Genomic DNA, 69,368 nt, shown 5'->3' on the forward strand with positions numbered 1-69,368 from the left:
TACCACCAACAACTGGATCCATTTGAATATAGTGAAAACATCAGACAAAGCCGTGTAGCCTCAGTGAACTAAATGTCACGTCTTGTCCCGGTCCTGTAATTGAACTTACAATCCCTGCCATAAAGCAAGACCAGGATACTGTGTGATGTCCAGAAAGGAAGTACAGATAGTCACATGATCAGAGGCGAAGCTATAAAACGTAATATAACTGATTAAATATGTTTAAATGCTTCAACCAGCATTTAAGAAAAGAAGAAAAGATGGAATGTACTCAGGGTACTTTGTTTTCTATTTGCCCATCCCTGGGGGAATTCGATTATTTGAAGATTTTTAGGATTTAAAAGGGGTTGTTCACCTGTGAATTAACTATTAGTAAGTTAGAGAGAGGGATATTCTGATATAATTTGCAAATGCTTTTCATTTTTTATTATCTGTGGTTTTTCATTTATTTAGCTTATTATTCAGCAGCTCTCCAGTTTGTAATTTCAGTAGCTAGGGTGCAAATTCCCCTAGCAACCATGCACTGATTTAGATACGAGACTGGAATGTGAATAGGAGAGGCCTGAATAGAAAGATGAGGAATAAAAAGCAACAATAAATGTGTAGCCTTACAGAGCATTTGTGTTTAGATGGGGTCACTGACCCCCATTTTTAAAGCTGGAAAGAGTCAGACGAAAAAGGCAAATAATTAAAAAAAAACTATAAAAAATAAATAATGAAGACCAATTGAAAAGTTGCTTAGAATTGGTCATTCTGTAACATATGAAAAGTAAAACACCCCTTTAAGATGATTTTATTTTACTCTAATTATACCCAGAGCCAGTCAAGGAATGTTAATATAATCAGAGAAAACTGTAGAGCCAATGGGGCGACCGCCCACTTCATCACCTTAAATCTTGCCCCACTATCACCATCTTGCCCTACTATGTCTGCAGTCCCCAGGGTGGCAGGGCCCTCCCATGTGTAGGGCCCAGGACAGTGCCACCTAAATGCACAGTTCTGATTGGACGGTCCCTATCTGTGATACACAAGGGGCTGTGGGGCCCCTCTGGGCAATGGCAGGTTACTGTGGGCACTGACAGATGAAGAAGAAGGAGAGTGATGGGCCTGATTAGCATATGAGTAAAGGCAGCTTGGCTTTCTCAGGGCTGCAGCACAATGGGGCCCACAGCAGAGAGCGAGGGGAATGGGGGCTGGGGGTGCTTGGAAGGGGGGGCTATTTCTTTGGAAGAAAAGGGGAAGCTCGGGGCCCAATGTTTCCTACTGAGCCTGCGGCCGGGGCCCAGACCTGAGCTGTCACATATAAATCTCAGTGACATCCCGTAACTAATTGCAAGCAATGGGCCCCTTAGTGTGCAGAGCATTACCCACAGTCCTCTGTGCCGGGGGGCGGGGGGGGGCTAGAAAATACCCTCTTTGTTTTCAGCGCATTGTGTGGGACTTTAATTGACTTTTCAGACACTTCCAGTTAATAAAGGGCAAATAATCCCTGTGCATATCCCTTTCTCTCCTTCCAAAGAAAAACACATTTTCTCATTTCTTTCCTTTTGTATCAAACCTGCTTTGTGTGTTTGCCTGAAGCGTTTGTCAAACAGGGACCCCAAGGGTCCCAGCCTCATAAAAAGCCATCCAACTCTACAGGTGCTGTTGAACTACAACCCCCATCACTTACATAGTAACATAGCTGTCCTACCCAATACTGCATATAGTATATTGTGTGCACCCCAAGAGTTTCATTGGCTGCCCCTGTTTCATGGTAATGGATTACTTGTGCACAATGAGCCTATGGCCACTAGGGGCAGCTTTTTTCTGCCTATAGGGATATATGGTCACGGAACTCCTCAGGGACTTATAATATCCTTATATTTTACAATAGGGGGTACTTTGTTCACCATATATAGTGAAGCTGTGATTTTGGGGGTTTGGGGAGCAGGTGGATTTTGCAGAAAGGGAAATGTACGTGGGAAGCAGAATTAGGATAATTGGGGTCTCGGTTGGAAGTGGTGCTGTTGGGGGGGGGTGCAGAGAACTGCGCCTCGCTCTAAAGCCTTTCCCTGTTCCACAGAGAGGCCCAGATAATGGAGCTCATTTATACACCCCAGCAGGAGGGGTCCCCCTTTCTCATTTCTCCACTTTCTCCAACACCCCCTTCTTTAATTTTATTTCATTTCTTGTCACAGGGCCACATATAATCAATTAAGGGCTGAATGAGCGGGGAGGGAAGGACAGAGGCTGAGCGGGGGGGGGTTTCCCATTCAGAAAGAGATTTTATACGGTTATCAGTCAGCTGGTAAATGCCTGAGCTCCGGCCTGATAAAGGACCTGTACAAATGGGCTGCCCAAGCCCAGCATGGAGCCTCGGGCCCCTTCTCACCATTATCTTGAGCCGTCTGTCACATCAATGGCCTTAGAATACTGGAGGCCGGAGAGCGGGGACTGTCCTCTTCTTTCTCACACCTCTCTGCAGGTTATTAGCTATTAGTCCCCAGGATACAGAGTTTTCCTAAAACTTACTGAGGGCCACATAGACCCACAAACATTCTCTTGCTCCCCCAGAAGCTGAATATCTGAGCAGCCATGTTGACTCTAGCCAGAGAATCTGATTGGCTCCTCAAATACTGGTCTCAACAACTAATACCCCTTAAATCATTATTAACATTTCTTCTACAATAAGAAGGTGACGGTAGAACTGAACTTGAAAGGGGGTAATTGTTGGATAGTAGAGAGTGTTTCTAGAGGAGGGTATAAAAATTTTTTTTGAAGCTTAACAGAAAACGAAGAAGGTTACATCAGGGGATCATTACTGGAGCCCTGAGTGGGACTGGAGAGAAGCCATTGAGAGATTCTTGTTGTGAAGTTAATTTGAGTAGAAAACTCATTGTTGAACTAAACAGGGAGTAGATCATTTTTGGAGTGTAGAGGCAATTGAATAAGAAGGCATCATATTCTGATTGTTGTAGTTTTGAGACTGACGCATGAAGAGGCTGGAGAGAAGGAGTTGAGGGAGGACTTCGGAAGGACATTGTTGTAGGAGGGTAAAGGCAGAGGATGACATCATAAGTACATTGTTGGAGCTTAGAACCAGATCCTTCAAGAGGAGCAAGGACACATTAGAGATGTTGGACTGTAAAGAGATGGACCCAAGGGAATGACATCAAAAAAAGATTTCTGGAGCTCAGAGTCTGGTAATCAGAAAGGAGGACATCAAGAGATCTTTGTTGGAAGGAAGCAGTGTCAGACTGGGACACCAGGAGCCCACCCAAAAACCTTAGACCAGGGCCGACCATAAAACCTTAGACCAGGGGCCACTCTCAGTACTATTATTCTTCATCTCCTCAATCAACTTCTCTTCTCCTAGTCTGTTTTCTTTACATACTATAATCAATTATTCTATCTATTTAGCCTCTTTGTTCTTATAGAAATAGGGAATGGCCATGAAATAGGGAAAAAGTTTAGCAGCATGAGGGTTCCCTGACACCTTGGCCCACCGGGAGTTTTCCTGGTATCCCGGTGGGCCAGTCTGACACTGGACGAAGAGAAATACCTGTAGCCTAGAGGGTGAGAAGGTATAGATCATTATTGGCCATTCAACAGGAAGTGATCAGAGGGCAGTGCACACTTGTTGCACTGTATAAGGGTAATTTTAGGAAATAATGTGAGGAAAGAAGAACATTTTTGGAGAAAGAAAGGTCAAAGGCAAAGTAGGCAAGTGGCAGAAGTCAATACAGACCTTGTGGAACTTATAGCAGAGGAGCAGTAGTAAAATATTAAGGATTTCTCTGGCTGCAGTGTTTGGGGAGCACTGGCATAGGGAAAGGAAGTTTAGTTGGGGGTCCCATGTAGGCATGCATTAAGATTATGGCCACACAAGGTAAATTCTTGGCCTGCAGATAAATGTGTGCCTGTACCCGGGCTGACACAGAGGCTCCTTTTACAAACACAGAGAAAGTGGGGGCTGATTCTTGGCCTGACTTTATCCACAGGCTAGGAATCAGTCCACTCTGGCTGTAGCCTACAGGTTTTATGTTTTTTTTGGCAAGGAAAATGGTCAAAGATATCCCAGAACTGCCACCTGCTGAGGTGGTGGAGACTCTGGCTTTGCTTACAGTGTGTTACAGAGTGGATTTGGATATGTTTCCTACGCAAGACTTTGGGGTGTACTGGGAGAGTGCTACAGAAAAGTGGGTGCCAGACTAACCCTATTGAATCATGTGACAGCCCCAGCTGATATCTGCTCTGGGGGGCACAATAGGCTTATGGTCGATGTGCAGTTGTACCAGCTGGGGTATGAGTGATACTCACAACCTGAGCGAGAGCAGAAACTTGACGCCGTCTTAGGAGTCTGCTGATTTACTAGATTTATTTTGGTGTGGGGAGATGAATGGGGCCCATTCCTGGGCCCCATTCCTGTGTCTGTGATCTCCCACAGGTTGGCGCTGATACCATTAGGCTATTAGGTTTTAGATCTGGAGGCAGGAACTCCTACTCAGCCTAAATTCCTACACTCAATCTCATTCCTGGTTACTAGCATTGCTAAATATAGCAACACGCTTTAAGGCTGCCTCTGGGACTTGTAGTTCAGCAATACTCTGCCTTTTGAAGGATCTCACTTTGCCTTGGCCTAAATAACATGGAGAGTGCAGTAGCAGCAGGAGGAGGAGGAGGAGGAGGAAGGGGAATATAAAAAGCAGTGATTCTCTAACAGGGAAAAGCTGTTTAGCTCATTCTTGGGAAAGTGAGATTTATGGAGCCTGGGGGGCTCAGAGCGAAGGAAGGGACTGTTTTATTATGGAGAGAGTGGGCCAACTCTTATATTTTATGGCTGGAGAGGGATGGGCTAAACATTTCAGTGTGTGTCAGTGGGAGCTGCGCAATAAATATCCCTTCACTTATTGCCAGTTACAGTGCCAGGAAAGGGGGGGAGGGGGGTTTGGCCGGGGGTCCTGGTCTGATCAATGATCCTCTTACATGTGCGGAATGGCTGGCCGGCTCACTGAGCAAATCAGCCTTGGCATGGCTGGCGCTCTGCATGGGAGGGCAGCTTGACTTTCTGGGCACAATGCTCCGTTTGTGGGGGGAGATAGGGTCTGCGTTAGGAGGGAGTTTGGCACCTGAAGTGCATTGCTCCAGATGGATTGAATTAACGCCGGGAGCTGAGCAATGAATTCCATTGTATCCCAGTATTGTTTGTGCCAAGTGGAAAATTACCTGCTAACACTGGCGCTTGTGTATACACCATGCCACACAGAGTCTCAAGGGTTAAACTTGGCTCAGGCCCAGCACCAAATGGCAAGGGGGCTTCATGGCCTGGCACCAAAAAAATCATCAGACATATCACAATTCTTTGAAACAAATGCAAGTGGAATGCAACATGTTGCTGGTAGAACTAGTAGAATCACCTCTTTATTCTAGGACACTTGTTCTGACCCTTCTCTACATTGCTAGTAAGTAAATTATATAGAGAGGTGTATGCTGGGAATTCAGGAGCAAATAGTGATTCAGGGAGAGTTTTCCAGGATCCATGTGAGTACATTGGTTTATATCCCATTCCAGGTCCAGGAGAACCCCAGAGAGAAATGTCTCTGTTTTGCACCAGCCAATCAGCTGGGATGAGTGAGACCCCTGCAGGCGGACGCTGAGAATGGTACCAAGATCCGTTTGTCTACAAAGTCATATACTTATCAGGACCAAATACTGGTACAATAGAGGCACACATAATCACTATTGGCTGCAATGGTACCTCCACTGGCTTTTAGGCTTTGACAAAGTTCGACCCCTGCCGAACCATGAGAAGGAGAACAGCCCAAGAGTACAGAGAATCAATGCTTGGTCCCTGAGAAAATAGATAGGAGATTGGATTTACAATGGGAAAGAGAGCAGCACAAGAGTACAAATTACTAAAAGCTTTGTATAGGGGCAAATGCCACTTTGCCATCCACTATGTCATGCCATGGAAGCTGCCCCACCTCACAGGGCTTGGCTGAGCGGCTGAAACCTCTTCAGTATTTAATGGGGTGTGGTGTCATTACCACCCCGTCGCTGTAATGGACTATTCCAATTAAGTAAAGGACACTGGGAAGGGGTAAATTGCAGGAACTGGTGGGGGGAGACAGATGTTGCAGGGTATCTTGACTTAAATGAGAACTCAAATAATTATCATCCGCTATATAATTATATTATTTATCAGTTTTATGAATTATTTTAATACTTATTGTGTTTTGTTGCCCAGAATTAAATAGCACTGTGTTGTTTTGTACAGCCAGTCTAGATTCCCTGCCATAAAGTGAGACAAAGCTGCTGTGTTTCTGCGAAAGTGGAGTCAAATACAGGGAGAAAGCTGCCATATTAAAGTAACTGAACTATTATGCTTCTGATGGACTCCCTACGTTAAACACAAGACACACAGAGGGACACATCACACAAAGTGTTTGCAGACTGGGCTTGGGGCAGAATTGAAACTATGACTCCATGGAAGCAAAGGCAGCAACTTAGCATCAAAGGGCAATTGTGGGAGAAATTATGCATTTTGGGGGTAAATATATTTTTAAGGTCTATGTAGTGCAGCTGTCAGTGTCCTATAAGATATTATATTAGTATCAGTACCCTGTGAGTCCTTATGATTGGTTCCTATAAGTGCCATATAACAGCACCCCCCTAGGTCAGAAGAGACTGTAACCCCAAGGGCACACTGGGTTAAGCTGGAGGCTCTATGTAACTGGGTGCTTGGCTGATCACAGGGCCCCGGTGGACAGGCCCCTCACACCCCGGATTTGGTTAATAACAATGAGCTTTTCAGCATCTGCTGATCAAAGTGCAATACGGGCGGCTCTCTATTATCATTCTGTCCAGGGGCTGCAAAGATTGGGGGGGCAATAGCCCGGCACAAATTGCTCAGGGTTTCTCATGTGTGGGTTCAATGTGGAGATTCAGGGGTGATTCTCTCACAATCAAAGGCTTTTCTCTTGAAATGTTATCGATTTCCAGGAAGCTGCCCTCCCTGACTTCAGCTGAACACAAAGGTGTACTCAGGCGGTTACACCCCACCACCAAAATACCAAAAAAACTAATTGTTTCCGCTGTCACTTTGCTAATTTTATGGCCACAGGCTGATCACACCCTGAGCTCAATGGGCATCACCTGTGTAAGATAGAAATGGGGGGCATCACCTGTGAAGATAAAATGGGGGGCATCACCTGTTTAGATAAAAATGGGGGGAATCACCTGTGCAGATAGAAATGAGTCTTGGCATGTATATAATTGCTTTTTTCAAACATTCCTCTGCTTCATTTTTATGTCCCAAGTGGAACCATTATGAGAATAATTGTATCCCATGTAGAACAGGACGAATACCCCAACCCCATGCCTCTCCTATACGAATGTATATATATATATATATATATATATATATATATATATATATATATATATATATATATATATATATATATATATATATATATATATATATCTCAGACTGTTCCTGAACTGATATTGACCCAGCTGAATACAGTTAAAGGGGATGTTCACCTTCCAAACACTTTTTTTCAGTTCAGTTTGTTCACCAGAAATAAAGACTTTTTTCAATTACTTTCCAATATTTATTTATTTTTTTACTGTTTTTCCAAAATCTAAGTTTAAAGTTGAATGTCCCTGTCTCTGGTGTTTGGGTCTGGCAGTTTAATAATTCAGGTGCAGATTCTGAACTGTTACAATTACTACATTTAGTTGATACAATTAGTTGATACAATTTGTTGATACATTTAGTTGGTACAATTAGTTGATACATTTCTCAGCAGCATCTCTGGTGTATTAGCAACTACTGTATCAATTCTAACAGCTGTCTGTAATGACACTCGGGATTCTGCTCAGCAGGGACAAAGATAAGAAATGTATCAACTAACTGTATAGATTTAGAAGAGTTTACAGGGTCGGCGACCCCCCTCCCAGAGCTGCTTTAGAAGGTGAAAAATGACACTTTATACTTCAATATTAGAAAAACAGTAACACATAGAAAATAGAGAGTAATTGCAAAAAGTTGTTATTTCCGGTGATCTATCTGAAAACAACTAGTTGTTTGAAGGTGAACTACCCCTTTAATGAACAGACAGGACAGACTTCTCTCTGCTACTCCCCCCCAACCACCACTGGGGGTTCATAAAGCACAAACACACTTGTGGGGCCATTAATACTAAAAATACTAATAGTGTTTCTTCCGGGCTCTGGCCCTGCTGTGACCCTCATGGACGAGGTTTGGATTATTTATGCTGAACTGTAGGATGTTTACACTACAGCCACAAACATGAATGTTATATTTTCCCTAAACACATTTCTTTATTTAGTCAAAAATATCCCCCGAATCTTTATTGACTTCCCTGAACAGAGAGACGGACCTAATGCAGCCAACTCTGCAGCCACTTCTATTCTACCTCTTAAATTATTAATTCACCAACCTTTATTTAACCTTTGTTTTTATTTGTCATAAAGTCATTCCCTGCAATACACAGTGATACAATAGTATCTTCCTACTAAACACACACTCATCCATGTGATAGAAATGTCCCACTGTTACTACAGAATAGCAGTACTGCTACTATAGGCACCATCCCTTCCTACTATACCTGCTATCCCACAGTCACACTCCCTTCCCAGAGACTATTATCCACTGTTACTATAGGCACCATCTCTCCCTACTATACCTGCTATCCCACAGTCACATTCCCTTCCCAGAGACTATTATCCCACTGCTACTATAGGCACCATCTCTCCCTACTATACCTGCTATCCCACAGCCACACTTCCTTCCCCAGAGACTATTATCCCACTGTTACTATAGGCACTATCTCTCCCTACTATACCTGCTATCCCACAGTCACACTCCCTTCCCAGAGATCCAGGGACTATTATCCCACTGTTACTATAGGCACCATCTCTCCCTACTATACCTGCTATCCCACAGTCACACTCCCTTCCCAGAGACTATTATCCCACTGTTACTATAGACACCATCTCTCCCTACTATACCTGCTATCCCACAGTCACAATCCCTTCCCAGAGACTATTTTCCCACTGTTACTATGGGCACCACCATGAGGAGGGCAGTAGTTTTCCTCCACTGATGATCTTGGCATTGAAGGGGTTACACATGTTAGCTTGTGTATTTTACACCTCAGTGTTTACACCCCTTTTCTCCCACCATTGTGTATTGCTGGGCCACAGCCCAGTTAGGCGCATCTAAAAATAATGGGAGGTGTTATTGGAAACACATGGCGGTGGCGTATCTGGTGGTGGAAGAGCGGCGTGTGTTTATTTGGGACAAGCTTAGTCTGTGATGTTGGAACAACAGAGGAAGCAGCTCTTGTGTGTATATAGAGGGGGGGGCAAGTGCTGTTTGGGTTTCTGTTCTCCCACAGCTGTCTGTCTGTCTGTCTTGTGGAGACAAGTGAAGGCAGCACCAAACACCTATAGACGCTATCTCTCCCTACTTTACCTGCTATCCCACAGCCACAGTCCCTTCCCAGCATAGACTATTATCCCACTGCTACTATAGACACCATCTCTCCCTACTATACCTGCTATCCCACAGCTACACTCCCTTCCCAGCATAGACTATTATCCCACTGTTACTATAGACACCATCTCTCCCCTACTATACCTGCTATCCCACAGTCACACTCCCTTCCCAGAGACTATTATCCCACTGTTACTATAGACACCATCTCTCCCTACTATACCTGCTATCCCACAGTCACACTCCCTTCCCAAAGACTATTCTCCCACTGCTACTTTAGGCGTTATCTCTCCCTACTATACCTGCTATCCTACAGTCACACTCCCTTCCAAGAGACTATTATCCCCACTGCTACTATAGGCACCATCTCTCCCTACTATACCTGCTATCCGACAGCCACACTCCCTTCCCAGAGACTATTATCCCACTGTTACTATAGGCACCATCTCTCCCTACTATACCTGCTATCCCACAGTCACACTCCCTTCCCAGAAACTATTATCCCACTGTTAGTATAGGCACCATCTCTCCCTACTATACCTGCTATCCCACAGCCATACTCCCTTCCCAGAGACTATTATTCCAATGCTACTATAGGCACCATCTCTCCCTACTATACCTGCTATCCCACAGTCCCACTCCCTACCCAGAGACTATTATCCCACTGTTACTATAGGCACCAGGGCAGCCATCAGGGGGGGACAGTGGGGAGAGTTGTAGGGGGCCCGAGGGTAAGGGGGGCCCCGGCAATGCCCCACTTACATGATTAGCCGGGCCCCCCATCTTTTTGAGAGCTGCTGACTTTGGGAAGGCATGAATGTTTAAGGGGCCCTGGCCACCAATTTTCTTATAATGTGGGAGGGGGGGGGCCTGGCCAACAATTTTGGCCACCAATTTTTTTTTCTCATGTGGGATCCTAGCCACCAATATTTTTTATGGTGGGGCCCTGGCCACAAATGTTTTTTTATGGAGGGCCCTGACCAATATCTTTTTATTTTTTATAAACATGTGGGAACCATAGCCACTAATATTTATTCTGTTTTTTTACTGTATGGTGGGAAAGGCGGACCTGTAGGTGGGGCTTGCGTTGGGTGCAGCCCAGGGGGCCCAGGAAATTTTGTCGTATGGGGCCCTGCGATTTCTGATGGCGGTCCTGATAGGCACCATCTCTCCCTACTATACCTGCTAACCAACAGTCACACTCCCTTCCCAGAGACTATTATCCCACTCTTACTATAGACACCATCTTTCCCTACTATACCTGCTATCCCACAGTCACACTCCCTTCCCAGAGACTATTATCCCACTGTTACTATAGGCACCATCTCTCCCTACTATACCTGCTATCCCACAGCCACACTCCCTTCCCAGAGACTATTATCCACTGTTACTATAGGCAACATCCCTCCCTACTATACCTGCTATCCCACAGTCACACTCCCTTCCCAGAGACTATTATCCCACTGCTACTATAGACACCATCTCTCCCTACTATACCTGCTATCCCACAGTCACACTCCCTTCCCAGAGACTATTATCCCACTGTTACTATAAGCACCATCTCTCCCTAATATACCTGCTATCCCACAGTCATACTCCCTTTCTAGAGACTATTCTCCTACTGCTACTATAGCAGTGGAATAGAATGACCGCATAACTGTCCCCCCAGGATAGAATGGCTACATTACTGTCCCCCCACTCAACTCCAGATTATGCATTGGATACAGTCTGTTCCTGTGACTCATTCAGCACATGGTGGGAACACCCAGGCCGTTGTGCCAGTGAACACAGAGCAGATCCCAGCTGGCACATACCCACAGAATCCATGAGGTTGGCACCAGCTTGGCGACAGGACAGGTTTTTAACCCCCTGTGTTCCCCCTGATAAACACTGCCCCCCCCAATCCTGAGGAATAGAAATACAGAAAGATTAGGAAATGTAACAGAGTAACATGGTACTTCCTAGACAAAAGGCTCCAGATGTAGTTGTCTCCAATATGTGCCACTTTCTTACATGGCACCATAACTGTCCTGTGCCCTGGGTTCAGCTAGTACAGGGCAATGATGTGCCAGGGGTACCCAAGGCAACACATATAATTGTGGGACATATTGAGTCACTCACCCCTTCCCGTCCTGCCCTGCCAATTGAATACTCGACTATTGGGCTCATTGGCAGACCTTCTTGTCAGTTATAATGATCCTTCATCATCATCATCCTTTTTATGTATGTAGTGCTGCCCAGCAGACCGGTACTTATACACAGTATGTATGTTAGAAACAAATCATTACCCAAGAAGTTTGGCGGAGAGGGGATAGAGCATGTGTGGGGGCCCACTCTAGTTATAGAAGGGGTCAGATACAGTAAGTGAGTCTCCCATACTCCTGTCTAACAGGTATTTCTGCTGTAAAAAGCAGGACCTGATATCCAGCACCTGCGAAGGTATAACATATATATATATATAGATATATATATATATATCCCCGCTTATACATAGGTGCTGTGTTTTCATTAGCTCCCCCTTTCCTGGCCCCCTGCACCTCTGCCTCCTCGTGTTTTATTTGACACCTGTCCCAAGCTCCCAGGCCAAGTTTATGATGCATTAGAGAGGTGCCAGGCAGACAGGGGGGGGGGGCAGACGGCTCTCTCACTGCTAGGGAAGCAAGAGACACCCCATCTGGAACCCATTAGCCTGAATAAGTGTGTGTGTGTGTGTGAGTCTGTGTGTGTGTGTGACGCACACTTATACACACACACATTTCCACAGGCACACATACTCACTCACACAGTATGCGTGTGTATGTGTGTCTGTGCAAGTGTGTAAGTGTGTAATGGAGAGGTGCACAGCTGAAACCCATCTCCGTGCCAGTGGTGCCCCAGACACCTCCTTCCCAAAGTGCCATTAAAAAGAAATTTGTGTATTTATAACCCCCATATTAACCCTTTCGATGAGAGATTAGAGTTTCTACTTTGTTTTCTGTGTCCTCGGTTTTAGCATTAATCTAAGGGCCCCTCCGACTCTGATGCTCAGCGTTCCCTGTATAACTCAGTCTGCAGCCTTGTGTCTTAATATGGTCACTGGACCCCTCAGTGACTTCTAATATCCGTATCATTTACAGTAGGGGGTACATTATCCCTTATAATACATGAGTGATACTCAGAGTTCCCTGTATAACTCAGCCTGCAGCCTTACGCCTTTATATGGTCACATAACCCCTCAGTGACTTCAAATATCCTTATTATTTACAGTAGGGGTACATTATCCCTTATAATACATGAGTGATACTCAGAGTTCCCTGTATAACTCAGCCTGCAGCCTTGTGCCTTTATATGGTCACAGAACCCCTCAGTGACTTCTAATATCCTTATCATTTACAGTAGGGGGTACATTATCCCTTATAATACATGAGTGATACTCAGAGTTCCCTGTATAACTCAGCCTGCAGCCTTGTGCCTTTATATAGTCACAGAACCCCTCAGTGACTTCTAATATTCTTATCAATTACAGTAGGGGGTACATTATCCCTTATAATACATGAGTGATACTCAGAGTTCCCTGTATAACTCAAACTGCCGCCTTGTGCCTTTATATGGTCACAGAACAACCCCTCAGTGACTTCTAATATCCTTAATATTTACAGTAGGGGGTACATTAACCCTTATAATACAGTAGGGGTATGTTGTCCCACGAGTGATACTCAGTGTTTAACATACAATGCCTCTCTATGCGATTGAGAGACTAAGGACACAATGTACCCAAGTAGTGTAACATGGCAATGAAAGGCTTAATGCTGGGAGCCCAGCTGAAGTTGGAGCTGTGTCTGCTCAGTATCAGCAGGGCCGGGTTGAGCCAGTGATTGGATCTGATGGAACAGAATGTGAAGGGACCACACAGCCTCCTAGGCTCCAGCAGCACATTTCTTCTTCTTGTTTAAATAACTCTATGATGGATGTTACAGACTCAGCACTGCCCCTCCAAGAATCCATTATTCTGCAATGGAGAAAGTAGAAAGTTCATGCTCTTTGGAAACTCAGTCTAGAACATGGAATGTGTGGTTGTTGGTGCTGTTAAAGGGGTGGTTCGCCTTCAAACAACTAGCTGTTTTTAGATAGATCACCAGAAATAACGACTTTTTCCAATGACTTTCTATTTTCTATTTGTGACCATTTTTCTGATATTGAAGTGTCATTTTTCACCTTCTGAAGCAGCTCTGGGAGGGGGTCGCCGACCCTGTAAACTGTTCTAAATGGATACATTGAGTGGATACTTTTCTTTTCTTTGTTCCTGCTGAGCGGGTTTCATTACAGGCAGCTGTTTGAATTCATACAATAGTTGCTAATATTCCAGAGATGCTGCTGAGAAATGTATCAACTAAATGTTGCAAAATTGTAACCGAATCTGAATCTGAATTACTGAGCTGACAGACTCAAACACCAGAGATAGGGACATTCAACTTTAAACTTAGATTTTGGAAAAACAGTAAAAAATAAATAATGGAAAGTAATTTTAAAAAAGTCTTTATTTCTGGGGAACAATCTAAAAACAATTGAAAATGAATTGAAAAAAGTGCTTGGAAGGTGAACAACTCCTTTAAACTACAACGCCCAGCATTCTCTGTTGCTAGCAATGAGTGCAGGTGCTTTTTTAGCACCCTGTGACTGGTGAACTCCCATCCAACTACTGATATAGAAATGTGCATTTAATATATTGCAGCCCCCCGGGCTCCCATGTTACTCACCCTGCACTGCCCTTGTGCCTGCTCCCCAGGGACACGGAAGAGAGTAGCGTGTAACCATATGTAATCTGTTTCTAAATAAACATGTTCCTCTGAGTTACAGTCTGTGTTGATGACATGGGGCCCGGCCAGAGGCTTCTGCTGCACGAAGTGAGTCACACCAGCTCTGAGCCCATTAACCACTCGCAAGCTGCAACAAAACAACATATGGAACACAGAGCAATCCAAAAATGTTTGACGTGAGGCCTAAATTAACTACTGAGTTTACTCACATGTTCCCATGGCAGGAATATTAGGCACCTATCTAGTGCTACCAATCCCTATTTCTATAGGAAAATGAGAGCAGAGCAGGCAGTAACCCTTCCAACACTTTCCTCTTGTCTTTGAACTCTCTGAAGGAATGATTGAATGAATATTGGGGAGTTGCACAGAACTATAACACAATGACAGTTACACAGAACTATAAACCCAGTGAGAATGAGGAATGAATGGATATTGGGAACTTGTATCAGGAGTCATAGGCAGCAGTGCAGAGAAAGGGACAGACACAATGACAGTTACACAGAACTATAAACCCAGTGAGAATGAGGAATTAATTGATATTGGGAAGTTGTATCAGGAGTCAAAGGCAGCAGTGCAGAGAATGAGGAATGAATGGATATTGGAAATCTTCTTAGAATTATATTTTCCTATCATCATTTTTTGGGGTGAAGTTCCTTTTTAAAGGGGCGTAACAGCAGTGTGATTGGCTGGACATGGGGGCAGCTTGTGTTGGCACTTATGCCATGCAGTCGCGCCATTGCAGTACTGAGCCAAGTGACTGCCACCTCACAAGACTCACTGCCATACTTGTTAATGGAAATAATTTGCTGCTTCAATAATGCATTCTTTGTTAGGAGCCAATGGGACGTTAGAATTCAGCGACTCGTCCGTATCATAATGTACACACGTCTGTCCATCCCTTATTGACTGCACTGAGGCCAAGAACAGCACCCACGCTCTGTACGAGGAGAGATGAATAAATAGTGCTATTCTATTTCCCTGGGTTAATACCGGGGGGTGTGTGATGTCACAAGCGGAAATGTTTCCCCAGCTGCTATGATGTCATAGAACAAATAGCAATTTCCCCTCTCTACTGCTGTTATTTGATGACGGGGTCCCACAGTGCCAGGGCCCCACTCATAAGCCTGTGTTGGCTCATAACGTTTAACTTACAATTAACGACATGTTACAAGGAGAAATTCTAATGAGAACAGGGGTCTCCGGTGGCCAATGAAATGTGGCGCAGCTGAACCTCGTTATGGCGCTTATTGTACAAGCCAGTCACTGGCAACTCATTAATACTGACTCCTCCCCAACATTCCAGTTCCTACAGGCCCCTCCCAAATCCACATAAAAACTCTGTTAGTATTGGGGCCGTTGTACATAATCTATATACCAGGTTCTTCTCTTTCTTCTGTTAGATCCTGAACTCATTTCTCATAGTCTGTACAGAGAGATCCCATGGTAGCATAGTTATTCCCATGTACTAAGCACAATTCAGCAGGAACAGTCCCCTAAATTTGCTCATACAGTGTCGGACTGGCCCACCTGGATACTTGGAAAACTCCCTGTGGGCCCAGGTGTCAGTGGGCCTCTTGCTTCTAACCATTTGGCCTATTTCATGGTAATTTCCTATTTGTTTATGGGAACAAATAGGTTTAATAATGAAAGAATATGTGTATGGTATGTAGAGATAAAATAATATGAGAATAAAGAGGTTCAGTGAGGAGAAGAAGTATAATAGTTTGGAAAGTGGGCCCTCAGTCTAAGGTTTTCGGTTGGGGCCCTGGCATCCCAGTCCGACACTGTGCTCATAGCCTGTACAGAGAGAGCCCATAAAACTATGGCAGCATAGATATTCCCCTGTACTAAGCACAATTCAACAGGAACAGTCCCCTAAGTTTGCTCATAGTCTGTACAAAGACATCCCATAAAACTATGGCAGCATAGGTATTCCCCCGTTTTCAATTCTAGCCAGGGTAATATCTGAAGGGGCTTTTTTATGTTTTCCTAAACACAAAATTGTTCCCCAATATACCGAGAGGTGGGCGATATTATATCACAATGACGGGAATACAGGCAGCCCTCTAAAACATCATGGGCCACTTAGAATGAGATTTGGGGTGAGTGCTTATTTGTGCCCTGGGTACCCCTGGAACTATAGAAGGGTGACTGTTACCCCAATATTTCTATATATCTGTAAACTTGCGATGAGCTAAGGTGGCCTAGTCTGAAGGCCAGTTAGGGAGATATTTGGGGTGAGCGCCTATTTGTACCCTGGGTACCCCTGGAACTATAGCAGGGTGACTGTTACCCCAATGTTTCTATATATCTGTCAGAGCCAGGCCAACCCGGCCAGGCACCCTAGGCAACCTGGGAAGCCACGGCGCCGACTGAGTGCGTGCTGGAGTGCGCATGCTCAAAATTACTCTCAGGTGCGCATGTGCGAAATTACACTTGAGCGCGCATGCGCAGAAGCACAGATGAGGAGAAAATATCAGCGTCAGTCAGGGAGAGACGGGACCAGACAATGGGGTAGGCGACAGAGCAGGTACGTGCCTGGCGCCCCCCCAGCTTTGCGCCCTAGGCACGTACCTACTCAGCCTACCCGTAACCTTGTTATGAGCTAAGGGGGCCCAGCCTGAAGGCCAGTTAGGGGGAGATTTGGGGTGAGTGCTTATTTGTGCCCTGGGTACCCCTGGAACTATAGCAGGGTGACTGTTACCCCAATATTTCTATCAGCGCCGGAACTAGGGGTAGGCAGAGTAGGCACGTGCCTAGGGTGCAAAGCTGGGAGGGCGCCAGGCACGTACCTGTTTCCTACCCCAAGTCCGGTTCCCTTCGCGCTTATCAGCGCTTCTGCGCATTCGCGTGGGCAGGAATTCACGCATGTGCGCGCAAGCAGGAGTTTGCGCACGTGCACAGGCGCCGCGACTGCCGGGCCTGCCTAGGGCGCAGAAGCGTAACTAGAGGGGGGCGGGCCCTGGTGCAGGACGCGCAGCGGGCCCCCGCCCCCCTCCGTACACCCGGAAACTGGCGGGGAATATGCATCGCACATCGGCGCCCGGACTGCCGGGGGGCCCTGAGGGGGTGCGGGCCATGGCCCGCTCGCACCCCCTGCTCCCCCGGTAGTTCCGCCACTGCTAGGGCGCCTGCCAAGCGTGGCCCGGCACTGGTTTCTAAATATCTGTAACCTTGTTATGAGCTAAGGGGGACCAGCCTGAAGGCCAGTTAGGGGGAGATTTGGGTTGAGTGGTTTTTCTACCCTATAATGATAATAAGGGGGGGGTTAATTCAGATATATATAATATAATTGCCCCCCGGCTGTCCCAGGACCCCACTACAAGATACAGTGCTGTGGAAGTGGATGGGAGTTGATGGTTTATATGGAGGATCCGTGAGAGGCTATTAAATAAACAGAAAGCACATGGTTTTGCTATGGAGAGGTGGGAAGGGAAGAGGGGGACCTCTGGTTGAGTGTGGGGGTGTCTGTGGCTGGAGCCAGTGCAGTACAGTAGGGGAAAGTGGAAGGGTGGGTGTGAGGGGCTGGTTGAGTGAGTGGGAATATAATGCAGATAGAATGCTCTCACCGCAGCCCCTGCTGAGACAACTTGACTCATTAATCTCTTCCTTTCACTACTTATTCTTTGAAGTCGGAGCTCACAGGACATTGTGTGTCCCAGGCTGGAGAGTCGCTCCCTAAAATAAGTCTTTGTGCTCCAGGCCAAGTGGCTAGCGGCAAGGGGCCAACACAATGGCCACAGAATCATCTCACCCACAGGGCACTTGGAGTTTGTTTATATTGTAGGTGTGGATAATAGGACAGCCTTGGCACCATGTGGCATATGTAGCTAAAAAGTACCCCCTGCAGCAGAATTTAGAACAGAGGGTGTTCATATAAAGGGTTAAAGGGATGCTGAATTGTAATAATGCAATTGTGCAAAAAGTGTGAGGTTCTAGTGACTTATTATGGCTGCACAGAGAATCCATTCCTGCCTCTTATGTGAATGATTCTACTACCTTTCTAGCAAACACGCAGCAGTCCAGTCTCACTTTGTGGCAGAGAGTTTGTACGTATCCTCATGGGCAGTGTCCAACAGGACCAAGCAGGGTGATCACTATTTATCTGAATGAAACATTAGCTGCACTGCTGCCTGGAGGGGCCTCAAATGAAAAATCACTGCTCACTTATTTAATGAGAGTCAAGGGGGGTTCCTGGCACATGTGACTTGCTCTTGAACCCCCCCCCCCCTAAATATTAAGAAGCAGCATTTGGGTAAAATAAACAGAATAGGGAATGATTCTTTTTTTTGTGGAGTAATCTTCGGTACGCGGGTTTCTCTACTACCAGATACTCTGGGTGCATGCTGGGAATTGTAGTTTAGCAGCCAGTGGAAGCAGCAGGAGGGATATTTAGCAGTTGTGCATTGGAGAGAGGGGGGGGGGGAATTTCCCGCCTGGGGCTGTTTGCTTATTGCCACTTTATTCACCATTAGACTTTGCTGCAGGTTGTTGCACTGACAAATGGGGGATTAGAGCAGCAAATTGGCCACTTACTGATAAGCTGATATTACTGGGGGTGTGAATGGGGGACACACTCTACTCATGGATATACTGGGAGCTGAATGATTTAAAGGCAACACTGTCTTAAAGTAGGAATATTTTCTATTTAATGTTGCTGGGCACAGAATGGGCAGGTTTGAAGTAGGGTCAGGGTTCCCAGAAATCTGCTACAAACACCTTCATTCTGCCCAGCCCAGTGAGTGGCATGGTTTGGGCACAACATGATTTATTTAGGCAACCATTCTTTAAAATCAGGGGGACATTTTACATAGTTTGCAGGGTCCATCATCCCAGGGGCCCAATTGGGCATTGGACTAATCATCTAGGCCTTCTAAGGGGGTCTGGGATCCTTAAAGGGATACTGTCATGGGAAAACATGTTTTTTTTCAAAACGCAACAGTTGATAGTGCTACTCCAGCAGACTTCTGCACTGAAATCCAATTCTCAAAAGAGCAAACAGATTTTTATTATATTCAATTTCGAAATTTGATATGGGGCTAGACATATTGACAGTTTCCCAGCTGTCCCCAGTCATGTGACTTGTGCTCTGATAAACTTTAGTCACTCTTTACTGCCGTACTGCAAGTTGGATTGATATCACCGAACAACAGAACAATGGGAAGGTAACCAGATAGCAGTTCCCTAACAAAAGATAACAGCTCCCTGGTAGATCTAAAAACAACACTCAATAGTAAAAGCCAAGTCCTACAGAGACTGATTGTTACATTAAGTAGGAGAAATAACAGCCTGCCAGAAAGCAGTTCCATCCTAAAGTGCAGGCACAAGTCAGGTGACTGGGGCAGCTGGAAAACTGACAATATGTCTAGCCCCATGTCAGATTTCAAAATTGAATAAAAAAAAGATGTTTGCTCTTTTGAAAAATGGATTTCAGGGCAGAAGTGTTTTGAAAAAAACATGTTTTCCCATGACAGTATCCCTTTAAATATACTCTTTTTTTTTGTAAACCAATAGTGCAGGAAAGACAGAATCCACTGCCTTTAGCTCCCCAGGGATGATAGTTTCACAACTTTGATTGTAAGCTCTATGGGGCAGTGACTCATTTCCTACTGAATCTTTTACTATATGTATGTCACCTAATCTCTGTTTATTTATTCTTATATATTAAAAGTATTCTCCTGCTTCTGCAGAATGTTCTGTTTAGTAACACTGTACAGCACTGGGTATATTTGTACTTATACATACAATATGCTGTCTGGCAGTGTGAGTATATGTACACATATATATGGTTGGCAGGGTCCATGTGCCAGGGCAGGGGGGGGCAGAAGTAACCCTGTGGGTGCCTGAGAGTAAAACATCTCCTGCCCAGAGCAGCTGCATGGAGAAGGGGGAGGGAGAGAGGGGCTTTTCAGCGACCCCACAAAACATTGGGGGAGGGGGGAGGGAATTCTATTCTTCAGTGAGAAGCAGCAAGTTCCCCCCCCCCTGCACCCATAAACTTTCCCTCTCCTGCCTCCCCCATAAACGCGGAGCTGCTGAACCCCGTATCCCGAGCCCCCAGTTCCCAGGCGGTGCAGGAGAGGCAGTTGAGTCGCTGCGGGGAGAAGTTCTGTACAAATTGCGACTCCTCTCCAGTTTCCCTTCCCCCTCTCCCCACTCCGAGGGGAGGCTCCGAGCTGCCAAAGAAGGGGATTGTTTTAGAAACCAGTCAGCCAAAAAGGAAAGGCAGATCCGAGCGCTGAGCAACTGAGCCCAGAACCTGCCCAACTCCGGAACCTGCCCAACTGGACCCGAGCTCCTCATTTAGTTCTACTGGAACCACAGAGCCGACCCCGGGATTGGACCGCCGACCCCATCAGCTCCTTCCCCCGGGTAAGTCTCCACTTCTCGGCCTCCCTGTCCCGAGTGTTCCGGTGCCATGTGTCTTTGTTGTGGGCACTGAGTGGCTCCCGCTGCCGTTAGGACCCCGCTCTGGGACTTTCTCCTTGTTTTTTGCAGTTTTTGGGCTCCGCAGTTCGCTGGATCCCAGTGCCCCTTGTTAGGCCCTCGCCTGCCTCCTCCATGGGAAGCTTTCAACATTCCTGCGATTTGAGTAAAACACAGAAAAATTCAAGTTTAAACCTTCCCTGGGGCCCAGGACTCGCAGTGTCCCGTCTTGTTCTGTTTCTCCCCGGGGTGATGCCTGTGATGCCTGTGATACATTGTAACAAATTAGTAACAGCGAAATCTCTCTCTGTATTCCTCTATTTCTCTCACTGTTTCAACTTCCCCTTCAAGTGCCTCTGGGGCCCTGGCACTCACATTCCCTGGCACTCTCAGCCCCTGGCACCCACAAACCCTGGGTGCTCTCAGCCCCTGGCACCCACAAACCCTGGGTACTCTCAGCCCCTGGCACCCACAAACCCCGGGTACTCTCAGCCCCTGGCACCCACAAACCCTGGGTACTCTCAGCCCCTGGCACCCACAAACCCTGGGTACTCTCAGCCCCTGGCACCCACAAACCCCGGGTACTCTCAGCCCCTGGCACCCACAAACCCCGGGTACTCTCAGCCCCTGGCACCCACAAACCCTGGGTACTCTCAGCCCCTGGCACCCACAAACCCCGGGTACTCACAGCTCCTGGGCACTCTCAGCCCCTGGCACCCACAAACCCTGGGCACTCTCAGCCCCTGGCACCCACAAACCCTGGGCACTCTCAGCCCCTGGCACCCACAAACCTTGGGCACTCTCAGCCCCTGGTACCCACAAACCCTGAGTACTCTCAGCCCCTGGCACTCACAGCTCCTGGGCACTCTCAGCCCCTGGCACCCACAAACCCTGGGCACTCTCAGCCCCTAGCACCCACAGCCCCTGGGTACTCTCGACCTCTGTGTACACTCGGCCTCTGGGTACTCTCAGCCCCTGGCATTTACAACCCCTGGGTACTTATTATTATTATCAGTTTCCGGTGCATTTATTTCTTGGCCCTGGTTTCTCACTGCCCGGTGAATGGCACTGCCAGGAATAACACAGAGACCTGTTGCTTCTGGATATATTGGCAAACTGATTTTATTCTGTGAATTTGCCTCTGTTTTGGTTTATTTATTGGTTTTGTAGAGAAATTGCTTGCAAATATGAACAAAATATTCCACTTTATAGAGATTTGTGGCAGAGACAAGTTGTGAGTCTCACTTTGCTTGTGCCCAGGGTGTTTCTCTGTCTAAGAAACCTTTGATTTTGGTGTTTATTACTATTATCATTATTAATAATAACAAAAATAGTACTGAGGCTCCTCAGGTTCAACCTTATGTTTTGGTGCAGAGGAAATATGTGTTTCTATCAGGCTGATGGGGAAATGGGCATGTTAAACTAGCAGTAATAGCAATAATAACAACATTATTATTATCTGCATTTCTGGGTTGTTTGGCCCAATATGTAGAATGGACTGTATGTTGGGACTGATGTATGGATTGGACTGTATGTTGGGACTGATATGTGGTTGGACGGTATGTTGGGACTGATATGTGGTTGGACGGTATGTTGGGACTGATATGTAGATTGGACTGTATGTTGGGACTGATGTATGGATTGGACTGTATGTTGGGACTGATATGTGGTTGGACTGTATATTGGGACTGATATGTAGATTGGACTGTATGTTGGGACTGATGTATGGATTGGACTGTATGTTGGGACTGATATGTGGTTGGACTGTATGTTGCGACTCATATGTAGATTGGACTGTATGTTGGGACTGATATGTGGATAGGACTGTATGTTGGGAAAAGGTGGCAACCCTAGTTGGGACTGATATACAGATTGGACTTTATGTTGGGACTGATGTATGGATTGACTGTATGTTGGGGCTGATATATGGATTGCACTGTATGTTACGGCTGATATATGGATTGCACTGTATGTTGGGGCTGATATATGGATTGCACTGTATGTTAGGGCTGATATATGGATTGCACTGTATGTTATGGCTGATATATGGATTGCACTGTATGTTAGGGCTCATATATGGATTGCACTGTATGTTGGGACTGATATATGGTTTGGACTGTATGTTGGGACTGATGTATATTTTTGCTGATCAGGTTTGGTACCAAGATATAAGAATACTGGGAGTTGTAGCACTACAGTTGTTTACATTAAATACAAATAAACAAGCCATTAGGGGCATTTACATTTCTTACAAAGGGCAGAACAGTTGAATGAGCAACACACGACTGAGCAGTTTTCTGACATAACAGCAGTGAAAGAGCCCAAGGTTCCTGTGTATGGGGGCCCATTTCTGTGCAGAAGCTCCAGTTTGAGTTACAAAGTTAAAAGAAAGATGAAAATAAGTTTCTGTTTCTTTGTCCGTCTGGCCCCAGCATGAGCTGCAACTCCCTCAACCTTATTGCAACTGCTCTATCACTAAAGCCCCAGTAACCAGGAGAAGGGTCTGTAGAGAATCCTCCCCTTGCAGAGCTGCTGTGTGCCTTTATAAAGGCTCCTCTACTGACTTGTGCACAGGCTGCCGCAGCTCCATAAATCGAAATCCACCACCATTAAAAGCACGACCGCTGCTAAGCACCTCCTTTCCTCAAATACCACAAACCCCCCCAGGTGTGAGACCCGGGGCAGATGTCCCTAGTGAGAGAGATAAGGGGGGGCCCTCTGTGCAGCTGCTTGGGGCTCTGCCACTGAGTGACCCTGCACATTGCTCAGCTGATTCACCCCATGTGCCCTGATTGGTGCCCCGGGGAAGATTTGTGCCCTGATTGGTGGTCAAGGATTTGTGCGGCCACATGGCAGCGCCACATTTGTTTCTTCGGAAACTTGGTCCTTATTAAGGAATTTGCCTCCCATACAAGCATGATGGGACAATTAGTGACTAATTATGGTTGTTATGGTTGTGATGGAAACATGTTGTGTATGTGACACTGTCTCTGCTAAAAAAACTGTGTGTGTCATTATTTCTGTTGCTCTGTGTGTATATGCCAAGCTGTCTATTTGTACAGTAAATGAATAGCACACAGGCTACAGCAATAAATGGATTTATAAATACATATAGGTTACAGATACAGCAATAAATGGATTTATAAATACATGGTTAAGTGCCGCATGTAAATAGAGGCTGAAAGAGATCTGGCCTATAGAGCTTGCCATCTAAGTTATCAGGAAATACACTCCCCCATGCAAAGGAAGTAGAGACAGTCACATGTGTACCAGGAAATACACTCCCCTCGTGCAAAGTAAGTAGAGACAGTCACACAAATACCAGAAAAAACTAGGGATGCACCGAATCCAGGATTCGGTTTGGGATTCGGCCAGGATTCGGCCTTTTTCAGCAGGATTCGGATTCGGATTCGGCCGAATCCTTCTGCCTGGCCGAACCGAATCCGAACCCTAATTTGCATATGCAAATTAGGGGCGGGAGGGAAATCACGTGACTTTTTGTCAGAAAATGAGGAAGTAAAAAATGTTTTCCCCTTCCCACCCCTAATTTGCATATGCAAATTAGGGTTCGGTATTCGGCCGAATCTTTCACAAAGGATTCGGGGGTTTGGCCGAATCCAAAATAGTGGATTCGGTGCATCCCTAGAAAAAACACTCCCCATGCAAGGGAAGTAGAGACAGTCACGGAAGTACCAGGAAATACACTTCCCCTGTGCAAAGGAAGTAGAGACAGTTACACGGGTACCAGGAAATACACTCCCTTCATGCAAAGGAAGTAGAGACAGTCACACTAGTACCAGAAAAACACTCCCCATGAAAAGGAAGTAGAAACAGTCACACGAGTACCAGGAAATACACTTCCCCTGTGCAAAGAAGCAGAGACAGTTACACGAGTACCAGGAAAAGGAAGTAGAGACAGTCATGAGTACCAGGAAATACACTCTCCCCCCATGCAAAGGAAGTAGAGACAGTTACAGAAGTACCAGGCTATATACTCCCCCGTGCAAAGGAGGTAGAGACAGTCACACGAGTACCAGGAAATACACTCCCCCATGCAAAGGAAGTAGAGACAGTCATGAGTACCAGGAAATACACCCCCCCCCCGTGCAAAGGAGGTAGAAACAGTCACATGAGTACCAGGAAATACACTCCCCCATGCAAAGGAAGTCAAGACAGTTACACTAGTTCCAGGAAAAGTAAATCAAAAAGGGGCAACTCTAATCATAGGGCACCTGTCGGGTGAGTACAGGGCCCAGTTGTGACCTGCGCCCTCTGCCACTCTTAACTTGTGTGTGTGAATAAGGTGCAGGTTACGGGTGAGTGGGTGATGACTGTGTGCCTCCCCCTTGCCAATACAGGGGTGACTAATGGAGTCGGTGCTGTATTCCTGGGGCAAGTGGCAGTAGGGTTGTTACCTGTCCAGTGTTGACCAGGACAGGAAGTTTTTGGAAGCAAATGATGAAATCTGGGCAGTACTCTCTAAGACTGATGTGGCAATCAACCAATAGTCATGTCATAGCACTGGCCCATGACATAACATACGGCCTATGTGAAGTCACATCTGTCCAGTGACCTCACCGACTGGTGCCGCCTTTATTTGCACCCTGCTCCACTTTATCTCCCACAATGCTGCTGTTTCACTAAATATCTAGAGCTTGATGATTTCCCATAATCCCGCGGGGGTTACAGAGATTCCTGCTGAATTCCTAACGAGCTCGTTAATGACACGTTGAAAGCACATGGCCGCCTGCCGCTCCCTCTGCCACTTCCAGGGGATCTGTTATGTGTCAGGGACACCTCCGCCCTGGCTGTTTTATGGGGGAGCCAGAGGTGTGAGGGGCGCACTTCAAAGCCGGCGAGGTGTATGGGGGTGGCTGCGGGGCACCTGTAGTGGGGGCTGCAGGGGGGGTTATATTGGCACTAATGAGCTGAGAGAGACTGTAAAACAGAGCAGTTCTAAATTCAGCTCCGGCTCTGTAGGGCCCCTGTTACTGAGCTACTAACTCCCAACAACTCTGACAGCCTGCAGTAAGTCCGTATAGCATCACCCCACTGGATACCCCCAGCTGCTTCTTAACTACAGCACCCAGCATCCTCTGTGAGCCAAGTACTGGAAGGAATCAGATTATAAACTCCTCTGCCTAATGGGTATCGCTCAATAAAATCCCACCAACCCAGTTTCAGCCCAACAGAACCTTTCTGCGACACAAGTTGCTCCATTTCCCAGCAGCAAAAAGATGGTCCCAGTGCAGAAGAGCTCACAATCTGACCTCCCCATTGGGAGCCAATTCACACATCCGAAAACGTTTTTGTGAGAAGAAACCAACACAACAGGGGGCATAGATTGCACTTCCGTTGGAATCAAACTCGGGGCCCCAGAACCACGGCAGTAATTCCTGTGCATCACCTATAAAGGCAGTGAATACATCTAGGGGTACACTAGGGTTTCTTTACTTCCCTCTCCACTGTTCAGGTGCAGGGACAGGGCAGAGGCTCTGTGCCAATTCTGTGCCCGCAGTGAGCTGGAGATGTAACAGATAATGAGTGTGGCACAGGGCATCTGAGGATAACGGCTGCTTAATGGCCCTGGAGCCGGAGATTTGGTTCAGAGCAATTATAGATTTTATTGAGCCAAATGATCTGACAGTTTGTAACCTCTGCTCTGGGGGGGGGGGCATATTACTGGAAGTGCTACACCCAGAGCCATTCAACACAGCGAGTGACTATCCCCAAGAGCTTACAATCTATACATGGGTGGATAACGCTGTCTATGTATATATATATATATATGTCCCACAGTGTCTGCACTCACATTAGAATGAAGCCAGAGGTGCACAGTCAATAATCAATCATGTATGTAAAAGCAGGACCCACACTCTCTGTTAGTTGTGATGTTTCTCAAGGATACAGTGCATTGCAAGTGTAACAGTTTATATATATATATATATATATATATATATATATATATATATATATATATATATATATACTGTATACTACTTTGCAATAGATCTGTAGATCTGGGAGGAGCAAGCATGTTTTTTCTGTCTATAACCAGATTTGTAGTAGTTGAACTACTCCCCCTACAGGGATCTCCAGGGAATCACAAGGAGACTTTGAGCTCAGCAATTACCCTTGGGGCAGATAGTAACCCTGTAATTCACCCCCCTCCGGCATCCATAGTAATTAGGATGCTCCTAATATCCAACCAGCAGTTGACTTTCTGATGATGTCATTGCTACTGAGTATCTGTCTCATACAATCCCCTCCGCTGCTTTGCCCGACTACTGACCCATTGCAACATATTATCAGTGGGCAGCTCTGCTCCAGCCAAGACTCCATTTCCCACAATGCCTTGCAAGTCCAGTAATTAACAGACCTGCAGAGAAGCCCCTAATGATGAAAGGAGTAGGCAGCCACCAAACCAGAAGGCGCCCCCCTGCTCCCCCAATGGGTGCACTGACAGCTCTGGGGTTTCCCAGGCTAATTGGCCTGAAGGGCTAAGATGCCACAAACCTGCATCATTACTCACATCCCTCGGTCACCTGAAACCTCAAACCCCAACTGGCATCCGACTAACCACTAAAGGGAAAGTTTCCCACAAGCCCCCGTGTAACCCTTTCCCTGCTGCCCGGGGGTTACAATGAGATCCCGACATGCAGACCAACTGCAGGGACATGTGTGCAATTAACAACCCCCTGCAATAAGTGAGCAGATTCTTATGTCTTTGTGCGATTAAAAGGGAAGTAAAGCAACGTTACCAGCCTGTGTGTCGGAGTTTACAATCTATCACTTTTTGGGGGGGGGGGGTGTATTAGGGTTGAGGGCGTGCATTACAAGAACAGTATCGGTCTGCCTTAATTGTATTCTCTGCACTACTGGTTCTGACTCCTGAAACAATGTATCAGGCGCCAACTGATGAATAGACCTGGAGTACAACTCTGAGAAGCAGTGAGAGACATTAGCAGAGACATTTACACATAAGCCCAGGGAGGATGAGGAATGAATGGGATATTGGCCACTTGCTTTCAGTATAAGTGGGTGAAGTTCCCCTTTAAGGAGTCATTTCAGTTCCTGTAGAGCAGAGGGACGTTGGAGCTGAGCAAGTCAGAACCTGATGGATTGATCTCTTATCATTTTCTGTACAAGTGCAGAGAGTCGCTCACACAGTGTCATTATCCAGTGGAAGGGGGAGCTCTAAAGGAACCTACCTCCCATTCTGCTTCTGCAGCGTTTCGCTTTTTGGGATTGTATTGATTGGCTGGTTAGTACAGTGCCAGGGTTGGGATTGTATTGATTGGTTGGTTAGTACAGTGCCAGGGTTGGGATTGTATTGATTGGTTGGTTAGTACAGTGTCAGGGTTGGGATTGCATTGATTGGTTGGTACTGCAGTGCCAAGGTTGGGATTGTATTGATTGGCTGGTTAGTACAATGCCAGGGTTGGGATTGTATTGATTGTTTGGTTAGTACAGTGCCAGGGTTGGGATTGTATTGATTGGTTGGTTAGTACAGTGTCAGGGTTGGGATTGCATTGATTGGTTGGTACTGCAGTGCCAAGGTTGGGATTGTATTGATTGGCTGGTTAGTACAATGCCAGAGTTGGGATTGTATTGATTGGTTGGTTAGTACAGTGCCAGGGTTGCGTTTGTATTGATTGGTTGGTTAGTACAGTGCCAGGGTTGGGATTGTATTGATTGGTTGTTTAGTACAGTGCCAGGGTTGGGTTTTGTATTGATTGGTTGGTTAGTACAGTGCCAGGGTTGGGATTGTATTGATTGGTTAGTACAGTGCCAGGGTTGGGATTGTATTGATTAGTTGGTACCGCAGTGCCAGGGTTGGGATTGTATTGATTGGTTGGTTAGTATAGTGCCAAAGTTGGGATTGTATTGATTGGTTGGTTAGTACAGTGCCAGGGTTGGGATTGTATTGATTGGTTAGTACAGTGCCAGGGTTGGGTTTGTATTGATTGGTTGGTACAGCAGTGCCAGGGTTGGGTTTGTATTGATTGGTTGGTTAGTACAGTGCCAGGGTTGCGTTTGTATTGATTGGTTGGTTAGTACAGTGCTAAGGTTGGGATTGTATTGATTGGTACAGTGCCAGGGTTGGGTTTGTATTGATTGGTTGGTTAGTACAGTGCTAGGGTTGGGATTGTATTGATTGGTTAGTACAGTGCCAGGGTTGGGATTGTATTGATTAGTTGGTACCGCAGTGCCAGGGTTGGGATTGTATTGATTGGTTGGTTAGTATAGTGCCAAAGTTGGGATTGTATTGATTGGTTAGTTAGTACAGTGCCAGGGTAGGGATTGTATTGATTGGTTAGTACAGTGCCAGGGTTGGGTTTGTATTGATTGGTTGGTACAGCAGTGCCAGGGTTGGGTTTGTATTGATTGGTTGGTACAGCAGTGCCAGGGTTGGGATTGTATTTATTGGTTGGTTAGTACAGTGCCAGGGTTGGGATTGTATTGATTGGTTGGTTAGTATAGTGCCAAAGTTGGGATTGTATTGATTGGTTGGTTAGTACATGGCTAGGGTTGGGATTGTATTGATTGGTTAGTACAGTGCCAGGGTTGGGATTGTATTGATTGGTTGGTACCGCAGTGCCAGGGTTGGGATTGTATTGATTGGTTGGTTAGTACAGTGCCAGGGTTGGGATTGTATTGATTGGTTGTTTAGTACAGTGCCAGGGTTGGGTTTTGTATTGATTGGTTGGTTAGTACAGTGCCAGGGTTGGGATTGTATTGATTGGTTAGTACAGTGCCAGGGTTGGGATTGTATTGATTAGTTGGTACCGCAGTGCCAGGGTTGGGATTGTATTGATTGGTTGGTTAGTATAGTGCCAAAGTTGGGATTGTATTGATTGGTTGGTTAGTACAGTGCCAGGGTTGGGATTGTATTGATTGGTTAGTACAGTGCCAGGGTTGGGTTTGTATTGATTGGTTGGTACAGCAGTGCCAGGGTTGGGTTTGTATTGATTGGTTGGTTAGTACAGTGCCAGGGTTGCGTTTGTATTGATTGGTTGGTTAGTACAGTGCTAAGGTTGGGATTGTATTGATTGGTACAGTGCCAGGGTTGGGTTTGTATTGATTGGTTGGTTAGTACAGTGCTAGGGTTGGGATTGTATTGATTGGTTAGTACAGTGCCAGGGTTGGGATTGTATTGATTAGTTGGTACCGCAGTGCCAGGGTTGGGATTGTATTGATTGGTTGGTTAGTATAGTGCCAAAGTTGGGATTGTATTGATTGGTTAGTTAGTACAGTGCCAGGGTTGGGATTGTATTGATTGGTTAGTACAGTGCCAGGGTTGGGTTTGTATTGATTGGTTGGTACAGCAGTGCCAGGGTTGGGTTTGTATTGATTGGTTGGTACAGCAGTGCCAGGGTTGGGATTGTATTTATTGGTTGGTTAGTACAGTGCCAGGGTTGGGATTGTATTGATTGGTTGGTTAGTATAGTGCCAAAGTTGGGATTGTATTGATTGGTTGGTTAGTACATGGCTAGGGTTGGGATTGTATTGATTGGTTAGTACAGTGCCAGGGTTGGGATTGTATTGATTGGTTGGTACCGCAGTGCCAGGGTTGGGATTGTATTGATTGGTTGGTTAGTATAGTGCCAAAGTTGGGATTGTATTGATTGGTTAGTACAGTGCCAGGGTTGGGATTGCATTGATTGGTTAGTACAGTGCCAGGGTTGGGTTTGTATTGATTGGTTGGTTAGTATAGTGCCAACGTTGGGATTGTATTGATTGGTTGGTTAGTACAGTGCCAGGGTTGGGATTGTATTGTTTGGTTAGTACAGTGCCAGGGTTGGGATTGTATTTATTGGTTGGTTAGTACAGTGCCAGGGTTGGGATTGTATTTATTGGTTGGTTAGTACAGTGCCAGGGTTGGGATTGTATTGATTGGTTGGTTAGTATAGTGCCAGGGTTGGGATTGTATTGATTGGTTGGTTAGTATAGTGCCAAAGTTGGGATTGTATTGATTGGTTGGTTAGTACAGTGCCAGGGTTGGGATTGTATTTATTGGTTGGTTTGTATAGTGCCAGGGTTGGGATTGTATTGATTGGTTGTTACCGCAGTGCCACGGTTGCCCTTTGGGGTTAATTCTGCTCATCCCCACATCATATTGTGTCACACCCAGAACAGCCCATAACTATGAAATTGCCCCCAAACAGACATTCCTGCCATTTGGCTCTTGACTCCCCAAAATGGACCGGTGCACTCTGGGAAATCTGCACTGAGATTGAGGGGGGCTGTGTGGTCTCCCAGGGGGTGCACTTAAAGGGAACAAACATGTATAAATGGGCTTCTGCTGTGTTTTCCTGTAAATATGCAATAAAGCCAATTATCCCTAATGGCTGGACTAGAAATGGAATGTGCAACTTCTGACCCTCAGGCTGTTTGTTGAACTGCAACTCTCAGCATGGCCCTTTATGATTTAATACTTCATTGCTTCAGACTGGTCCTTGATATGACCACAAGGGTTTGATTTGTGTATGGGCTGGCAGGTTTAGGGCAAGATTGCTGCATTAACTGCCTCCATTGTGATATCATCCATGTAGCGATGCCATGTGGGGCAGGTTTAACTGCTTCATGTGCTTCAGTCTGTCCATCACTGACCCCCCGCCGCCCCTACTTTTGCAAGGGAATAAGGAGATTTTGGATTCTATCAAATTTCTGATTGTGTAAAGGGTAACATTCCGATTGATAAAGGAATCGTTTGCATATAAATGCCTGAGAACTGGGGCGAGTCCCTTAGGCTTAACTAAATTGGAAATCAGATGTGGACTCCCAATTGATGTATAATAAAGGGTAACATTGCCTGAGTGAATATTATGGTAAGGGAGGGCACTCAATTATTACACAGCAGTGCAGACTTCCAGATCATTTTCCTCTCTGTTTGTATGAGGGATTAAAGGGTTTTATTTAGGGGATGCACCCATCACAGAAGGGTGTTAGTGGTACTCAGTCCTGCCTGTCGGCTTTCTAAGGTGCAATCTGTCAGCCAAACGTAAGTGCAGGAATACCCTGCACATTCAGGTCCCAACCACGTCCTGGGTGACACGGAGTCAGAACCACCAGGGCTGAGAACAGAAAGAAGCAGTGTTTTGGGTTTTAACTTCCCCTTTATTTTTTCTTGGCAAACATTTCTGAATGTTTGAACATTTCTCCAAGTTTCCTTTTATGTTCTCTCCTATTTTGGTTGGAAGAGATAATCGACCGGCCAACAATATTTTGAGAAGCTTGAAGATTGCCATAGAAACTATCAGCAAAATATGTCTCCCACCCCTTTCACTTGGCTAAAAAATTCCTTGTTTCATTAGGAGAAATGGTCTCATTAACCTCATCAGAGTCTATTCATCTCTGAAAAATACAAGGGAAAGTGTTGGAAGGGTTACTGCCTGCTATGCTCTCATTTCCCTACAGAAATAGGGATTGGTAGCACTAGATAGGTACCTAATATATAGGGACAAAGACAAGGCAGTTTGGAGGGTTACTGACAGCTTTGCAAATGGAGATTATTAGGCATTTGGCAACTTCAGTCCCTCATAGAGCATCCCCAACTGTCCTCCTTGTGCTTCTAAAGCATTTGTTGGAGCTAAAGGGTGAGGGCCGTTCCTGCTGGTTAATAGTTTTCTATTGAGCTGAAACAATAGGCCACTCACAATGGGACAGTTTTTGACTTGAGGAGATCTGTTCTTAAGGGTCAATAAAAGTCTTAAGTGAAAGGTCGGGCAGTTAATGGGGGGGGGGGGGTGCCTGAAATCTCTTTAAGGCAAATATTCCACATGATGATTGGAGGAACTTGGAGCTGAATAACAAGTCAGGTGTCCATTTCCCAGATACCCCCTGGTATAGAAAGGGCAGAGATGATACCCCCCTGATCGATTGCTGGGCACATTATTGACCTTTGCCCAGGTCGGTGTCTGCAGGGAGTCACAGTGCAATGGAAACAGACAGTAGGACTGAGCAATTAGAGGACGGTGGCCCGGGAATCTGTCTCCCCATAACCAGCTGTTTTCCCCCATTAGAATGTGACCTTGCCCCATGGCAGTCCTTTGTACCCTAAGTAGATTTCATCTTCCCTCCCCCCCCAGCGCCCACCAATCCTCCTCAGGGGGCCCCCACCCCATTCCCCAGCTCGTACCTAAGCTGCCTCTTTTATTGGAGGCCTCAATCCTCTCCAGATAGGGACCCCGTAAGCAACCTCTGCCTTTTGTCCCACTCAAATGAAAGGGGGGGAAGAGAAAGGAGAGGGGAGGGGGTGCGGTAACATAAAGGGAAACAGCCAAGGGGTAATAGTCTCTTGAGTCAGCTCGCTGCATTACAATCAATGGGGACTCTATTAAGCCTCGTTCTGCCTGTTAGTGTTACCCACGGCAACGCAGCCCCCATATGGAAAGCATGCACTTTATTGTGCCCCGTCTCCAGGCCTCATTGTAGGACCCAAGCATGAGTGGCAGTGAGACCCCCCGGGCCCCGGGCGTTGCCTGTGTTTATCTAATGGCGAGAGGGGAGAACTGTTGGCTGGAGTATTGTCGTATGCTCACGAGCAGGGGGGCATTAAATACAGGGGGGAGAGGGGGTAAGTGAGGTAGAGGGGCTCATGAATATGCAGGAACCTCATGAATGGACCGAGGGGAAAAAAAACAGATGGAATTTATGTTAAAAAAAAACCTCAAACCCCCCAATTAATCCAGGGACCCCCCCACTTCTCATGTTTGTGCCCAGTCTGTGCCAGTGAGTGTGAGAGCAACATTTATCCAATTAGAAGAAATGACCCCCAAGTGGGCGTGAAAGTTGCAAAACTCCCCTAAAGTTTTCTGTTTCTCACCCTTTTTCTTTCTTTTTTCATTTTTGGGGAGGCAGCTTTTGCATCCCTGTTCCTATTGGGGGATATAAAAATTGGGATGTTTGGGAGTCAGTGTTTATGAAGGGGAGTTAGGTTATGGGCCCCATTGCCCAAGGGCCCAAAATTTCCAGGGCCTGGCAGGTTATCAAATGTGACCAACTGCATACACGTATTTCATTGCCCCCATGGGCCAAGCAACCCCCCCCTTCACTTAATGCTCTGTGAGCTCATAACCATTGTAACTGCCCTTGTCTTGTGACCCAATGATCTTCCCAATTTCTCCAGTTCCCTCACCTACACAGGCTTGGGCTTCTACAGCACCAGAGGGTCTCTTACTGGGCCCGGTCCTTACTGTGTGATGTTGTCTCTATTTAAATAATATGAGAGTTAGCCCCAGATGTCAGGCTCTCTGGGAGCCCTAGGGGGCCCAGTCTAATCTTGGAGTCTATGGAGATTTAAGGATTGGGTTGGGACCCTTGTGACGTGGCACCCTGGCACCCATCCTGACTTTGTTTTATGCCAGGGAATTGGTGGTTTTCTGGTTGTTCATGAATCTGATGGACAGGACATTGGTTCTGGGAGACATGGACCCACCTTCCAAGGGTTAACCATTTTGCTGCCAGAGGGCCAGTCTCTGCACGCATTGGCAGGAGCTGTGTTGCCCTGAGGATTGTGGGTGGTGTCAGTTCTGGATCTCCATGTTCCACTGGCACTGCCAGACTCTGAGCCAATCAAGAAAAATTTAATAATAATAATAAAAAAAAAAAATGAAATTGCTCAAGTCGAAGGTTTGTGATGCCAAGTTTCCACTTCCAGCGCCGGCTCCGACCTCCCACAGGCACAGCCGTTACCCTGTCTGCCAGCAACAGAACCAGAGCAACGGGCCAACAGCAAAGGGGAAGCTACATGCCAACTGGCACCTAGGGCCAACAGTACAGAGGGGAGAACCCACAGTGCAGAACACATGTGACCAATAGAGCAGAGAGAAAACCATCAGTACAGAACAAAGAGACCCGGGTACCCACCAGGAAAAAATGCCCATAGTGACACCTAGTGGTTACCCCAGGTATGTGCCACTCTGAGTACCGTCACTTGTTTCCCTAATGCCCATGATGTTGGCACGCAGCAAGAGACTGGCATATTAGAGCTGGCACAGGCTGTACATGCAGAGAGGCAACTGGGCAGGGCCTGGTTACTGGAACACAGCATTTGTACCATAAAATGAAAATGTGGGACTGGACTGGTGCTGTTTTCCGCTGCATCTTCACTTATTCCAGGCTCCACTCCAGCCCCCCTCCCCCGCTCAGCAGGTTTAACCCCTAAGGTTGAGGGATCACTGCAAGTAAGAATTACAGACAATACCTGCCTACAATCACAATGAAGGGAACAAGGGATTCAGCTGTTGCCTGCAATGAACTGAAGGCGGGACAAGCACTTTATATCAAATTAATTTAATTACATTAGCAGTTTTATATGAAAAGTACAGCAAGAGGTATCTAGCTGAGAACTGGGACAGGAGAGAGGAACCTGGGGCAAGAGTGGGGTATCTGGCTGGGACCTGGGGCGTCGTAGAGAAATATTTGGATGGTAACTGGGGCAGGAGAGAAAGATCTGGTTGGGAACTGGCCCAGGAGAGAAAGATCTGGTTGGGAACTGGCCCAGGAGAGAAAGATCTGGTTGGGAACTGGGCAGAAGAGAAATATCTGGTTGGGAACTGGGGCAGGAGAGAAGTATTATCTGATTGGGAACTGTGCCAGGAGAGAAGTATTATCTGATTGGGAACTGTGCCAGGAGAGAAGTATCTGGTTGAGAACTGGGACAGGAGAGAAAGATCTGGTTGGGAACTGGGCCAGGAGAGAAGTATCTGGTTGGGAACTTGGGCAGGAGAGAAAGATCTGGTTGGGAACTGGGCCAGGAGAGAAAGATCTGGTTGGGAACTGGGCCAGGAGAGAAAGATCTGGTTGGGAACTGGGCCAGGAGAGAAAGATCTGGTTGGGAACTGGGCCAGGAGAGAAAGATCTGGTTGGGAACTGGAGAGAAGTATCTGGTTGGGAACTGGGGCAGCAGAGAAAGATCTGGTTGGGAACTGGCCCAGGAGAGAAAGATCTGGTTGGGAACTGGGCAGAAGAGAAAGATCTGGTTGGGAACTGGGCCAAGAGAGAAGGACCTGGTTGGGAACTGGGGCAGGAGAGAAGGATTTGGTTGGGAACTGGGGCAGAAGAGCGGGATCGGGGGCAAGAGAGGGGTATCTGGATGGGAACTGGGGCAGGAAAGTGCAATCCAGGGCAGGAGAGTGGGACCTTGGGCAATAGAGAGGTACCTGGGGCAAGATAGGGGTATCTGGATTGGGACAGGAGAAAGGTATGATCTTCATTTTTATAGATTCCAGATTATTTGACCAGTTTGCTGTGAAGTTTAGTATTTGCGTCTGACTCACAGGTCCCTCGCTGATTATCACATGTGGGGGAAGATTTGCTGCACGCTTTTCTCCTGCTCAGAGGAATATATTTCCTCATGTGACTGACTGTACTTCCTGTCTGGCAAATGTACATCTGATGTGCCTTGCTATACCCAGGGATCTAGACCGGGTGAGAGTATTCGTTCATTGTTACTGGAGGAGCCATTTGTCTGGCTGAATGTATTCTCTGCACTGCTGGTTCTGACTGCTCAGAATCTGATGTAGCAGCTCTGTGTGAGTGACACTGGGTGCAACTGGCAGATGAGTGCAGGCAGGTGTCATGTGCTTGGCATTTTGGTTGGGACCATGTGGCGTCCATAGTTGCTCCTTGTGATTGAGAATGAGCCCTAAATAATGTTAAACTTTGGGTTGTTTGGGGGAATAAAATTAGGAATTTCTGAGCTGCTGCTTTGAAAGTAGGAGAAGATTTTGGAAATTCTGAAGTTTTTCTAGAAAAGCGGCTCCTGTTTTTCTTGCCAAGTGATGAAGATTTCCCTGAAATTCTTGGCTGCAGTTTCTCCGCCATTCCAGGCCTGTTAATTTCACTCTTCTAATGACTCCCCCCTGCGGCACCAGATTTACTGCCTGTCTCCATCCAGCGAGGGGCGGAGGTCTGGGGGGGGTGCTCAAGGAGAAAAGGCCTTTGGGTCAGAGGCCATATAAACCCCCACTCACAGGAAGCAGTTATTTTAACCTGTGGGGGGGGGCGCACAAAAGAGCCTGAAACAGCTGAAATAGCTCTTATTATGGAGGGGGGACAGAGGGGACCTTTATTCAGGTTCACTGTCGGCCCTGACATGTTTAATGGGTGACATTTAGTGCCTAATGGGTCTCTCTGGGCTCTGGGGAATGTCCCACCATTCTCTCTATTTACATTCAGTCACAGGCCTCTCTCTTTCTCTAACTCTCTTTCAATCACTCTCTCTTTCTCTAACTCTCTCTCTCCCTCATTGTCTTTCTCTCACTTTCTCTAACTCTCTCTCTTATTCTCTCTCTCTCTCTTATTCTCTCTCTTTTTCTCACTCTCTTTCTATCTCTCTATTTTTCTCTCTCTCTCTTTCTATCTTTCTTTCTTTCTTTCTTTCTTTCTTTCTTTCTTTCTTTCTTTCTTTCTTTTTTTATCTCATTGTCTCTCTTTCACTCTCTTTCACTCTTTTTATCTCTCTATCTTTCTCTCTCTTAAGGTGGCCATACACGGGCAGATAAAGCTGCCGATATCGGGTCATTTAGACCAATTTGACATCTTATCTGCCCGTGTATGCGGGCTTCCCGATCGATTTCTGGCCACGATATCGATCGGGAAGGTTTGATTTTTACCCGACCAACCCGTCGGAGCCCCTTGGTGTATCGTAATTCGATCGTTCGGCCATACGGCCGACTCTCCGAATTACCCCCGATATAGCCATGCCGTTAGTGGCATATCGGGGAAAGATCTACTCGTTTGCCGATGTTGCCAAACGAACAGATCTTTGAGCCTATGGCCAGCTTTACTCTTATGGGGGACCATTGCGTATGTGAAAAAAATGGAAACTCTTAACACTTAAAGGAAAACTATACCCCCAAAATGAATACTTAAGCAACAGATAGTTTATATCAAATTGAATGACATATTAAAGAATCTTACCAAACTGGAGTATATATTTACATAAATATTGCCCTTTTACATCTCTTGCCTTGAGCCACCATTTCGTGACTCTATCTGTGCTGCCTCAGAGATCACCTGACCAGAAATACTACAACACTAACTGTAACAGGAAGAAGTGAGGAAGCAAAAGGCAGAACTCTGTCTGTTAATTGGCTCATGTGACCTTACATGTGGTTTGTATGTGTGCACAGTGAATCTTACGATCTCAGGGGGCGGCCCTTATTTTTTAAAATGGAAATTTTCTATTTATGATTACCCAATGGCACATACTACTAAAAAAGTATATTATTATGATAATGGTTCATTTACATGAAGCAGGGTTTTACACATGAGCTGTTTTACTCAGTATCTTTTAATAGAGACCTACATTGTTTGGGGGGTATAGTTTTCCTTTAAGGGGCGAGCATTAAGTAGGTGAAACGTGTCAAGACTTAATGGGGGACCTTTCTTTCTTTCTTTCTTTCTTTCTTTCTTTCTTTCTTTCTTTCTTTCTTTCTTTCTTTCTTTCTTTCTTTCTTTCTTTCTTTCTTTCTCTCTCTCTCTCTCTCTCTTTCCCCCCTTAAGTGTCAAGATTTTTCAATTTTTTCCTCTCTTTATCTCATTGTCTCTCTCTGTTTCTTTCTGCCTTTATCTTTCTCCCCAAAAACACAAAAATTCCAGTTGCTGCTGGAATCCCACTCTCTGCATCCCAAAAAGAGTTAATAACCACGTTAAATTCCATGGGGCAGGAGAAGGTATACAACAGGCCAAGTGCAAAGTTGTTCAGATAAGATTTAAATACAGTAACTGCAGCAGGGAACAATTACTTGTATATTAAATTGCCTGATCTGAACTGTTAATGGAAGCGGCAAACATTTTGTTTCCTGGGCTGAAATGAACGTTGGTTTTTTTACCCCCGCAGCTCTGCATGTGAGTGCAACGTATGGGCTAGTTGTTCTGACCCGGTGCTGCCATTTTCCTACTTGGAAACACCATGATTCTCAGATGTAACAACTTTGTCGCTGCTACAGTTTGCTGCTGCCTCCTATCCTCCTTCTGCTGCCTCGCTCAGTCCGGTAAGTACTACTCCTTCATTCCATTGCTTTGTCATTATTACTGCCGCTGCCCAGGGCTCTGTATCCATACAGGGAACTCTGAGTATAACTCACGTATTATAAGGGATAATGTACCCCCTACTGTAAATGATAAGGATATTAGATGCTCAGAACCCCAGAATCATTATGTGCTGGTAATTCAAAGAGCAGATTGGAAGAAGCCCAAACTGATCCAGTTCTCGGTGCTGCTGGCCTACAGATAGCAGCAGAATAATATCAGTCACGGAATTTGTTTGGTCTCCCCCCCTTTGTCGGCTCATTGCTGGGAGAGTTAAGTCAGTCCAGGCTGTGATGTCATTGATATGAAACAGACATGATGTCACATGAGTCAAACTGGAGCCCAGACATTAGAGAAGGATCAGGGGATCAATGATCTAATAATTCAGGGCCCCTCGGAACATGTGGAAGAAGTTGTGAATTTAAAGAGACAGGAAATTGAGTCTGGCTGTGGATGATCCATAGAACAAAACCATGTGTTTTTAGTATGACCCCTGAAAGGCCACGGGGCACTGTTTCCAAGAAACGCTGATTCAAGAGATAAAGATCGGCAGAATTTCATGTTCCTGATAAAACCAATTTCATTATTACAGGGACGGGCATCAAAAGGGCCACACTGCTCTCAATAGACCACGGTTCCCCTGTTTGTACAGTGATTGTGGTTTTGTTTGTGCTGCTTATGCGCAGTTCACCTTCACAACTTGCTTTGTCCTAATTGGTCACAGTCGCAGCTGTGGGTCCATTTCCCAGCAGCCTCTACTGAGCATGCTCCCTGAGCGTTACGAACGTCTGTCCCATAGCAACTGTTACAATTGGTACATGAGTTGCTCCCTGACTTACCAGCAAGTATTGTATGAAATTGCAGATTAATAACAACCTAATTGCACCTGTGTTTTTCCACAGTCCGAGCTCCCCAATTCCTGGTGCAGCCACTCTCGACCTTCCAGAAGTTTGGGGGTTCTGTCACCCTGAGCTGCGCCGTAGAACCGGCCAGTGCCTCCGTCTCCTGGCAACTGAATGGGGCGGAGCTAGAGCAGCCCGGGGTTCTGGTATCTGGAGGCACATTGGTCATTGCCAGCCTTAATAACGACACCGCTGGAAGGTACCAGTGTATCGGCCGGACGGCAGCAGGAGCCATCGCCAGTGTACCCGCTATTGTCACCCTTGCCAGTAAGTGCCCTCCATATTCAATTTATAGACACCCCTATTAATTGGCATCTGCTGTGGTTTCAGTGTCCCCCAGAAATCTCTTTCATTAGGGGTGCTTATTACATAGGAGTTGATTGGACTGGGGATGATCATGTGACTGTGGCCCCTAATGGCAAAATATTCTTAGGGCTCCCCATGCCCCAGTGTGGAATATCATTATATAGGAGGTGGGCACCCCTGGTATTGCTGTGCCAAGGGTGTTGGTCGGCTTCCTATGTTTCCCTGGGCACTGCCCTCCCTTTCACCCCAACCAATCTCCTTCCCATGGGAGGGAAAGTCCAGGGGAGTGTTTGGGTTCCAGTTTAGGGCCATTTCTGGCTATTTTGGGGGTAAGAAATATGAGGAATGGGCAGACCTGGCACAAGGACCCGGTTACAGATTATGGTGGAATTACTGCTGATTTAGGAATTTCTCTTCTGGTTCCGGATTTTCCCCAGAACTGGGCTGGGAGGGGTGTGTGGAATGTTCTGCTCCACTGGGGGGGGGACAGTTTGTGGCTCATTTTCTAGTTGGGCAAATGTGGGCAGTTTCCCAGGTGGCAGTTGCGCTGGGAGAAGCTGGGCACTTAGTTATAACAATGATCCTTATGCAGGTGAACTGGGGGGGAATAAGAGCCCCCCCCTCCTGTCATTAATCCCTGAGAGTTTTGGGAATGGGGCCAGGCTACGAGAGTGAGATTGAGTTTCTAAAAACACATTCCAGAGGAGAATAGGCCAGTGTTTTGCTTGCGACTTGATAAATGAGCCTGGGGGGGGGGGAATATGATTACAGGGGGGTTACAGGGGTGTGGCTTTCATTTCTCTTAACCCCTCGCCTGCTCAAGGTTCAAGGCTGGCTGGGAGCCATTAAAGAGACATTGCATTGAGTGTGGCCCCTGGTTCATCTTACTGAGTCAAACAAGGGCCCCCCTGAGCCTGAGAGTAAGGTGATTGCCTGGTCAAGCACAGCAGCCGCTCTGTTACATCCCACCTTAATGCGAGGGCTGGGGCACAAATAAGGTTTGGTGGGGGGTAAGAAGGGTCAGTATGGGCCATTCCTTCATAGGATGCATTGTAAACGTGCACCTGGTGATTCTCTCAGCAGGAACGAAACAAGACTCCATTGTAGAAGGAAATCAGTGACCCATAAAGCCCCCCATAGCTATTCCTTGTGATTCACCTTCACCCCCCCAGTACCTGAGAGCCCTCGCATGGCTGGCTTGGGAAGTGTCTGGCATGGAAGAGCTTAAAGCCGGTCACTTTACTGAGATGTTTTCCTTGCCGGTCTGGAGCTGACACTGGGGGGGAATGGTGGCCCCCACTGCGCATTGGCACAACCGGAATGTGACAATGGCCATTTCCAAGCAGCCCGGGGGCAATTTCCAGGAATTGGTTTTTTTTGTTTTTTTTAAACTTTTATAGTTTTGAGGGGTGGGGGGGGGCATTTAATTGGCTGCAGTTAGTTGCACCGACAGTCCCGGCGCTTCTTTAAAAGTCTGAAACGTTGCCAAACTCACTTTCCAATAGCCCAAGATTTTCTGTGCAATTGGGTCCCATTTGCGTCAAGAGTGCGATTGCTTTTGTTTTAATGCGTTGGCTGCAATCCCTCCTGATGCCGCAATAATGGGGAAAATACTTAAATGCTGTTAAAAAACATGCCAATTACTGTGCTGTGGGGAAGATACAGCACCACTACTGTGCCAGTCCTACTGGGCCGGCCCCATCAGAATTAAATACAAATGCTATGGGGCAAATACAGCGCCACTACTGTAGCAGCGATTCGAGTCATACAGAGTTAAAAGGTTCAACTTGATGAACATGTGTCTTTTTTCAACCTAACTTACTATGTTACTATGTAGTTCTGCTCCTGGGTTAGTTGTGGGATGAAGGTTTGTGCAGCATTTGTTTAATTGCCCCCCGCGTTTGCTGTTGAATGAGATTTACTGGCACCTGCAATGCGGTTTCCCACAGACACAATGGAGCGTTGCCGCATTGAGAATTCAGATATGGGGGTTACAGGGGTTTCCGGGGATCCCATGGCAGTAGAGTTGTACGGCGTCCAGGAATTACTTACACAAAGTTCATGGCAAAGTTATTGTGAGATTTCAGCCAGAGATAAATACGGCATCCCTAGAGTGCAAGCTCACTGCAGCATCTGTGCCCATTTGTATTTTACTGCAGTGCTGCAAAATGTTATAAATACATGGTCTGGCTTCTTATTCTATTTGCTCTTCTTTCCTTAATAATATGCAAGATGGGCTCTTCCTTGGGCTGGTGGGGGCTCCTCCCTGGGCTGGTGGGGGCTCCTCCTTGGGCTTGAGGGGCTCTTTTTTAGACTAGAGGGGGCTCTTCCTTGGGCTGGTGGGGGTTCTTCTTTGGATGGAGGGGGATCTTCCCTGGTCTGGTGGGGCTCTTGGGCTGCAGGGGCTCTTTTTTGGGCTGGAGGGTGCTCTTCCTTTGGATGGAGAGTCTGTGCATTGTTGGCCATAGACTGGGAGAGAATGGGGGTCTCCAATAAGAAGGTATGTGCAGGAGAGCTTTGCCATCAGTGTGGGGGTCCCGTATCCCAAACACATACATTTCATGTTCCTGCCAGAAAGTGAACCTGAGGGCGCCATAGCAACAGAGAGTTAGTGCTGCACAAACAACTGACAACAAAAATGAGGCCTTGGCGAAATGATTTCAACATCACATTCCTGCCCCCAATTCCTGCGCCGGGTTCCCATGGAGAGTATCACATGCACAGACAGGAATGAACACCGGCCAGGGGTTAGTTACTGACCCCCCAGTAAGTTTGTTTTGTCTCACTCTCTATGTGACAGTTGCAACACAACCTTACTGGAACCACTCAGGGGGATTATTAGTTGCCCGGGACATGACCCAATAGTAACTGACACCAAACCCAAAACCTTTGCTTCATTATTGTACATCTGTATTTGTCACTTCTCATCTGGGGCCCTGGAATGTGCAGCAGGCTCCGCCCCCACCATCAGTAAAGGGGAAGTTACTCCCAACATTTTTATTGGTTACTGAGCAGAGAAATTGCAGTTGGGCTTTATTTTTTAACTTCTTTAATATTTTGTTATTTGTGTTTTGTAATTTCATTTTTAATTTCCATAATGAGTGTGAGTGAGAGTAAGGAGATGTATAAGGGAGACCCTGAATTTGTGGGCACAGTATAAACAAGGGTTAATAATGGGACAGTTTCCTTCCTGGAGGTTAAAGTTGCAGTTCACTCTTACTGTAAAATCCTCATTTAAAGGGGAACTCCAACTAAAAGCAGTTTTTCTGCATAATGAAACATATTACATTTCGGGGAGTCTGTTCTTACTTGTCCCCTTCCTGTGCCATAAATAATGGGGGGTGACGTGATGTGGGGGGCAGAGTTGCAGGTGAAGTGTTGGGGGAAGAAATGATGTCTCTCTTCTAGAGAATGAGCATTTCTTTTGGGTTTAATTAGAAGCAGAGGGGCTGGGTGTCTGGTAGTGAGACTGAGCCCCCCAGCAGCCCCCCCTGTGCCAGGGATTAGTCATCTAACTAAAGCAACTGCCAACTGAGCAGGGCGGGGCAGCAACGAGCAGCCAAAATTGACAGCAGCAATGAGAGTCTGGGCCAGAGGGAGGAGAACACATGTCTCTGATTGACGAATAAGAAATGGGAGGAAAAACAGAACCAAATGGGTTTCTTAAATGTCCCAGTCACCCCATTTGCACCCCCTGCTGCTTGTGGGCCCCGAACCCTGGGAACAAAACACACCTTTGGGCTTTCACTTTGTAGCAGGGCTGGACACTACACTTACTTGTGCACTCACACTCCTCTCCATGTGCAGAGCTTACACACTCACGCATGCACACTCATTTTAGCACAATTCACACTCACAAATGCACAACTCACAGCACAACTCACACTCAGACTGACAGATGTAGATTTACCTGTTAAACGTGCTGAGTGCCACTCGTCTCCCCCTACAGACCTGCAGGACTTTAAGTTCGACACTCAGCATGTGATTGAGGTGGATGAGGGGAACACAGCGGTGATCGCCTGTAACCTGCCGGAGAGTCACCCCAAGGCCCAGGTGCGCTACAGCGTCAAGCAGGAGTGGCTGGAGACTTCCAGAGGTGAGTGGCGCTTGGCTTTGTTTTTGGGGCTTCTGTGGGTGAAGCCGAGAGGCTCCCACATCTTGTGAATCCTCCCCTGCCCCCAGTACTGAGCCCCTGCAATAGAATCACAGATAGACATTAGCTGGGCCCCTTACCTGCCCGGGGCTCTAACACGCAGACTCCCAGACTGGGATCTGATCATTGGCTGATGTTTCCTCCCGTCCTTGATTGTTTCTGAGACACATCCCAGCGGGACAAGCCTGGAGCTGCCACCCTGATGCTCTGCCCTGATTGGAAAAGGCAAATGAAGAGCAGCCCATGTTCTGGTTGAATGAGCCAAGCAGCCCCTGGGGCCAAATCAGTGCACATTAGTGACAATTCAGTCTCCCCAACCCAGGGGTCTGTGTAACCCCTTCAGATGGAGTTACTGGGACAGGATTATTATGATTATATAATTGTTCTTCTGTTTAATATTTCCTTCTATTCACCTTCTTCACTGTAGTTCACAAAAGTGGCTGGTTGCTAGCTTTATATGTACTGCCTTGTTGCCCGGGTCACTGCCTGGTTGCTATCGTCACTTATTGCCCCATTGGGCCGGCCAGTGCTATTCTGTGATCCCCAGGCTTTCTGTTTTTTTCATAGACAACTATCTTATCATGCCTTCGGGGAACCTGCAGATAGTGAACGCTACACAAGAGGACGAGGGGACATATAAGTGCGCTGCGTATAACCCTGTGACGCAAGAAGTCAAAACATCCGTTTCCAGTGATAGACTCCGTGTTCGCCGTGAGTCTTTGATATTTATGTTTATTTCCATACACATGTGTATATACAATATATATATATACAGTGTGCCTAGAGGAATAGGCTCTTATTCTCTGTACTTCCTGCTCCTGGGCTGTTCTCTTTCCCATGGTCAGGCTCTCTGGAAGTGTGAATCTCCCCCAGTAATTACACCCAATACATCAGTCCAGGAGTAGGGGGTGGGCTGTCAGTCACATGATGTTATGGTTCCTGTTTCTCCATGTTTAATCCGTTGCGTCTCCTCCCATCAGGTTCCACCGCTGAGGCGGCACGTATAATTTACCCCCCCAATGCCCAGACCATCATCGTCACCAAGGGCCAAAGCCTGATCCTGGAATGCGTTGCCAGCGGGATGCCACCTCCCAGGATTACTTGGTCCAAGGACGGAATTGATGTTTCTTGGCACAATAAAACTCGCCTCCTTCTCAGTAACTTGCTGATTGACGCCACCGGTGAGGAAGACTCCGGCACCTACACCTGCACCGCCAACAACGGCATCGGAGAGGGAGGCTCCGCCTTTATATTTTACAATGTGCAAGTGTTCGGTGAGTACGAGTGACCCAAACCCACTGCTTTCCAAGCCACACCCATCATGTCCCAAACTCCTCCTATATTTAATAAGCAGTCGTGACCCAGGGGCACTGGGGTATTGCTGTTATATGATTAGATTGGGGAAATGGCCTTATTGTATCTATGGCAACCTGATCAGATTTTAAAGGGTTGGTTCGATTTTAGTTTTAGTAGGTTATAGAATGGCTAATTGTAAGTAAATTTTCAATTGGTCTTCATTTTTTCTTAAAGTTTTTGAATTATTTACCTTCTTCTTCTGAATGTTTCCAGCTTTCAAATGGGGGTCACTGACCCCATCTAAAAAACAAATGCTCTTTAAGGCTACAAATGTATTGTTGTTGCTACTTTTTACTATGCATCTATCTATTCAGGCCTCTCCTATTTATATTCCAGTATAAATCAGTGCATGGTTGCTAGGGGAATTTGGACCCCAGCAACCAGAGGACTGAATTTGAACTGGAGAGCTGCTGAATAAAAAGCTAAACAACGGAATCAAAAACAAAAATAAAAAATGAAAACCAGTGGCAAATTGTCTCAGAATATCCCTCTCTACATCATACTAAAAGTAAATTTAAAGGTGAACAACCCCTTTAATGTTACTGGTTTCATATTGGCACAATACCACTTCCTTTTTATTGGCTAAGTGAGCTGTCAATCTAAATGTATTGATAATTATTTTTTTGCTGTTCTTTTCCATCAGAGCCACCAGAGGTCAGTATGGAGCTGTCTCAACAGATAGTGACCTGGGGTCAGAGTGCAAAGTTCACATGTGAGGTCAAGGGTAACCCACAGCCCTCTGTTATATGGCTGAGAGACACTGTGCCCCTGATCTCCAGCACCAAACACAGAATGTCCCGGAAACTTCTGCGTCTCATTAATGTGGGACCAGAGGATGGGGGAGTGTACCAGTGTATGGCGGAGAATGAAGTGGGGAGTGCACAGGCCATGGCCCTCCTGATAACCACTAGATCAGGTATGTACTGTCCCTACTGTACCCATGCCTTCATGTTCATACCCCCTGCTGTAAATGATAAGGATATTAGAAGTCACTGAGGGGTTGTTCTGTGACCATATAAAGGCACAAGGCTGCAGGCCGAGTTATACAGGGAACTCTGAGTATCACTCATGTATTATAATGGATAATGTACCCCCTACTGTAAATGATAAGGATATTAGAAGTCACTGAGGAGTTCTGTGACCAAATAAAGGCACAGGACTGCAGGCTGAGTTATACAGGGAACTCTGGGTATCACTCATGTATTATAAGGGATAATGTACCCCCTACTGTAAATGATAAGGATATTAGAAGTCACTGAGGGGTTCTGTGACCATATAAAGGCATAAGGCTGCAGGCTGATGGATAATGTACCCCCTACTGTAAATATTGCCTCCCTCTTTGGGGGGCATGCTGTTGTGTAAGTCACTGGTCCAAATGTTGATGTGAAATATGTGGAACTAATCCAGGTCCTGATTTTGTTGTGACTCTTAGGGAGCTTGCTGGATCTGGAAAGAGAGGCCCCAACATCTTCTCCATTGACAGAGGACCGGCAGCTGCTGCTGAAAGCCCAGTACAAGCCTCGACCTCCGACCCCCCTGCTACCGGCCCAGTGCCCCAACACCAAGGAACATGTGGTTCCTCCTGATGCTCCTGTCATACTTAGCTCCCCTCGCACCTCTAAGACTGACTTCTATGAGTTGGTGTGGAGGCCCAGAAATGTTGGGGGAGCCCCAATCTTGTTCTACATCATCAAACACCGCAAGGTGGTTATCTTTCAATTTTGTATTTTTTATGTTTGTTTGTGTTAGGTACAGCCCACTGCTTGAGTCACAGACTCCTGCCCCTCCCCCTGTAATTTTTCATCAGAAGTGTGGGATAAAATAATTTGCACTATGGAGAACAAGGTACATTTTAGCCACTGCAGTCCTTCTAATTGCCGCCTCTCTCACCCCTTCAGCAGGTAGCAAATTCTTCAGATGAGTGGACTGTTTCTCGGGTTCCAGGGCCACAGCACCGCTTGACCCTGACCAAACTAGACCCTGGAAGTCTGTATGAGGTGGAGATGGCGGCCTACAACTGCGCTGGGGAGGGACAAACTGCCATGGTGACCTTCCGGACAGGTAGGTGGCATTTCCTTGTTTTCATGAGTGCATGAGGCATTGGCTGCATAACTGGGAATAGAAGCTGCACTTAAGCTCATATCTGTAGGGCAGTGGCAACACTTGACCCAGCACCGGGCAAGATCCAAATGCTCTACAGAATGCTCCTGCACCAATATTCTAATCATAAAAGGCAGTTAGTAGGGGTGTGGCTTTTTGATGGCGCTAACTCCTCTGTGTATTTATTCTGTAGGACGCCGCCCTAAACCAGAAATAGTCGCCAGCAAAGAGATTCAGATCCAGAAGGACGACCCCGGGACCAGCACGCAGAGCAGCAACCAATCAGACAACAATCGCCTTTCCCGTAAGCGCTTAAACCACTCCCGCAACCCTGAGTGAATTCAAGCAAGTAAAATACTGTACAACAGTTTCCCTTCTTCTCTTCCTGGGCAATTGGTGCATGGGGATTTGCTTCCCTCTGCTGGTGAAGAATTGCACATGCAATGGCTGTCTATATATAACGTCTGTCTCTTACTATAATAAACCTCTTCCCCTTCTACTTTAATTGTGCCCCTGTTCCCTCCCGGTGCATGGCTTGACAATAAATCTCTCCTACAGCCCCAGAAGCACCCGACCGCCCCACCATCTCAATGGCTTCCGAGACATCGGTGTATGTCACCTGGATCCCACGAGGAAACGGCGGATTCCCCATTCAGTCCTTCCGGGTGGAGTACAAAAAGCTGAAGCAGCCGGGAGACTGGATTTTGGTGACTAGAGACATCCCTCCCTCCCGCTTGTCAGTTGAGATAACAGAATTGGAGAAAGGTACGGAGAGGGTTTGAGCGGGCAATCGAGGGGGAAAGATTAAATTTTCTATATGTGGCATTTTCCTCTCTTAAGGAAAATCCGACATCTTGTATCCAAAAACAGCAAACCATTAAATGCTAGCTTTTGATTGGTTGTTATGAGTGACTTCACACATATTGAATTATCACACTCTGAGGGAGTTTAATAATTTGGCACCCTCCTGCCATATTTCTGCTTTAAACCAATCAGTTTTTCCCTTGCTCTGTCGCTCACAAACCATTTTGCACCGCTCGTAATCTGTTTACGGTTTCTCTGACAGGCACCTCCTACAAATTCCGCGTCCGGGCCCTCAATATTCTGGGGGAGAGTCAGCCCAGCGCAGCCTCCAAACTGTACATGGTGTCCGGCTACAGTAACCGGGTATACGAGCGACCAGTGACGGGACCCTACATTACATTTACGGAAGCGATCAATGAGACCACCATTATGCTCAAGTGGATGGTAAGGAGCGACGTGTGGGACAGGGATATGTGTGAATATTATAGTCAGGGGCCCGCAGGGACACAAGGAAAAATCTTAGGGCCCCATGAAGTGTAATGTTCTGCTTCTTCTCCATGAGCAATCCTACAGGCCCAAATATTGCCCTGAACAGGTCCATGTTAAAGGGATACTGTCATGGGAAAACATTTTTTTTTTTCAAAATGAATCAGTTAATAGTGCCGCTCCAGCGGAATTCTGCACTGAAATCCATTTCTCAAAAGAACAAACAGATTTTTTTATATTCAATTTTGAAATCTGACATGGGGCTAGACATATTGTCAATTTCCCAGCTGCCCCAAGTCATGTGACTTGTGCTCTGATAAACTTCAATCACTCTTTACTGCTGTACTGCAAGTTGGAGTGATATCACCCCCTCCCCTTTTCCCCCCCAGCAGCCAAACAAAAGAACAATGGGAAGGTAACCAGATAGCAGCTCCCTAACACAAGATAACAGCTGCCTGGTAGATCTAAGAACAACACTCAATAGTAAAAACCCATGTCCCACTGAGACACATTCAGTTACATTGAGAAGGAAAAACAGCAGCCTGCCAGAAAGCATTTCTCTCCTAAAGTGCAGGCACAAGTCACATGACCAGGGGCAGCTGGGAAATTGACAAAATGTCTAGTCCCATGTCAGATTTCAAAATTGAATATAAAAAAATCTGTTTGCTCTTTTGAGAAATGGATTTCAGTGCAGAATTCTGCTGGAGCAGCACTATTAACTGATTCATTTTGAAAAAAAACATTTTTCCCCATGACAGTATCCCTTTAATGAGGATGGCATTGCTGTCTGAGCCCCACAGTCTGTCCACTGAATGGAAGGACTAGTTGGCTGCTATAGGCCGGACATTTATTGCAGGGGTAGGTAAGTGTCTCATTCTGGCACTGAATCCCCTTCTGCATATTCTTCCCTTTACAGTACACCCCAGCCAGCAACAACAACACACCCATCCACGGATTCTACATCTATTACCGACCTACCGACAGTGACAACGACAGCGACTACAAGAAGGATGTGGTGGAAGGTGAGAGCCCCTTTTTTTGCCCCAAGGTGGTGCGCTGAGTGACCAGGATATTCCACCTCTCTGTTGTTATTTATACATATGGGCGTGAGATGCCATATTAAATGATTGAGCATTAGGAGAGGATGGACTATCTGCTGCTCCAGTTTCTAATCGCTGCCTTCAGTGAAGTTCTAAAATGGGTTTTCCATCTTCTAGGGGATCGCTATTGGCACTCTATCAGCCATCTGCAGCCCGAAACCTCCTATGACATTAAAATGCAGTGTTTTAACGAGGGAGGAGAGAGCGAATACAGCAATGTTATGATCTGTGAGACTAAAGGTGAGGCCCCCCGGGATGGAGTTCATGGATAACTCGACTTTACATAATCAAAATCCACCAATAAAGGCCAGACTGAAATATAATGACCTTGTTCTTGTCTTCTTTCTTGTAGCTCGGAAGTCTTCTCAGCCTGGCCGCTCACTGATACCCATGGCACCTTCTCCCCAACCTCCTCACAGCAATGGCAAAGGTGCTGTTGGGACGGCTACAGTGGCTCGTTCCAGTGATGTTCCGTACATGATCGTCGGGGTTCTTGGCTCCATTGTTCTTATAATCGTAGCTTTCATCCCTGTCTGTTTGTGGAGAGCCTGGTCTAAGCAGAGTAAGTAGCAAGTCTCTGTTGAATCCAGCCTTCAGACCAGAATCGAGAAGAGTAAAAATCTTTAAAATTCTTTAAGAAATAACTTACTGAAACTCCGCTACTGCTCCTCTGCAGAAAAAGCGACAATCAATGGCGCGGCACTCGATTTCTCCTCCCTGGCTATTTCCTATAAGGAAGGAAGGGAGGAGAAATCGTGTGCCGCGCGATGGATTGACGATCACATTCTGAAGAGGAGCGCAAGTGGAATTTCGGTAAGTTGTTTCTTAAAGACTTTGCGATTTTAAAGTTTAATTTGTCTTGCTGTTTTTTTTTTTTTTTCGATGTATACTAACATTTTTTTTTTTCATTTTTTTTTGATGTTACTGGTCCTTTAATTCAAGCTCCCTAACTCCAATTTCTCTCTGCAGAACAAACAACAGATATTGCATTCCCCAGCGCTGGTATCCTGACGTCCTCTTGCCAGTACACCATGGTGCCTCTAAGAGGGGTCTCTACCATCAGCAACTTCCCCTATGCTAATGGCGGTGTCGTGAATGGCACTTGCCCATCTGTAAACTCCAGTCATAATGAGCTGAAGCCAAGAGAGTATGAATCCGAGGCTGAGCATCAGGTACACAATCCACAATGCTTATTGGAGTTGAAGCACAGTTGGGCAGGACCACCATTTCTAACATTAGATGATGCCACAAAGTCAAAATGCCTTCCCTTAAAGAAATTTGATTTGTTATTTTACTTATGAGTGCAGCCATGTTGCTGCCTGTGGGTGCGGCATATTTAACCTGGAAAGTCATGTGTTTTTAGCTCCACCCCTCTGCTCATACCTTTTGAGAATAATTACAATGTTATTATGCTTACATTGGTGACAGGCCACTCCTTGTTTTATTGAGATTAAAGGCATGAGGCTTTGTTATTAAGTTTGCTATCATTTTTTTTTCTCCAAACAGGATGAAGCTAACAGCTTACTGGAAGAGATGGTTTCTGGGCACAAGGACCTAACAGAATGTCACAATCCTAGGCCGTAAGTCCTGCTGAGCTTTTGAGGTTGCCCATTTTGCCTGCTTGTCCTTATGTTCTAAATAAACAGACTATACTCATTTACAAGTTATCAGCCCCTCCAAATTTGCTGAAAACTTCCCCTAGATAGGAGTAATGTCTTGGGTACAGGCACCTAGCAAGCTTTCTGATATAATGTTTCCCAATTGTAGGTTGTGCCACCCACCCGGCGAGGGCATGTCCGTGTACCAGCCTTGTGAGAATGACACATGTGACATGAAGGAACTTCCTCCTGATGGGCTTCACTTGCAGGATGAGACCTTGGTTGGGCACTCTCTGGCAAAGAGCAACAAGGAGTGTCCCATTCTCTCACTGCCCAAAGAGCCAGGTATGTGCCAAGGTATGAGGTTAATGTTCTCACTGTGATGTGCCTATTGGAAACCTGCTGGTACCACAAGCTACTAACTAGCTCTTAAGCTGGCCTTTTTGGTGTATCTTAAAGAACAATTTGACTTTAACCCAATATTTCACCTTAACTGGCCTTCTGAATGAGCCAACAGCAGCTTCTTCAACCCGCTCACCCAGAGGGACCAGCATCAAAATTTGGTAACCACTGCCCAAGAGGGACATTTCTCAACCCGGTTCAACATCTTTCATTGTAGAAAGCTTCTACGGAAAAATGTTTGTTAGAAATATCAGTTGTTGATCAAGGAGCCTCAGTGTCAGGCGGCAGCTGCATAAGCTACTGAAATCTCCTCTTGCATAAAAGAGCCAGAGAGGAATAACGTGGGATGGAAGGGTTGATGGTAACAAAGCTTATATTGTGCTGTGTTTTGTTGTGGTAACAGAATCTATTGTTGCAGGTTGTATGTTCCCCTTGCCCCCAGTGGAGAGCACAAAGGATCCAGCCTGCTCACTGTCAGATGGAGAATGTCATCAAAACCCAGTTTGGAGCAGTAATGTAGAAGGGAATCCAGACTGTCGGAGGAGCAGCACTTTTCACCCTCACACTCCAACACAAGGACCTGCTACTTAATAAAAGACTGGCTGAAAGGACTGGGGATGGTCTTGTTGCAATAGATATCCGCACTGAGTATCTCTGTTATTTGGACACTACTAAACCTCCTCCTGCAGCTGATTAATAGACAATGCTCAGTTACACTCTTGCAACACGGTCACGTTTTAGGGTCCTGGACCACCCTGTGTTTAAAAAAGGGAACACGTTAAAGGAGTTTATTTTTCTATGACAGCAATATTTATATATTTATGCACTTGTACATAAAGTTTATTTTCTTTATCATGAAATATATATATAGAAATATGGAACAAAAAAGGGACTAAACAATCCTTCAGTATTGACTCGGCAACGGAACAAGAGCGTCTCTTGCGTAATTGCATGTAGCGGGGGCGGCAGCTCAGGTTGGAAGGGGGTGCTCTAGCGCAATGGGTCACAGGAAGGAGACTGGAGGAATGGGCTGCCTCGTTGCGTATCTTTTGGATCCAAATTGTTCCGGCTTCTGTTCTAGTTGCATATGGAATGTTAGCACACGTGCATGTTTGGCTGAGACTCCAGCACAATATATTCGCCATAAACACATTATGAGATACGGGCTGCAATGACATATATGTGTAACCTGAAGAGACAACTTGTAATAAATACATTTGTGTTTATTTAACCCCAGAGTCATTGACTTTCCTTGGGACTGACAAGATGGCAAAGTGTTTCCTGCACCCAGAGACTTAGGCTGTGCATCTACCTACTAGTGCCGTTTACATCAGCGGGAGCTGCCAAACTGGTCCGACATGTGACCGCTCTCTTAGTAGTTTATATTTCAATGTCACTTCTCACAAGGAAAGGGAAAACTACTTGGTTGCTAGGAATTTACTACCCCAGCGACTGGGGGCAGAATGGAAGATGAGTAAGAAAATGCCTGCAAGGAAAGAGCAGCAATTTAAAATAAAACTGAAGTCAGTCCTTTGCTATTTCCTTTTAAAATCTTTGGAGTTAATGTAGTAAAAGGTAAGAGGTTTGCTACTTGCTAATAACTCATAGCAATCAATTGGTCGGCTGATTGGTTGCTATGGTTAACTAGATCTGGGGTAACTTTGCAGCTTTTATTACACTGCCCTATTTGGCACAGCAAGAATTGTGAGTAGAGTTCTACTTACCTTGTTACACACAGGACATTTGTTGGGGGTGCTGAGGACGGGTGCAAGTTGTGCAACTGCTGTAGGTTTGGGATTTGTCATGGGACAGACACATGGGTGAGGGTTAATGCCCATCTATAGGTTTGTGGGAAGCTGTGATATCAAGAAGGCAGAGAGAATACAACTGGGGTTTGTGGGGTAGAAAGGAGGGTTCTGGGGTATCCCTGTTGCTGCCAGTAAGTTGCTTGGGGAACAGGTTAAAAAGCACCTTCCTTCTGTTCTTAATGGTGTATAGTTCATAATAAACCCGGCCGCTCAGGATCTGCTAAGCACAGACAGACAGCCCCATCCTGAGTTAACCCCTTCTTTTCCGCCGAGTCAGTGGGTCAGGCAGGAGATGCAGTTCTGCAGAGCAGATATATATAAATATATATATAAATCCATGTCATATTTTCCGCTCTCGTCTCTCTGGCAGATACATCCAGTTCTATTTCATTTTATTTTACTGCTGTTGAAACTGGGCTGAGCTCCAGCGCCGGCATCTGGGGAGTATTGAGCTGGGAATTCAAACACAAGCCCTGAATGCTCTGTTTGTAGCATTAAGCAGCCTTATGAGGTCTCGGGGGGAGACCTACTTGTTTTGGCACTTCAAATGCTTTTTTTAAAATAGACTCTGAGAGAAAAAAAAAACCCTGACAGGGATCCATTGAAATAAAATATGTAAAAGTAAATGAATAACTGTGTCCTTTAATCCTTTGCCTGCTGGAAAGGTCTCAGCGCAAAGAGACATGGGCAGAGGAGATGAGCAACATAGACGGGCAGAGGAGATGTCCAGCAGAGGCATGGGCAGAGGAGATGTGCAAAAGATACATGGGTAGAGGAGATGTACAGCAGAGACATGGGCAGAGGAATTGTGCAGCAGAGACATGGGCAGAGGAGATGTGAAATAGAGACATTGGCAGAGGAGATGTGCAGCAGAGACACGGGCAGATGAGGAGAGGTGAAATAGAGACATGGGCAGAGATATTGGCATAAAAGAGAAACCAGCAGCAACCTGACAGCACCCAACAACACCAAAGTCACTTGGGTTAGACAAAACCACATGATTCCTTTGGTTGCAGCTTTAGTTCATGGGTATATTTGGCCCTGTGCTAAATTCTGCACCACAGGCATTTCAACCATTTGCATTTGCTCTGCTCACCTGGAAACTCCAGTGCCAATATGTTCAGGTGAATGCACAGGGCTCCACATGTGCTCCGTCTGGCAGGAACGGCACAACTTACTAAATACAAAATTGAATTCACTAATAGCAGGTGTTTTTATACAAAATAGTTTATATTTTATACTTCAAAAACTCATCCTCCATTGCCCATATAATTGTATGAATTCTAAGTACAAACGGCCCCTTTGTGGATGCACTTATTGGCCAACAGAGGGGGCATCACGGTGACCCCCAGATCAAGTTAGTGCTGCCCATCCATGAAGGTCTGTTATTAAATCATAATTACCTACAAAATTTCAGTGGAGACTTTAAACATGTGAGAAGGGTAAGTAATAATTATTTTGGGGGGGAGGGTTACATTTAACCCTTGATGCCCTTGGAATATGAAGAATATCAAAGTGGGAGAATAATTCAGCTGGGAGAATTTGTTGCATTTTATGACTTGTGTGGACTGAACCAAACAGCTTCTTTTGGCTAAAGTTGATTGTGAATTTACACACCTATTGTTACATATCTATCTATTTAACCCTTTGAGTCCTGGTGGCTCTTCAATGGTCCTTTAGAGCCATCACCATAGATAGTGTGATCCTTTTAAAGGGTTAAACCACTGGTGATGCTGAATATATTTCCCCTTTAAACGCCTGACTTCACCCCCTGCCATAGGTTAGCCCTGCTGAAAAGGAGGACAATTTGGCCTTTGTGGTTTCTGCTCAAACCTACAAATAGCTGCGGGACATACACACTCTGTTAATCGCTTCTGGGTTTCCTCAACCTAAGGCCCCACAAGTGCCCTCACCTTAGACAGTGTTTTAATATAAATCTGGCACTTAAGGTTACAGCTGCCCCTAGGCCTATAGCTGAATGAGGTTCCCTTTGGCCCACTTTCTCTCTCTATATAAAGGATTTTTCCTGGCTGGTGTTCCCCAGTAAATATAACCACCAGTTTGTCTTCCAGTCAAACTCTGACCTTCTCCTGGGTCAGTTGCCTTCAAGCTTCTGGTTCTTGAGCTGCTGCTGAACTAGAGACTCCCTTTGGTGAGCATGCAACAGGTGAGGTGCCTCAGGCTGAAGAGGCTGTGAGAATCAGCCCCCATCTTTTGGGTAAGTCATGAACATGGCTGCCTACAGAATTAGACACATACAACTAGAGATGGTTGATCTGGGGAGTTGTAGTTCAGCAACTGACGGTGAACTGCAGGTTGGACATCTCTGATCTACCCTTCCACTGCCACTTTCAACCATGAAGGCAGTATTGGGAATGAGACCGCCTAAGTCAGGGGTGAGACCTATTAAGTTGAATTCTGAGTCAAGGCCAAGACTGGAGAAGGTCAACTTCAAGATGAGGAGCATGTCAAAATGAGTCGGTTTTAAGACCATGAGTGGTGCACAAGGGCATAGGCAAGAATAGAACTTTTCTCAGGTAATTGTGCCCAACACTGAGACAAGACCAAGTGCAACAGTACAGAAAATGTATTTCCAAAGTGATCCCCATGGCTTAGCAGAGGCTGCACACTTACTATATCCCAAGGAATCCTCAGGGACATACTGTATGGTTCCCAGCTGCACACTTCTCCCATGCAACCTACAACTTGTTGCAATTGTCCTACAATAGCCGTATCTTGCCTTCAGTTGCTTCTCTCAACATAATAACATGTAATTAGTGTCCCTGATATCAAGGTGGCATCCCCGGCGGCTGTTCCATAATCAAGTCGCTGCAGCTAATGGGCTGCGTCCCGCCAACTCCTAGGGGGTAACTCCACTTTCGAAAATTTTGTAGTGTCCCCAAATATCAGCCATAGTGGTGTAACTCATTTATTGATGTGTAGCTTGGAATTACTTAAAGATTTACTTCATCCCAAACGCTTTTAATGGTCGGCAAGCCCATAAGCACCGGCACATTCCCGCCTCAGTGCCAAGAGTTTCATACATCATAATTTACTCCTCCAGGTCTCTACTTACCTGATTGGCTCATGGGTTTTTTTGGAAGCCAGTAGCACTGCCTTACCTGGTGCATGTTTTGATTCCTTGCAAATCTCTGGGGTCCCTCCTGGGCTCCTGCTCACTATTTTGGCTCCTGTTTGTTCCATTACAGGGCTCCTTGGAGTAAAACACACAATAAATGCTCATTAAACCAAACTCTAATAAAATATATAAAGTTTAATGAAATCTCGCAGAGCTGTTTAAGGTGGAAGGCGGGGGTCTGTGCCAGCGCATTGCAGGAATTTTCCATGCTCCCCCCTGAGTCGAACGTGTCACATGGATATATAAGAGGCACTGTAATGTTTTCCCTGATGGAAATGCTACACAGAGCAGGGGGAATGGTTAATAGACGCAGGTGTCACAAGTCACTTTGACTTGATGAGAAAGATGTTCATGGGTGGCACTGAGCCTTGCAGGGCTGTATGGAAGGACTATGGCAGCAGCCACTACTTATAGGCCTTGAGTTGGTTTTGGATTCAGTGGAAAGGAGAAGAAGGTACAGCCCCCCTTCCACCTGAGCCTGGACATAATACATACCTCCCAACTGTCTGTTTTTCAGGGGAACGGTCCAGATTTTGACAGCTCAACCCGCAGTCCTGTATTTGTTACTGAAATGTCCCGACTTTCTCTTTGTATCTTTTTCTGGCTGTTCAGTGCAGGCGATCAAAGTTTCTAACATAATTGGCTTTTGGCAGAAAACCCAGAATAGATACTTAGATACTTTTGTAAAAATCTTAGATAAGCAGGTCTCTTGGGAGAATTTAGACTCACAGTTTAAAGGGTAATTCACCTTCATTAGCAAAACTGTGATAACACATAAAAACCAGAGAAATGTGTTCAAACTTTCATAACCTGCCAAATTTTGTAAAATGGACATGGTCAATAGGGGTGTGGCCACAAAATGGGCATGGTCAAAAATGTTTTGCTCCGCTCCACACGGCAAATCTTTTTGTCCCTCTTTCTGTTTCCAAAATGTTGGGAGGTATGAATAATGTTGTGCCCATTTCTGTGCCTAAGTATTAACAGAGGAGCCCTGCACCTCTCCCCTGCTCCTCATTTGCCCACCAGTCCTTACCTATCTATATATTGATCTGTTCATGGAACTTTTCATCATTCATACTGGGCCAGACTCCCTAAATCGTGCAGTGTATTTCTGGCACAGGAATGGTATGTATGGGGTCTATAGCATCTCTATGACTGCACATGGCACACGCACACATTCACTCACTCTGGGAAGATTAATATATTTCCGGGGAACATTTCCCAAGCAGAGCTAAGTGGCTGGGGGGTGGGGGGAGCTGATATTGGGAGGCTCTTTATATTGTTGATATTTCATACTCTCAGCACATTTCATGTATACAGAGCCGTACATCTGCACTGCCGTCCCACAAGCATTTATACATATCAGGCAAATGTTTATACAAAGGGGGATCTATTTCTGTTAAGCGCCCCCTCGCCCTGCATACAAAAGCCCAGACACCTCGGTCTCATGGAAACCCCTACAATGGAGTCTGGGTATCTACATAAGGAAATGTATATGAGTGCTTTGGCTTTTAAGGGCAACTCTTACAGCTATAGAAAAGCCCAGGGGCTGTCAGTGTTTAGTATATACGGACCTGGACCCCTGCAGTTATGGCTGCTGCCTTCCACATTTTGTGCTTCCCAGAATGGCAGTTTGCATGACAGGACTGCATACAGAAGGGATGGCACGTGAGTGGGACGTTACATCTTTGGCATTGGCATATGAGGTCAACAAATTTTTTTTTATTGATATAAAATGTTAAATTGATGAAGGAAGAAAATAAATGACAATAAAGACTATCAGTTCAAAGATCATGGGCTTCAGGTATTAATAAGCTCTTAGTGCCCATGTGGAAAGCACTTCCCGAGGCACCACCTGCACTGGGCATCTGACACTGCCCTGATGAACCCTTCTACTATAGACCAACTGAGGCTGGCACCAATCACCCCCAGGACAGACAGACCCCATTCCTCTCAAGCTCTACTTTAGCTGCATTTGTACAGCAGTGGGCAAGGTGCACTTAGGTCCCTATATAAAAAACAGAAATGGAGGCCGGACCTGTTCCAGAAAATGAGCCCCCTTCATAGATACAAGGATTTCTATCTCCAGTAAAGGGCGCCAATACCCAAGATTATTATTAACATATATTTTAGAGCACCAACATATTGAGTAAATAGTGAAATGAATGTGTTTATACAAAGAAATAACATTTCATATAACATACAGAGTTACATACACAACAACCAGTACCGGTACAAAATGTGAGGAAGGCCCTGTGCAAAAGAGCTTACAATCTAAAGGGGAAGGGAATGAGACACAAGGTGTCAGAAGGTGAAAGATGTAGCATATGGTATAACATTTGGTAGCTAAACAGAGTGAAGGGAGGCTTTTTTAAATACGTGCGTATAAGAGATCTTTTGAAAGCAGAAAGGTTGGGAGAAAGTGGAACAGAGTGGGAGAGAATTCCAGAGGAGGGGTGAAGCCCTAGTGAATGTGAGCATGAGAGGATGGAATGAGAGAAGAGTTGAGGAGCAGGTCAGTAGAAGAGAGTAGTAAGTGGTTGGGTGAGTAGCTAGAGATGTAGGGTGGGGCAGAGTTATGAAGTGCTTTGAACGTCAGGGTCATTTGTTTGAATTTTATTCTGAAAGGTAATGGAAGCCAGTGCAGGGATCAGCAGATTGGCATGGCAGAGAAAGAGCAGTTGCTGAGGTGTATAAGCCTGGCGGCAGTGTTCATTATGGACTGGAGAGGTGATAGTCTCTGGCGAGGAAGGCCAATTAATAGAGAGTTACGGTAGTCTAGACATGATATGATGAGAGAGTTGAATAAGAATTTTGGTGGTATCTTGGGTGATAAATGATGGTATTTTGGATATGTTTTAATAAGTGACTGGATTTTGGCGGAATCTAGGATAACTCCAAGACACCGGGTCTGGGGAGACGGGGTGATAGCGGAATTGTTAACTATGATAGATACTTCTGGGATGTTACGGGTGTTAGTTGGAGGAAAGAGAACCATTTCCATTTTAGAGAGGTTTAATATCAGGTAGCGTTACGACATACAAGTAAAGATAGCGGACAGGCAGGAGGAGAGTTAGGAGTTCAGGATTGAGATCAGGAGAGGAAAGATCAGCATAGAGGTGGTAGTGGAAACCATCCAAGTTGATTATTTTGCTGAGGGAGGAAGTATAGAGAGAGAGAGAATAATAAGGGGCCCAAGGAACCCCGACAGTAAGACTTAGGGGAGAAGATGCTACTCCATCATAGGAGACACTGAAGGAATGATTAGTGAGGTAAGAAGAGAACCAGGACAGGGCTGTGTCACGCAGGCCAAGTGAATGGTGGGACTGGAGAAGAAGAGGATAATCCACAGTGTCAAATGCAGCCGAGAGATCACAAAGTATTAGTAGTGAGAAGTGGTTGTTGGCTTTTGCTGTTAAAAGGTCATTAGTTAGTCGGGTTAGGGAAGTCTAAAACCTAAAACCAGATTGTAGGGGGCCCAGATATTGCAGCGGACTCTAGTATAGCTACAGGTATGGAATCCATTTTCCAGAAACCCGTTATCCAGAAAGCTCAGATTTTCTGGAAGGCTGTTTCCCATAGACTCAATTTTATCCAAATGATCCAAATTATTAAAAATTATTTTCTTTTTCTGTGTAATAATAAAACAGTCGCTTGTAACTGATCACAACTAAGATACAATTAATAATTATTGGAGGCAAAACCAGCCTATTGAGTTTATTTAATGTTTACTGTATATGATTTTATAGTGTAGACTTATGATGAGCCAAATCACAGAAATATCAGTTTTCTGGGAAAAACCTCAGGCCCTGGGCAATCAGGATATCAGGTCCGATAGCTGCACTAATATACAGACACAGCAATATCAGAAAAAAATAAGCCAAGGGGCATCTAATGCAACAGAGCAAAACCTGCCAATGAGGGTCAGGCCCTACTGTTGGGGGGCCCAGGAGATATAGAGGGGCCAGTGGGACTAATAAGTAGTTTCGTTGTGTTTATGAAAAATTTATTTTTTTGGGATCCTGGTAACCCCACTGTCCCCTCCTATGACGTAGAAACTGAGATATTCTGAGACAATTTGCAATTGTTTTTAATATTTTTATTATTTGTGGTTTTTGAGTTATTTAGTTTTTTATTAAGCGGCTCTCCAGTTTGTAGTTTAAGCAATCTGGTTACTAGAGTCTGAATTACCCTAGCAACCATGCATTGATTTGAACATGAATAGAAGAGGGACTGGAATATGAATAGGAGAGGGACTGAATAGATAGAAGATAGTGATGTGCGGGCCGACCCGATACCCGCAGGACCCGCGGGTTTACCCGCAGGTCAGGCGGGTTCGGGTTGACCTTGCAGTGCTAGTCTTCAAATGACGTCATCCGACTTCCGGGTTCCAGTTTTATAGTGTCGCGTCTGCTCGCCCCGCCCCTTTTGTGACGTCATCGGCGGGGTGGGTGGGCACTGGTCTATAAAAGGACCCCCGGAAGCGGGAGTGGGCGCGGGTATTAGCAGGGCGGGTTAGGGTCGGTGCGGGTCAGGGAAACCCTGACCCGCACATCACTAATAGAAGAGTAATAAAAAGTAGCAATTACAATAAATGTGTAGCTTTACAGAGCATTTGTTTTTAAATGGGGTCAGTGACCCCCATTTGAAAGCTGGAAAAAGTTAGAAGGCGGAGTTAAATAATTCAAAAACTATAACAAATAAATCATTAAGACCAATTGAAAAGTTGCTTACAATTGGCCATTCTATAATGTACTAAAAGTTTACTTAAAAGTGAACCACCCCTTTAATGTGTAGGGAATGCTTAATCTCTCCCAATCAAAGAGCACAGCGGGGAGGCTGTTTATTCTTAAAAGCAGAAGGAAATAAAGCCAGTGATGCAACTTGAGGAAGTGACTGTATCTGCTGTTTCCTTTATAAACACACAAACAAAAACACTGCCCCCCCTGTCCTGCTCTTTAACTGGAATGGCAATAACCAAACACACAAACAAAAACACGGCAGTGTTTTTGTTTGTGTTTATAGAGATACATAATCCAGATGTGCAACGAATATTTCCTGGGAGGCTGCTCTTTTAGGAGTAGTTGCCCTTTATATAAATGTCTCAGTAGGGTCTCAGTGTGACTATTACTGGTTTTCTATGGGCAGCTGTACAGAGAGATGGAGAGATCCGGCACTGTCACCCCGTAACCTACACAAACTCATGCTGGAGGCTGAAGGTGCACATACAGGGGCAGATTTCAGCTCCTTCAGTCGGCATCTGATCTGCATGTGTATGGGGCAATCCAACGGCCTATCTGACCAATATTGTGCAGATATTGAACAGGTATGAAGTGGCCATACACAGGGAGATCCACTTGTTTGGCGATGTTGCCAAATGAGCGGATGTCTCCCCCATATGGCCACATTGAGGTGGGCGATATCGGGCTGATCCGATCGTGGGCCCTAGGGCCCAATGATCAGATCAGAATGGAGGCAATATGGGCAGTTGAATCGCTGGACCGCATCATGAAAAGATGTGGATGCAATCTGACGGGATTTTTAACCCTCTCTGACTTTCGGCCATATGTCGATCGGGGAAGCCCGTCGGAGGGACCCACACACGGGCCAATAAGCTGCTGATTTGGTCTGTCAGCAGCTTTTATCGGCCCGTGTATGGGGGCCTTAGAAATGGCTGCAGGCTATGACTGCGTCACCCCAACAACCTTTATCCCCTCTGTTGTGATCCAATTACATGGCCAAACATTTGCATCAACCTGATATGATCACCCACCTCAAGGTGGCCATATTGGGGAAAGAGTCGCTCATTTGGTGGCCTTGTCAAACGAAAGGATATTTCAATGTATGGGTGGCTTTAGACTCAGTGGATGAGTAACAATTCAGAATGCCCTTCCAGTCCTCCACCCCAAGGTCCTATAGCTACTGGGAATTGTATAATGGTGGAGATAGGTTAAGGGATTACAATTTTGGGAGAAAAGGAGATTTCAGCATAAGGAGGGGATCTTTACTGTAAGCGCAGTCAGGTTATGGGATTTTCTACCAAGAGAGGGGGAATGAGTGATTCATAGGTGGGGAGGAATGTAGATGGGTGGATTCAAACAAGTCAATCACCTTGACAAGAAACACCCTGTATACAAATCCTTATTGTACATACAGACAATAGAGGGAACCCGGGTGGGCAGCTAGGGGCAGAAGAGCGGCAGTGTTGGGCAGTATTGGGGGTAGGTAGGTTAGCGTGGCTAGTAAGGTTTGGGGAGCGAGGGTACAGTACAGTTGCTGGATGTGTGTGATGCACAGTCAATGTTTTCAGCCGAATACACACACAGAGCTTTTGCTGCCCCCTTGTGGAGCAGTGATATTGTTGTTGGACAGACTGGATAGTGTTCTGTGGGATTCAGAAGGGACCACTGGGTGACATTGGAGCTTAAGGAAAGAGATGATGAGAGCAAACATCCAAAAGTGATTCAGCTGCTTTCATTAGCCAGGACTAAGTGTGGGCACAGTTTAACCCCCACTTCCCCTTCTTTTGAGATTCTTTGTAAAGAAGGCGTCCCACCCATATTATTGAGAGTTCCCCTCATAGGATCTCCTGTTAAAAGCACAGCTGTCTCTTTTTCTTGCCATAGCCACAGCACTGTCACCAACTCCACCACTGGCAGCTCACAAGATCTAGAACAGGGCTGTCCAACTGGCGCCCCCTTTATGTGCAGGGACATATCAGCTCCGATGCCGCCCCCTTGCTCCATGTTTAAAAATCAGTGTCGGAACGGGTTCAAAGGGGGCAGCATCACTAGTGCAATAAGCACAATATCGCTCTCTGCACTAGTGGAGCCGAATTTCCGGGTTAAAATTCAGAAATTCTGCATTTTAATTTACAAGAGAAGGCTTTTTGCCGCCCCTTGTAACTGGCCGCTCGCTGCCATATCTCCCTATGTTCTCTGTGTGTGCCATCCTCTGTCTGCCCTATGCTGTGGGGATGCTGTGTTATCCACAGGGGAAGTAACATATGGATGTAAAGTTATGTTTAAGGTATATTTAAGGGTATGACTTACATTTTTCACATGAGTGTTTTATTTGGTGTGTTAACACCATTAATGTGGACATGGTGTTAAAAGTTTATGAGATAACATGGGCGTGGTTATGACGTGTGTGGTTGAAAAGGGGAAGTGGTCAACACATCGGCCCTCCACCCCGTAGGCCATAAAAATGGTGTCCCTCTGTACCACAGAAGTTGGACAATACTGATCCAGAACATTTCTAACTGCACCTGCTGCCAGAATGGTCAAACCCAGAAAAACCTAAAAGTGTATTTTTGTATATGGTTCGCAAATGGGTGGAGGGTAAAAATAACCCTACCCCAACATTTTTTGTATGTTGGGGTACAAAGTGGTGCCCATAGCAGTGCCCTGATTCTGGGCACAGAAATCTTACAGACACCTAATGTAAATAAACAAACAGGTTCCTTACACAAAGCCCAATGTAAAGCTGAACCTGCCACATTCCGACAACTCTGTGCCCGGCACCAGCTCCACTTATCATAGGTCCAATAAGTCAGAACAGCCGGTTTGTTCACCTTCACTGCAACTGCATCACTTTAGTCATGACATTTTGTGGGGGACTTAATTAAAACTAAGGGGTACAATAATAAAGACCCCAATAATACAAATATTTCTCTGTGACATTTCCCTGCAGTGCAGATCACACTTCTAATGGGGTGAGTGATATTGTAGAATGATTGCTCCCTAATAATGTCACATTGTGTTTAATAAAAGAATTATGCTGTATTTTTGCTGTTAACTGGGGGCACATTATCATTGTCAGCTCTCGAGGCACAGGCTATTGGAATTAGTGGACACTGGTGTCATGAGTCCTGGGAGGTCTATGGTTGAGCAGGGCCAATGGGACTAGATGGCCGCAAGGGGACCCCAGGGGGCAGAAAGAAAGTTTTCATTTATTAGAGACAAGAGGAATTGGGTTTTGGGCCTGAGAGACGAAAAGAGAAACTCCCACGGAACTGACTGTCGAGAGGTTTCAGTGCAAGTTCACTTCCTCTCACTCCTACAGGTAGTGGCCACAGTCACAGGGACATAAGAAAGCATGAAGCTGCGGCCCCCTGATCTGCTGTGGATCTGCACACTTCTGCAACTACTACTACTCTCAGGTAGGGGGGCAACTGCTATGTGTGTGTGTGGGGGGGGGCAGATTTTTACCGGGCCTTCTACATATATCATTATGTTCAAATCACCATCATCCATGTCTGTAATAAGTTTTTATATTGGAAGAATTCCATCTGTGCCCCCCACCGAGTGCTTGGTTCTCTTAAATCCATAAAATCACCATTGCCACCCCAGCTGGAAGGCCTTTCCCTGTATCTACCCCCCTTGTAAAGTTCTTTATGTTCCTTTCAGCCTCCCCTATTGCATTACTGTATTAGTCCCACTGCTGGGAGGCTGTTCCCAGTATCTATTCTTCCTTTCTATGTAGAACTCCCATTCCATCCAGAGTTATTTCCTAGACTTTGAGTATAATTACAGCCTCTCCCAAACTACCGGGCTGTGCAAGCTGCGCATGATTTACCACTGCAGATACAAATTAGCATTCCCGTTGGTAAGTCGTGTGCACATTGCTGTCATTGATATTAATCAGAATTGTATCAGTTGTGGGAAGGAGCAGGTGCAGTTTGGGTACATGAGTAGCTGCAGGGGAGACCTGTGGGGGACACTTGATTCCATGCACCCCATACTTGGCACCTATGAGCATGCAACCCACATCAGGTCAAATTCTGCCATGAAGTAAGGTAAAGACCTTAGATGGCATTTTGGGAAGGGTGGCAAAATGTCACCTGAAGTTGCACGAGGGACACAATGTATTAAGCACACAGTTTTACACTGTTCGGGTACAATGCACAAAGGAAGCTTTGTATTAAGCCTGGTCAGTTACTGGTGGAAAGTACAGGACTTCCTGACACCTCTGCACCCGGCAACCTGTGCTTCACGCCTGCACCTCACACCCACATAGAGACGGGACAGGTGCACTGGTACTAAGCCTGTCTGTAATTAATACAGACAGGCTTATATGAGGTTTTGCACCCACAGTTCATCCAACTTTAGATCAAATACATACTTCCCAACATTTTGGAAATAGAAAGAGGGACAAAAAGATTTGCAGGGGAACCAACACTGTATCACTGTGTGTAGCACAGTATGAGCTGTCTTATCTTGCTGTCCTGATTGTTTTTCCTGTCTCCTGCTCTTTTTTGCCTGTCCTATGTTCTCTGTGTGTGCCATCCTCTGTCTGCCCTATGCTGTGGGGATGCTGTGTTATCCACAGGGGAAGTAACATATGGATGTAAAGGTATGTTTAAGGTATATTTAAGGGTATGACTTACATTTTTCACATGAGTAGTTTTTTGGTGTGTTACCACCATTAATGTGGACATGGTGTTAAAAGTTTATGAGATAACATGGGTGTGGTTTGGACGTTTGTGGTTGAAAAGGGGAAGTGGTCAACACATCGGCCCTCCACCCCGTAGGCCATAAAAATGGTGTCCCTCTGTACCACAGAAGTTGGACAATACTGATCCAGAACATTTCTAACTGCACCTGCTGCCAGAATGGTCAAACCCAGAAAAACCTAAAAGTGTATTTTTGTATATGGTTCGCAAATGGGTGGAGGGTAAAAATAACCCTACCCCAACATTTTTTGTATGTTGGGGTACAAAGTGGTGCCCATAGCAGTGCCCTGATTCTGGGCACAGAAATCTAACAGACACCTAATGTAAATAAACAAACAGGTTCCTTACACAAAGCCCAATGTAAAGCTGAACCTGCCACATTCCGACAACTCTGTGCCCGGCACCAGCTCCACTTATCATAGGTCCAATAAGTCAGAACAGCCGGTTTGTTCACCTTCACTGCAACTGCATCACTTTAACCATGACATTTTGTGGGGGACTTAATTAAAACTAAGGGCTACAATAATAAAGACCCCAATAATACAAATATTTCTCTGTGACATTTCCTTGCAGTGCAGATCACACTTCTAATGGGGTGAGTGATATTGTAGAATGATTGCTCCCTAATAATGTCACATTGTGTTTAATAAAAGAATTACGCTGTATTTTTGCTGTAAACTGGAGGCACATTATCATTGTCAGCTCTCGAGGCACAGGCTCTCGAGGTGGAAAGTACAGGACTTCCTGACACCTCTGCACCCGGCATCCTGTGCCTCACGCCTGCACCTCACACCCATATAGAGACGGGACAGTTGCACTGGTACTAAGCCTGTCTGTAATTAATACAGACAGGCTTATATGAGGTTTTGCACCCACAGTTCATCCAACTTTAGATCAAATTACATACTTCCCAACATTTTGGAAATAGAAAGAGGGACAAAAAGTTTTGCAGGGGAACCAACACTGTATCACTGTGTGTAGCACACTTTTAGAACATTTCTAACTGCACCTGCTGCCAGAATGGTCAAACCCAGATAAACCTAAAAGTGTATTTTTGTATATGGTTCGCAAATGGGTGGAGGGTAAAAATAACCCCACCCCCAACATTTTTTGTATATTGGGGTACAAAGTGGTGCCCATAGCAGTGCCCTGATTCTGGGCACAGAAATCTAACAGACACCTAATGTAAATAAACAAGCAGGTTCCTTACCCAAAGCCCAATGTAAAGCTGAACCTGCCACATTCCGACAACTTTGTGCCCGGCACCAGCTCCACTTATCATAGGTCCAATAAGTCAGAACAGCCGGTTTGTTCACCTTCACTGCAACTGCATCACTTTAGTCATGACATTTTGTGGGGGACTTATTTAAAACTAAGGGGTACAATAATAAAGACCCCAATAATACAAAAATTTCTCTGATGAGGTTTAACTAACACCCCTCTGTGACATTTCCCTGCAGTACAGATCACACACCTAATGGGGTGAGTGATATCATTGTAGAATGATTGCTCCCTAATAATGTCACATTATGTTTAATAAGAGAATTATGCTGTATTTCAGCTGTAAACTGAGGGCACATTAACATTGTCAGCTCTCGAGGCACAGGCTATTGGAATTAGTGGACACTGGTGTCATGAGTCAGAACACAGTGTGAATCCACATGTTCCTGGGAGCGGGAGGTCTAGGGTTGAGCAGGGCCGATGGGACTAGATGGCCGCAAGGGGACCCCAGGGGGCAGAAAGAAAGTTTTTATTTATTAGAGACAAGAGGAATTGGGGTTTGGGCCTGAGAGACGAAAAGAGAAACTCCCACGGAACTGACTGTCGAGAGGATTCAGTGCAAGTTCACTTCCTCTCACTCCTACAGGTAGTGGCCACAGTCACAGGGACATAAGAAAGCATGAAGCTGCGGCCCCCTGATCTGCTGTGGATCTGCACACTTCTGCACACTTCTGCACCTACTCTCAGGTAGGGGGGCAACTGCTATGTGTGTGCGGGGGGGCAGATTTGTACTGGGCCTTCTACATATTATTATGTTCAAATCACCATCATCCATGTCTGTAATAAGTTTTTATATTGGAATAATTCCATCTGTGCCCCCCACCGAGTGCTTGTTTCTCTTAAATCCATAAAATCACCATTGCCACCCCAGCTGGAAGGCCTTTCCCTGTATCTACCCCCCTTGTAAAGTTCTTTCTGTTCCTTTCAGCCTCCCCTATTGCATTACTGTATTAGTCCCACTGCTGGGAGGCTGTTCCCAGTATCTATTCTTCCTTTCGATGTAGAATTCCCAATCAATTCACAGTAATTTCCTAGACTTTGAGTATAATTGCAGCCTCTCCCAAACTACCGGGCTGTGCAAACTGCGCATGATTTACCACTGCAGACACAAATTAGCATTCCTGTTGGTAAGTCGTGTGCAGGCCCGGACTGGCAATCTGTGGGTTCTGGCAAATGCCAGAGGGGCTGCTATAAGGTCCCATAGAAAGTCAGTATTTAGTGGGCTGATGGGGGCTGTTTGGGCCTCTATGTGGGCTGATTGGGCCTCTGTGTACCTGAAATGCCAGGGCTTATTTTAATTCTCAGTCCGGACCTGGTCGTGTGCACATTGCTGTCATTGATATTAATCAGAATTGTGTCAGTTGTGTGATTGAGCAGGTGCAATTCGGGTACATGAGTAGCTGCAGGGGAGACCTGTGGGGGACACTTGATTCCATGCACCCCATACTTGGCGCCTATGAGCATGCAACCCACATAATGTCAAATTCTGCCATGAAGTAAGGTAAAGACCTTAGATGGCATTTTGGGAAGGGTGGTAAAATCTCACCTGAAGTTGCACGACGGACACAATGTATTCAGCACACAGTTTTACCCTGTTCGGGTACAATGCACAAAGGAAGCTTTGTATTAAGCCTGGTCAGTTACTGATGGAAAGTACAGGACTTCCTGACACCTCTGCACCCGGCAACCTGTGCTTCACGCCTGCAC

The 69,368-nt window shown here is 45.9% G+C and overlaps 1 protein-coding gene across 3 annotated transcripts; it reads left to right on the forward strand.

The window, feature by feature from the left end:
* Positions 1–20,278: 20,278 nt before the first annotated feature.
* On the forward strand, positions 20,279–53,210 carry boc.S (BOC cell adhesion associated, oncogene regulated S homeolog). Of its 3 annotated transcripts, none has more exons than XM_018248998.2 (19): positions 20,279–20,676; positions 38,582–38,735; positions 39,675–39,941; positions 43,930–44,076; positions 44,701–44,844; positions 45,114–45,407; positions 46,133–46,405; positions 46,922–47,193; positions 47,388–47,550; positions 47,783–47,893; positions 48,148–48,354; positions 48,656–48,837; positions 49,796–49,901; positions 50,097–50,219; positions 50,332–50,541; positions 50,949–51,151; positions 51,486–51,559; positions 51,747–51,934; positions 52,398–53,210. In XM_018248998.2, the coding sequence occupies exons 2-19, from the start codon at positions 38,654–38,656 to the stop codon at positions 52,568–52,570; spliced, it is 3,219 nt and encodes a 1,072-aa protein (XP_018104487.1). In that variant the 5' UTR covers positions 20,279–20,676; positions 38,582–38,653; the 3' UTR covers positions 52,571–53,210. The 3 variants fall into 3 exon arrangements, with proteins under 3 accessions (XP_018104487.1, XP_018104488.1, XP_018104489.1); XM_018248999.2 differs by having other exon boundaries at positions 47,391–47,550; XM_018249000.2 differs by having other exon boundaries at positions 20,280–20,676; positions 51,747–51,922.
* The last annotated feature ends 16,158 nt before the right edge of the window (positions 53,211–69,368 follow it).

The sequence above is a fragment of the Xenopus laevis genome, chromosome 2S (genome assembly GCF_017654675.1).
Source record: "Xenopus laevis strain J_2021 chromosome 2S, Xenopus_laevis_v10.1, whole genome shotgun sequence".
Classification (NCBI taxonomy): Eukaryota; Metazoa; Chordata; class Amphibia; order Anura; family Pipidae; genus Xenopus; species Xenopus laevis.

Excerpts from the sequence above, each read along its gene's own strand:
- boc.S (XM_018248998.2), top strand. The coding sequence starts at position 38,654 with ATGATTCTCAGATGTAACAACTTTGTCGCTGCTACAGTTTGCTGCTGC. Across the intron at positions 47,894-48,147 it reads AGACAACAATCGCCTTTCCC|CCCCAGAAGCACCCGACCGC; the intron begins GTAAGCGCTTAA and ends TCTCTCCTACAG. Across the intron at positions 49,902-50,096 it reads CAAGAAGGATGTGGTGGAAG|GGGATCGCTATTGGCACTCT; the intron begins GTGAGAGCCCCT and ends TCCATCTTCTAG.